At 41.1% G+C, this 72,089-nt stretch overlaps 1 pseudogene; it reads left to right on the top strand.

Moving 5' to 3' along the window:
• The first annotated feature begins 32,983 nt into the window (after nt 1-32,983).
• Nucleotides 32,984-55,887, top strand: LOC112441518 (ankyrin repeat domain-containing protein 26-like; annotated as a pseudogene).
• Nucleotides 55,888-72,089: the final 16,202 nt, after the last annotated feature.

The raw sequence follows: 72,089 nt of genomic DNA, 5'->3' as shown, positions 1-72,089 counted from the left end.
CCATTATGTTTTCAAGATTTTGGATCATTTTTACTATCATTATTCTGAATTCCTTTTCAGGTAGACTCCCTATCTCCTCCTCTTTTGTTTGGTTTGATGGGCATTTATCATGTTCCTTTACCTGCTGAGTATGTCTTTGGTTTTTCATCTTGTTTAGATTGCTGTGTTTAGGGTGGCCTTTCAGTATTCTGGCAGTTTGTGGTTCCTCTTTATTGTGGAGGTACCTCGCTGTGGGTGGGGTTGGACGATAGGCTTGTCAAGATTTCCTGGTTAGGGAAGCTTGTGTCGGTGTTCTGGTGGGTGGAGCTGGATTTCTTCTGTCTGGGGTGCAATGAAGTGTCCAATAGTGTTCTGGGATGTCTATGGGTTTGAAGTGACTTTGGGCAGTATGTATATTGAAGTTTAGGGCTATGTTCCTGCATTGCTGGAGAATTTGCATGGCTTGTCTTGCTCTGGAACTTGTTGGCTCTTGGGTGGTGCTTGGTTTCCGTGTAGGTATGGAGGCTTTTGAATGAGCTCTTATCGATTAATGTTCCTAGGAGTCAGGAGTTCTCTGGTTTTCTCAGGTTTGGGACTTAAGCCTCCTGCCTCTGTTTTTCAGACTTATTCTTACAGAAGCCTCAAGACTTCTCCATCTATACAGCACCAATGACAAAACATCTAGGTTTATGATGAAAAGCTCCTCCACAGTGAGGAACACCTGGAGAGGTTCACAGAGTTACATAGAGAAGAGAAGAGGGAGAAGGGAGATTGAGGTGACCAGGAGTAGGAGAGGGGGAATCAAAAGGGGAGAGAGCAAGCTAGCCAGTAATCAATTCCCTATGTGCTCTCCACAGTCTGGACACCTTGGAGAGGTTCATGGAGTTACAAAGAGAAGAGAAGAGGGAGCAAGGAGACAGAGGTGAACAGAAGGACAAAAGGGTGAATGAAAAGGAGAGAGACAGATCCAGGCACTAATCAGGTCCCTAAGTATTCTCCACAGTCAAGAACACACAAAGAGATTCACAGAGTTGGGTAGAGAAAAGAAGGGGGAGGGAGGAGATAGAGGCGACCTGGTGGAGACAAAGCAGAGTCAAAAAGGGAAGATAGAAATCAAGCCAGTAATCACACTCCCAGGTAAAAACGGGTACTGAAGATTGGGTTCTTAAAGGTACAACACTGATAACAAATACCAAAAAGCAGAGATTAAAAATCTAGAGTAGAGGTTAGACTCTGAAAAACACAATATTAGAAAAACAAAACAAAGTCACAAAAATTATGAAATATATACATGAAGTTTGCTTTTAAAATAGGGTCTTTTGTTTTTTCAAGGTAATAGTAGCTTATAAAAATGAAAATTAAAGGAGTAATATCAGGGAACATTCAGCTTTAAGGAATCCAATGTTATTCTTTTCTTTTGTGTGACATTTCTCAAGGATTCTCTATTCCTCATCAGTTGCTGCAGGAACAAGCAGAGCTGCACACAGTTCCCGGGACTGAGATCCTGAGAAAGGGCACCTGCTTGGTCCCTTCAATGACTCCCTCCAGTGACCTCACTGAAACGTGATCTGCTCAGTTATGCGGACATGCAATGCTTTCTGGCCCTTTGAAGATTGTTATTTGCTTGGCTTTGTTTTTGCTCAGTTGTTTTGTTTTGTTTTTAACTGCTTAAAGCTGCTGTGTATGAAGATATATAAACATGCTTTTCTGCAAACAAAGAACCCTTGTTTCACTCCAGACTTGGGTCCCCGGCATCCCTCTTCTTGTCGACTCCAGTCCCCAGGTCCCAGTCTAAAAAGACCATGACAGAGTAATAGAGAACTTTTAAAAAATTAAATATTTAAATAATGATAATAGTAAAAATATATCTAGGAATTTCTCTGGAGCTGTTGTGGGCAGTGTGGGGTCAGTTCAGTTTCAGATAGTTCCTTGATCCAGCTTATACTTCTCAAGATCTATAGGCCCCTTCCAATGTAGTCACTGCTAACTACAGGGTTTTAATCTATTGCACCTGTCACTTCCAAAGCAGTTCCCTCTGTTTATTTTAGCTTCTTCCATTTGCTGTTCTCTTCAGTGTCTAATTCCTGTCCTGACACAAGGGGGCGAAGGTGGTCACTTATTTAGGCTCACTTGTTCAGTACTGCAGTGAGGACAGAGGGACACTGCAAACAAATATCACTGGCATGTGTGGGGAGTGCTTGCAGTGTCTCGGCGACACTGGGTTTGCCCTTGCTCATGGCACGTGCACTTTCCCCCTCTACAATTCTCAGGCTCTAGGTTGTTCTGCCAGGGAACTATCTGAGGCGGGCCCTGGGTTGCGTGCACTTCCAAGGTCTAAACCGCTCAGGTTCAGGTTTGCAGGTAGTCCACAGAGGGGCAGACTCAGTTGGGCCTGCGTTTTTTGACCTTTCCAGGTCTGAGCAGCTCAGGCGACCAGGTGCTTGGTGAGCGCTCTCTCCCCAGGTGGGGAGTGCATCTTATCACCTCCCCGGTCCCAGCTGCTCAGTTTCCTGGGTGACAGCGGGTGCACCCGTCTTCAGTGTGCCTTATATCTCTTCTGGGGAGCTGATCTCTGGCTGTGACCCTCCTGACAGAAGTCAACCATCCAGAATCGCAAGGGGTTTTGGTTAGCAACTGGGTGCCTGCTTGCAGCTTAGTAGAGGATGCCTCTCGGGGCCGAGTTTGCCTCTTTCCTCTGGCTTCCCTGCTCCTGCCTCCCTGTCTCCAGTGGGGGATGGGCCGACCTGCAGCCATCTAGATCTCCTCTGGTATTCGCTCAGTCCTTTGTTGTTTGAGTAGGCCTGGCAGTGCCTTAGGTTAGGGCTTTTCGCAGGATAGTTCTCTCTCTCTCTCTCTCTTTTTCCTCTCTCTCTCTCTCTCTGGCTATCCCACAGTGTGGGTTGATATCTCATGTTAGTTTCCTCAGATTGCCCCCTCAGGGCATTCAGGCCCAGTCCTTACCTTAAGCAGTGCAGCCCGTGCCTTCCTGTTCAGCCCCCACTTGCTGCTGGTGGATGCAAGCACAGGGAGTTCCATTTAGGCACGTGATCTGTGGGTTTTATTTATTTATGTATTTATTTTTCCTCCCAGTTATGTTGCCCTCTGAGATTCCAAAACTCTCCACAGACCCACCGGTGAGAGTGTTTCCTGGTGTTTGGAAACTTCTCCATTTTTAAGACTCCCTCCCTACCTCCATGGATGGATCTCCATCCCTACATCTTTGTCTCTCTTTTTATCTTTTATATTTTGTACTACCTCCTTTCAAAGACAATGGGCTGCCTTTCTGGGTGCTCCAGCATTCAGAAGTTGTTTTGTGGAATTTGCTCAGCGTTCAAATGTTCTTTCAGTGACTTGTGAAGGAGAAAGTGGTCTGTCCGTCCTATTCCTCTGCCATCTTAGGACCGCGGCCCCCCATATTATATTTAAGAAACTTTATTAATTTCAATGTTTATAGATGTTAAATTACCATGTCAATTCTTTGTTATGTGAAACTAACGTGTAAATTCTTCCATATAGAAAAGTTAGTCATTGTGGTAACTTGATTTTTTTTTAGTTGTTTTTTTCTTTCCTGATGTGAATATTGAGTCCTTGTTGATCATCATAAATGTATCTGAAAACTTTTAAACCTTCAACTTGGATAACCATAGTTTTACTCTTTTTTTTTTTTTTTTAATATCTAGGTCATTCCTTTACTCTTTACCTGCCATTCCAGAAGACATAGATAAGAAGTTACAGTCGTTAGTGTGCTGCTTACAGGGAAAGAGGCAGTAAACCATCTGAATGTTCAAATAGAGTTGTAAAAAATTCATTTATTCTTAAATGAAGGATAATTGCTTTCCACAATTTTGTTGTTTCCTGTCAGACATCAACAAGAATCAGTCTTAGGTACACCCATGTCCCCTCCCTCCCAAACCCCCTCCAATCTCCCTCTCCATCCCACCCTTCTAAATTGTTGAAGAGCCCCTCTTTGAGTTCCCTGAGTGAGAGGGCAAATTCCCATTGGCTATCTATTTTACATATGGAATTGTAAGTTTCCATGTTACTCTTTCCATCCATCTCACCCTCTCCCCTCTTCCCCTTCACCCGTGTCTCTAAGTCTGTTCTCTCTGTCTGTTTCTCCATTGCTGCCCTGCAAATAAATTCATCAGTACCATCTTTCTAGACTCCATACATATGTGTTAGTATCAGATATTTATATTTCTCTTTCTGACTTACTTCACTATGTATAATAGGCTCTAGGTTTATCCACCTCAATAGAACTGACTCAAATGCATTCCTTTTTACAGCTGAGTAATGTTCATTTGTAGATATGTACCACCACATCTTCATCCATTTATCTGTTGATGGCCATCTAAGTTACTTCCGTGTTCTAACTATCATAAACAGCACTGCAATGAATATCGGGGTGCATGTGTCTCTTTCCGTTTTGGTTTCCTCAGGGTATACTCCTAGGAGTTGGATTGCTGGTTTGTATGGTGGTTTTATTCCTAGTTTCTTAAGGAACCTGCATATCATCTTCCATAGTGGTTGTATCAATGTACCTTGCCACGAGCAGTGCAAGAGTGTTCCCTTTCCCCCAACACCCTCTCCGGCATTCATTGTTTTTAGACTTTTTGATGATGGCCATTCTGACTGGTGTGAGGGGTATCTCACTGAGGCTGAGTGGTAAAGAATCTGCCTTCAGTGGGAGACCTGGGTTTGATCCCTGAGTCTGGAAGGAGGGCATGACAACCCACTCCAGTATTCTTGCCTGGAGAATCCAATGGACAGGGTAGCCTGGAAGGCTTCAGTCCTAGGGTGGCACAGAGTCGGACATGACTGAAGCGACTAAGCAGCAGCAGTGGTAACAGACTTTTGGATGATAGCCATTCTGCCTGGTGTGAGGTGGTATCTCATTGTAGTTTTGATTTTTATTTCTACTGTGGTTTTTTACCAAATCGACATTGACAAGATAGTGCTGGAGGCTTGAAAGTATTGCTACATTTGGATTCTCAAGTTGATCTCCAAGGAACATTTCAAGAGAAGCAAAAGCATAGGAAATAGTAATAAATATGTGGGGCTATAGTAACAGCATTTAGCTTTAGTGATGTTTTAGTAAGTGCAAACCATTTCGCATAGTGTAAGTAGCATGTGCAGAGTACCTTTATGGCAGCCGTACTTGAAGTAACATAAAGTAACAGTGCCCTGTTTGAAGGTGGCAGCTATGGAAGGAGATAAGAAGGGCCTAATCTCTTAGATGTGGCAGCCACTGCTTGGTGATGCAGCACCATGTTTGAATTCAGCATCCTGGTTCTGTCATATAGCAACTGTGGGATCTTGGCAAAACCTGTCTCAACCAGGTTCAGAGTAGGGTATTTCCTCAAAAGTGATTAGGAAAACTTCATGCAACTCATTGTTATCATCCATTCTAGTAGAGTGTCTCTGAGAGCCTTCCACAGAAGTATGTGGATCATTTACCTGGAACTGCTGGTCAAAGAGGAAAAAAGACATTAAATAGACAAGTAGAAGGTAAAAACTGTATTTTACAGAAAAATCATTTGAGAGAACATTGATTAAAAATGGGAATACTGATACATTCTAATAGGCAAAGAAAATCACCTTTCAGATGGGCAGTGAGAAAAAAGATGAGAAAAGGAGGGCAATTATGTGTCTTATCAGATGTCTATCACAGATTACATTGAGAATCCAGTTTAAGGAGCTAAATTATTGGTTCTTAGACTTACTTCACAGTCCAATGTTTAAGACTTTGTCCGGTTAAGACTCTCCAATGCAGGTGGTGCAGTTTCGATCCCTGCTCAGGGAATTAAGATTCCATGTGACACATGACCAAAAACAAATTATTAGTTCTATTTCAAGATACTCTACGACCTAAGGAAAGTCAAAAAGTAAGAGGCAAAAGGGAATGAAAGATGAGAGAGGCAGAGGGTACAGGGAGGAAAAGAAGAAAAGGAAGCACAGGTCTGTGGGGGAAGGGGGCAATAAGTAATGAAGGTCTTTAGATAAAAGGAGAGTATTTGACATGGACAGTGTATTTGAAGTGAGCTTCTTGCACCAAAACTTGTCAGAGAAGAACAGCAAATTCTTGCCTCTTCCTGTTTACTCGTTATTAGGAAGACGTTCAGAACTGCGGTCCCTGGGCATGCAGAGTGGTGTGTCATCCTCTGGGGGAGCGTGGACATATGTGCTCAGCTGTAATATGTGAAAATTGGTGTCATATGAAATGTTGCTGCTTTCCAGCATGGTGTCACACGGGACAAAAGAAGAGAGCTGGAAAGGAGAGAGCAGGGAGCATGATGGGGAGACCAAGGAACCTACAGCCTCATAGAGAGTCCACTGGAAGGTTTCCAACTTCTAATGCCATTTCAGTTTAGAGGAATGTGTTCACGTGAGGAAATGGAGGCTGAGATTTCCAGAGAATGAATTAAATTGAAATTATGTAGAAGCAGACTCTGTGTAGATCAGAGTTTCTCAAATTTTAATTAGTCACTTGGGGACCATGTGTGAAGTGCATATGCTGAGCAGGAGGTCTGCTCAAGTGCATATGCTGAGATTCTGTGTTTCTAACAAGCTCTCTGAGTAGCAAGTGTGTAGCCTTGCATATACAGAAATCTGAAAGAAGAACATTGGATAGTGCAGGACATAACAGGATCAAGGAAAAGCATTATTTTGTGTTTCTTTCTGAGTGTGTTTATAGCCAGAGGGAAGCAAAGAGTTTAAGTAGCAGTTATAGGTGTAAGATACCATTGCTAAGCAAAGAGGGAGAAAGAAATGGTATGTGTCAGGGAATGTTTAACTTTAGGACTCCTGTATGTTGTTTTCTGTTTCTCATGAACCCTCTGTTCCTTATCAGTTCCTGGTATACAAAACAAGTGGAGTGGCACGCTCTTCCCATGACTGAGGTCATGGGACAGAACGCATACATGGATTTCCTTTAGTAACTTTTACTCTACAGTAAAAGTGTTTAGTCACGACCCTCTTACTCAAGATATAGGTTGTCTTCTGGCCTTGTGGCGATTGTTATTCCTTGTTATTCCCTTGGTAACCGTTGTTATACATCTGGCTTTTGTTCTTTTCTTAACTTTATTTTTTTGCCTAAAGCTTCCTTGTATAACAATACATAAACTCACACAAACATGAATAATGCACCCTTGTTCCACTAGAGACTTGGGTCTCCCATGTCCTTCTTTGTCTCTCTGCCTAGTTCTTTGGAGCATAGAGGCCTGCCAAGCTCATTTTCTTGCCCGGGCTTCCAAGACTTCCTTGAGAGGACGTCCTGTGCCTTAGTGAGTGGTACAAGCCCTATTCTAGGGCTTTTTGGTTTTCCACATAACCCAGGGAATATTAGTCTCTCTCTTTTGCTTTCTTTTCGTTGACTCTGGTCCACCAGGCCCCAGTCTGTAAAGAAGACCGCAGGTAGGGATGATCCATAGAAAGGATGTCAAGGGGGAATATTTAAGTCCACAGATCCAGATATTACTACCCTTTGGATAGGAGAGAATCTAGTGAAAGGACAAAGAGAGGAAAGGAAGGCCTTAGGGAGGTGAGTTTGGAGTTGATGGGGACACTTGAGAGAACTCCTAGATGACTTCAGTGTATTTGCCCTGAAAAGAGATAAGATCATTATTGCTCCAGAGAATCCTGGAGGTGGGAGGGGGTGCTAGAAGTGGGGGAAACCACAGCCCCTCCGAGTATATCTTAGGCATCAAAGATATATGTTGTGCTGGTATTTGTTATTCAAATTAGATTAATTTGAAAAAGGAGGCATTGACTTTTTTTAAAGATAGCTGATTCTTTGAAAGTTGTTTCATAGAAATCCTTTGAAACATTAGCATGATGTACCAAACCAAACTAAATTTTGAAGCCAAACAGATTAATAGGGTCCATTCCCTAAATGCTAGAAATACTTTTAATAAATATTACACTGATTTTGAAACATGCAAGATTTTTAATTTCTAATAATTCTGTGGCAATTAAATGTATTATTTCCTTTTCACTATCTTTAGTGGATTCCTATGTCTGTCTTACCAGTGTCCTAAGACCCCCCTAAAAACAAGACACTAAAACTGAATGTATTCAGTGCCAAGCCTGAGCAAGAGGATTCTGCTCAGTACTAACTCTGCATGAATGTACAGCTGGCTTTCATATTTACATGTAATTAACTTTGTGCCCCTTTTTCCTTTTAGATTCTCCTGGGAAATATCCTAACGTGAAGGTAAAAACGTTTATGATTTTATCTTGAATTCTGAACTGTGGGTCGTCTCCTATGTACATTATTTAGTAATCAACTTGTTTCCAAACGCCATTCAGCCAGCAGTCAGAATGAAAGAGTCTGTTGCTAATGAAACAGTTAGAATGAAGGATTTACAAACATCCAGTTCAGGTAAATTTTGCAGTACACAGTTAACTCTGGAAAGAGGGACATTGAACTATTTGAAATGTTCAGTCTTCATACTTCTAATATTTTCTTTGCAAATTTAATTGAAGAATTGGACATACGAGTTGGTGATGGACAGGGAGGCCTGGCGTGCTGCAGTTCATGGGGTCGCAAAGAGTCGGACATGACTGAGGACTGATCTGACCTAATCTGATCTGAAAGCAAATGTTATTGTTGAAACCTGTGTTTTGAAACAAAAGATATTTACAAGGATAAGAACAAAAAAAAAAATTAAATTGTAAGCTTCAACTCAACGTGTTTCTGTATATGCTTCTACACTCTGAAGTTCTCAGTTTAGAATCTCTATACTTCTCAGGAACTCTCCGAGATTAAATTTTAGACTCTTAAGTTTTTTCCAATGTCCAAAAATGCTTGTTTGAACTCTAAACTTTCCCTAGAGTAAAACTTCACTTGCTAATATGTTAGTTGTATTTCAGCTTATAATTGTTTCATTATAGTATCTAGTTACACAGATGAATGGAGGCCAATATGATGTTTTGATGAGCAGGCTGTATGTGTGTGTGTTTTTATGTGCATGTGTTTGTGTGTGTGTGAGTTTGTGGTATCCTTGATTATTAGAAGTAGGGGAAGTAATCATACTTTAATGACAGTTGGATAGACATAATCTTTTGAAACAGTGATTGTGAAAGTTGTTGGCTTTAGGATCCTATTATACTTCTAAAAATTACTGAGAATTCCAAGGAACTTTTGTTTATGTCTATTGATGTTTACTATATGGAAGTTCAGTTGAGTTCAGTCACTCAGTTGTGTCCGACTCTTTGCGACCCCATGGACTGCAGCACACCAGGCTTCACTGTCCATCAGAACTCCCGGAGTTTACTCAGACTCAAGTCCATCGAGTTGGTGATGCCATCCAACCATCTCATCCTCTGTCTTCCCCTACTCCTCCCGCCTTCAGTCTTTACCAGCATCAGGGTCTTTTCCAGTGAGTCAGTTCTTTACATCAGATGCCCAAAGTATTGGAGTTTCAGCTTCAACATCAGTCCTTTCAATGAATATTCAGGTCTGAATTCCCTTCGGATGGAGCGTTTGGATATCCTTGCAGTCCAAGGGACTCTCAAGAGTCTTCTCCAACACTACAATTCAAAACCATCAATTCTTCAGTGTGCAGCTTTCTGTACAGTCCAACTCTCACATCCATACATGAGTACTGGAAAAACCATAGCTTGGATGAGACAGATTGATGTTGGCAAAGTAATGTCTCTGCTTTTTAATATGCTGTCAAGGTCGATCATAGCTTTTCTTCCAAGCAGCAAAAGTGTTTTAATTTCATGGGTGCAGTCACCATCTGCAGTGATTTTGGAGCCCCCCCCCCCAACACATAAAGTCTGTCACTGTTTCCATTCTTTCCCCACCTATTTGCATGAAGGGATGGGACCGGATGCCATGATCTGAGTTTTTTTTTAATATTGAGTTTTTTTTTTTTTTCATGGTAGTAAGTGAAAAGGATTTATTGAAGAGAAGGAAAGTATAAAGCTCTCAGCATAGGCACTGAGAGAAGGTAAAGAGTTCCCCAAAGACAGGACTTACAGTAGTTTATATCCTTACCAGTATTCTGTACATTTTTGGTTGGCTCCTGTCCTTAAACTATGTCATTTCTAACTAATCCGTTTAAAGGTCAAAATGTTTAACTTAACATCTTTATGGCTTCTCTTGCTCCTTGGATTAAGTCATCACCCTTTTTCATGACCCCTGGCCATTTTACAGTGGACCAGATATTGAGTTTTAAACCAACCTTTCCACTCTCCTCTTTCACTTTCACCCAAGGGCTCTTTAGTTCTTCTTCCGTTTCTGCTATAAGGATGGTGTCATCTGCATATCTGTGGTTATTGATATTTCTTCTGGCTATCTTGATTTCAACTTGTGCTTCATCCAGCCCAGAATTTTGCATGATGTACTCTGCATATAAGTTAAATAAGCAGGGTGACAATATACAGCCTTGACATACTCCTTTCCCTATTTGGAATCAGTCTGTTGTTCCATGTCCATTTCTAAGTGTTGCTTCTTGACCTGCATACAGATTTTTCAGGAGGTAGGTCAGGTGGTCTGGTATTCCCATCTCTTTAAGTATTTTTCAGTTTGCTGTGATCCACACAGTTAAAAGCTTTGGGGTGGTCAATAAAGCAGAAGTAGATGTTTTCCTGGAACTCTCTTGCTTTTTCAATGATCCAGTGGATGTTGGCAATTTGATCTCTAGTTCCTCTGCCTTTTCTAAATCCAGCTTGAATGTCTGGAAGTTCACGTTTCATGTTCTGTTGAGGCCTGGCCTAGAGAATTTTGAGTATTACCTTGCTAGTGTGTGAAATGAGTGCAGTTGTGCAGTAGTTTAAGCATTCTTTGGCATTGCCTTTCATTGGGATTGGAATGAAAACTGACCATTTCCAGTCTTATAGCCACTGCTGACATTTCCAGATTTGCTGGCATATTCAGTGCAGCACTTTCGTAGCATCATCTGTTAGGATTTGAAATACGTCAACTGCAATTCCATCACCTCCACTAGCTCTGTTCACTAGCTCTGTTCATAGTGATGCTTCCTAAGACCCACTTGACTTCACATTCCAGGATGTCTGGCTGTAAGTAAAGGATCACACCATCATGCTTCTCTGGATCATGAAGATCTTTTCTATATAGTTTTTATGTGTGTGTTCTTACCACATCTTCTTAATATTTTCTGCATCAGTTAGGTCCATACTATTTCTCTCCTTTATTGTGTCCATTTTTGCATGAAATGGTCCCTTGGTATCTCTTACTCTCTTGAAGAGATCTCTAGTCTTTCCCATTCTATTATTTTCCTCTATTTCTTTGCATTGACCACTGAGAAAGGCTTTCTTATCTCTCCTTGCTCTTCTTTGGAACTCTGCATTCAAATGGGTATATCTTTCCTGTTCTCCCTTGCCTTTAGCTTCTCTTCTTTTCTCAGCTATTTGTAAGGCCTCATCAGACAACCATTTTGCCTCTTTGCATTTCTTTTTCTCTGGGATGTTCTTGGCCAGTGCCTCTGGTACAATGTCACAGATCTCTGTCCATAGTTCTTCAGGTACTCTGTCTATCAAAACCAATCCCTTGAATCTATTTGTCACATCCATTGTATAACCCTAAGGGATTTGATTTAGGTCATACCTGGATGGTCTAGTGTTTTTCCCTACTTTCTTCAATTTAAGTCTGAATTTGGCAATAAGGAGTTCATGATCTGAGCCATAGTCAGCTCCCAGTCTTGTTTTTGCTGACTGTATAGAGCACTCCATCTTTGGCTGAAAATAATAGAATCAGTCTGATTTCATCATTGACCATCTGGTGATGTCCATGTGTAGAGTCTTCTCTTGTGTTGTTGGAAGAGGGGGTGTTTGCTATGACCAGTATGTTCTCTGGGCAAAGCTCTGTTCACCTTTGTCCTGCTTCAGTTTGTACTCCAAGGCCAAGTTTACCTGTTACTCCAGGTATCTCATGAATTCCTTCTTGTACATTCCAGTCCCCTATATTGAAAATAACATCATTTTTCGGTGTTAGTTCTAGAAGGTCTTCTATGTCATCATAGAACTGTTCAACTTGAGCTTGTTCAGTGTTACTGGTCAGAGCATAGACTTGCATTATTATGATATTGAATGGTTTGCCTTGGAAACGAACAGAGATCATTGTGTCATTTTGAGATTGCATTCAAGTACTGCATTTGGGACTCTTGTTGACTGTGATGGCTACACCATTTGCTCTAAGGGATTTTTGCCCACAGTAGTAATCAACTAGTAATCAACATAGTAATCAACTGAGTTAAATTCACCCATTCTAGTCCATTTGGGGGCTTCCCTGGTAGCTCAGTCAGTAAAGAATCTACCTGCCATGCAGGAGACCTGAGTTCAATGCCTGGGTCAGGAAGATCTCCTGAGGAAGGAAATGGCAACCCACTCCAGCATTCTTGCTTGGAAAATCCTATCGCCAGAGGAGTCTGGCGAGCTACAAATAGCCCATGGGGTCAGAAGCATGGAACACGACTTACAGCCTAAACCACAAACCAGTCCATTTTAGTTCACTGATTCCTAAAATGTCAATGTTCACTCTTGCCATCTCCTGCTTGACCACTTCCAATTTGCCTTGATTCATGGACCTAACATTCCAGGTTCCTATGCAGTATTGCTCTTTACAGCCTTGGACTTGACTCCCATCACCAGTCACATCCACAGCTAGGTGTTGTTTTTGCTTGGCTCCATCTCTTCATTCTTTCTGGATTTATTTCTCCACCGATCTCTAGTAGCATATTGGACACCTACTGACCTGCTGATGGGGAGTTCATCTTTTGGCAGGAGCCAGTGAGAGGCATTCCACTCATGACAAAGGTCATGAGGAAGGAGGCTCGGCATACTCAAAGGCAGAATCAAGCCTCAGGAGTCCCCCTGGATATTCTCGAGCATCTACCCCCAAAAACACAGAGTCTGCCTACTTTATTGCTTTGTGCTCTCACCTCTGACTTTACTGGGGGCTGTCCCCCACCACCATCTCACTCTCTCTGTCAAAGAGTTAACTTACAGCTCCAATTAATAAAGTTCCTGGGCAATTAGGAGTGTTTAAATCCAAACCCCTCAGATAGCTCTCTAACTCGCCTGACAAGTTTACCTGGACTCCTACAGCTATGCATATGATTGTTTACAGTCTCCCAGCCTCGAGAGGCACGGGAAGCTTAAGATATTCAAATAACTTAGAGCCTCTCAGAGAGTTAGAAACTGTCAGAATAAAACTAGTAAAAGATTTCATTGATGAGCCAATGCTTGCTGCTAAGTTTCCACATCCCCTGTATTGTATCCTTGAATGTGTATTAATTAATATAGTTGGTATGTAGAAAAAATAACTAGTGGCCTTGGTGTTAGCAACTTTAGCCCCTTAAGGTAATAAATCCTTTCCTTTGTTGTAAACTCATTACACCTCTGCCCTATAGGAATGCAATTTTATCTAACACCTTTGGAAGATGGCGCCAAACCTTAAAATAATTACTCTTAGAGAAAATAAGTCTTATGGTTGACAAACCTTTGTCAAGAGTCATAAAATGTTAATAGGCCTTCTGGCCAGAAGATGATGTAAATCACCTAAACCATTAGTATACGATAAATTTGCAGGAAAGAAACCCTGGTTTTTTGATAAGGATCAAAGAGTGCTGGCTTTACATCCCCTATTATCTTCTATGTGTAACTTAGGGTATAAAAACCCCTGTTGAAAATAAAGCTACGGCCCTTGCTCACCAAAGCTTGGTCTCCCCATGTCATTTTTCTCCTCATTTTCCAGCTGAGTCTCCATCTGGAGCACGGAGGTCCTCTGCAACCATTTATTTGCCTGGGCTTCTAAGACCCACTCGAAAAGGTGTCTAAGGTGGGGCACCTTCTGCTATTTGAGAGGGTGCCTGCGGCCTCCGTGGTCAGAGCTAACCTGGTGTCACAGGTTATATTGATTTTCCACATAAACCAAGCTACTCAGCCTCTTTTTTCCACTGAATTTTCCTACTGAGCTATCCTCATTCTATTACTCTTTATATCTTTGATGAATATGTAAATATTCGCTGACGCCATCTCCCCTTTGAATACCCTGTATCAGCTGGGACTGGACCTTGGCAATCTTTCAGTGTCCTATCTTTTTGCCTTTTCATACTGTTCATGGGGTTCTCAAGGCAAGAATACTGAAATGGATTGCCATTCCCTTTTCCAGTGGACCATGTTTTTTCAGAATATTCCAGCATAACCCATCTGTCTTGGATGGCCCTTCATGGCATGGCTCGCTCATAATTTCATTGAGTTAGACAAGTCTGTGGTCCATGTGATCAGTTTGGTTTGTTTTCTGTGGTTGAAGTTTTCAGTCTGCTTGCCCTCTGATGGATAAGGATAACAGGCTTATGGAAACTTCCTGATGGAAAGACTGACTCTGGGGGAAACTGGATCCTGTTCTAATGGGCAGGGCCATGCTCAGTAAATCTTTAATCCAATTTTCTGTTGATGGGTGGGGCTGTGTTCCCTCCCTGTTGTTTGACCTGAGGCCAAACTATGGTGGAGGTAATGAAGATAATAGCACCTCCTTCAACAGGTCCCATGCATGCCCTGCTACACTCAGTGACCCTGACTGTGCAGCAGGCCACCTCCAACCCTCCCCTCAGCCAGAGATTCCTGGATAATAAAACTAAAAAAAGTAAAAAATACAGGCACACACAATCATAATGGCAAATTCCGTTAGTCATTAAAGTTCTGATATCACATATCCTGTCTCTGGAGAACTCCTGTGTCCACTCAGAACATAACTGAGCATGGAAGTAACGTTTAGAGTTGTTGTGAAAACAGTTTTGACCTCTTGGATCCCCAGGCCCAGAGGGTCTCTGGACTTCAGGAATTTTCAGGGCACACTAGAGAACCACTATTTTAAACCATTGGCATGGCTGGATGTGAAATGATAAAGGGACCCTTGTGTTGACACAGGGTTTAAAGTTTCGCTTTTACATTTCTTGCTTGTTTCTTTGATTTCTCTTAAGAAATTTAGACCTGAGAGTTCCTTTTTTTTTTTTTTTTTTTAAGCAAATATTTCTGTGTTGTGTTCATTCTTTCCTCATGGTTCTCCGTGCTCTTTGGATCCAGTGTGGTCCTAGACTTATCGTATTTTCATGTGGAAACAATTGGTCACCCACAAGACTATCATGTCTCATATAAGTTTATGATGTCTATCCAGGGCTTAAAAAATTAGTTTTGAAGATATTGATAATTTGAGGAAAGACCATCTCATTGTGTTTAAAGAAGTTGTCATTGGTGGTGGTGTTCAGTCGCTAAGTCGGGTCCAACTCTTTGTGAGCCCATGGGCTGCAGCACGCTAGGCCTCCCTGTGCCTCATCATCTCCCGGAGTTTGCCCAAGTTCATATCCATTGCATCAGCGATCCTATCCCACCATCTCATCCTCTGCCCTCCCCTTCTCCTCCTGCCCTCAATCTTTCCCAGTATCAGGGTCTTTTCCAGGGATTCAGCTCTTCACATCAGGTACCCAAAGTTTTGGAGCTTTAGTGTCAGCATCAGTCCTTCCAGTGAATATTCAGCGTTGATTTCTCTTAGGATTGACTGGTTTCATCTCTTTGCTGTCCAAGGGACTCTCAGATGTCTTCTCTAGCACCACTCTTTGAAAGCATCAATTCTTCAATGCTCAGGCTTCTTTATGGTCCAACTCTCACATCTGTACATGACTACTGAAGAAACCATGGCTTTGGCTGTATGGACCTTTGTCAGCAAAGTGATGTCTTTCCTTTTTAATGTTGTCTAGGTTTGTAACATTAATTAAAGTAGTAGCATTCATTAAAAGTGTTTTTAAAACCATGGTGTCTAGAGCACACAGTATTATAAGGCATACTTAAGTGTAAAATAAGGTAGATATACATTTTCTTAATAATATATTTGTATGTTGAAAAATAGTCATGTATGGATGTGAGAGTTGGACTATAAAGAAAGCTGAACACAGAAGAATTGATGCTTTTGAACTGTAGTGTTTGAGAAGACTCTTGAGAGTCCCTTGGACTGCAACGAGATCCATCCAGTCCATCCTAAAGGAAATCAGTCCTGGGTGTTCATTGGAAGGACTAATGCTGAAGCTGAAATTCCAATATTTTGGCCACCTGATGCAAAGAGCTGACTCATTTGAAAAGACCCTGATATTGGGAAAGATTAAGGGCAGGAGGAGAAAGGGATGACAGAGGATGAGATGGTTGGATGGCCTCACTGACACAATGGACACGAGTTTGGATAGACTCCAGGAGTTGGTGATGTACGGGGAGGCCTGACATGCTGCAGTTCATGAGGTCACAAAGAGTCGGACATGACTGAGCGACTGAACTGAATTGAACTGATGTTGAAAAAATAATTATTGGTAAAGTTCTTATGGAGTACAGAATATGCAATAGAAGTTAAGTGAATCAAAATCAGTAATACTAGGCAATTAAAAAGTAGAAGAAATGAGACACACTAGTTTACATCTCTTCATGAATGACGGTGACGTGTGAGATATTGTAAGCTGTGAAGGACTAGTGAGTTTCAGGGGAGAGGAGGTCATGGAACTGATTATCTGAAGAAAGACTTTGTACAAGTTGGTCAGAGTTGTATTCTCACGTTCTAATAAGTGGAGACTTTGTTTTCACATTTTTCAAATTGGGCTTCTGCTGCTTTGAGCCTCAATAATGAGACTTGTCAAAGAGCCAGGCATTTGAAAGTTGATGGTCAGTGTGCGTTGGTGTCCCATTCAATGATCAAAAATCAATCAGCATCCACAGAATTTGGACAGAAGACTGTAATAGATAAAATGAAGATGAAGACTGTAGCAGTGTTCCCGGTAGGGAATTACTCGCTCCATCAGCTATGCAAGTCGGAGCTGCCAGGAAACAGAGGAAGCAAAGGTAATGCAGAAGCCCAAAACACTCAGCTGTGGGCCACCTGGGCACGAACTTACCATCCTTATGATGGTTCCAAATTAGATTCTGTGGCAAAGTCTACCTTGTGCTGACTCCTTTTATGCAAACTACAGCCAATCAATACCTCTTAGCAAGGTGTTTGCATTTGCCCTCTGACCGTAGTAATACAATAAATAACAAAGAGAATTAGGAAAACGTAAGTTCGTTCAGGCTGGTGTTTAGCATACACCTGAGAGCGCATAGCAGGATTATGTTTAGAACTCTGGGACTAGTTGGGAGACTAGGTAGCCATCTAGAGATTGCCTTCTCAAAACGGGACTTTGTAGCAATGTTTTAATATGGTTGTCATTTCATAAGTATTATTCATGATTATATTCAGTATAACTGCAAAAGCAACTCTGATACCAAATACTAAAATATTTCTTGTGTTTTCCGTGACTTCATATTTTTTAGAATTGGCTTTCCCAGTGGGAATGGGAGTCATGGGAAATTTGCTACATAGTACCTCCTTCTCAGCTGTGTCCACATAGTATATCTTGTTTTAGTATTTGTAATGAATTAAGCGTTCACAAGGGAGGTTGGTATAAAGGAGTGGTATATCACTTAAAAGCAGTATATAGAAAGTCAATTCTAATTCTACTAGGATGCCCAGTCTATTGAGTAACCACGTCTAAGAATGTGTTGTCCATAAATACTAATTAATTTAGCACCCTAAATCAGTCATACAGTCAGGACTATGGTAATAAATCATGCACTCCTTCTTTTTTCACTCCTGTACTTTTTTCTTTTCTATCCTTACCTTGAACTTACAGAATGTTCTCAGTTATCTCCTAGAATAATGACTACAGGCTCTAAACTCAATGTGTTTGTCTTTTTTTTTTTTCTTTTAATCTATACAACTGAGTTGTTTGCTCTTGTTTCTCCATGAGCTTGGTAGGTCCAGGAAAAACAAATTCAAGAAAATACCTACACGAGTCCCTTCAACACTGAACGATGTGAGATAGGAAAATTACAAAATAGAAGCCACTTCAGTCAGTTCATGTTGATCATTTTCTTCTCAGTCAATACATTTTATAAAATAATGAGCAGTTATTTTATCCTTTAGGGTGCCTGGATTTGTACATTTATTGGTTCCTTAAAGATTTATTCTATACTGTACCCTGAAAGTTTTATATCCTAAATATTTCTGTAAACACTCCCTCAGTTCAGGCCTGCATCACCTTGTTATTCCCAGTATTAATACCTTCAGATTCCCCTCCTCTGGTTATTCATATGCCCTTCAGATTCCTCCCTCCTGTGGTGTTTAGAGTCACCAATCTCAAAAGCACACGTGACTATGAGACACTCTGAGTCACATTAATGTCTAAACCTCTTAAAGCACCATTGATGTTTTCATAATCTGACTTCTGCCTGACCCTCTATCTCTAGCCCTTTCAGTCCTTTGCTCTAGAATTCTGAACTGCTGCTGGTGCCCTTGTCACTTGTACCTGTTGTTGTTCTTCAGTCGTTCAGTCATGTCTGATTCTACGTGGCCCCATGGACCACAGCACACCAGGCTTCCCTGTTCTTCATCATCTCCCAGTGCTTGCTCAACTCATGTACATGGAGTCTGTGATGCCATCCAACTATCTCATCCTCTGTCATTCCCTTCTCCTCCTGATTTCAACCTTTCCCAGCAACAGGGTCTTTTCTAATGAGTCAGCTCTTTGAATCCAGTGGCCAAAGTACTGGAGCTTCAGTGCCAGCATCAGTCTTTCCAGTGAATGTTCAGAACTGATTTTGTTTAGGATTGACTGGTTAGATCTCCTTGAAGTCCACGGGACTGTCATGAGTCTTTCCGAACACCACAGTTGAAAAGCGTCAGTTCTTCGGTGCTCAATCATCTTTTTGGTCCAACTCTCAAATCCATACATGACTGCTGGAAAAGCCTTTGCTTTGACTAGACGGACCTTTGTTGGCAAAGTAATGTCTCTGCTTTTTAATACACTAAGTTTGTCATATCTTTTCTTCCAAGGAGCAGGTGTCCTTTAATTTCATGACTGCAGTCACCATCTGCATTGATTTTGGAACCCAAGAAAATAAAGTCTGTTTCTGTTATCATTGTTTTCCCATCTCTTTGCCACGAAGTGATGGGACTGGATGCCATGACCTTCATCAGTCCCATCCCTTCACTTTGGACAAATATCTACCCTGTAGTGTGTGTGCTTCTCTCCCCATCTTGCTACAGCCTGAAATGCTCTCCCTCTCCTGCCCTCTGTTCCCTTGAACTGTGTAAGTCTGCACTCAGGCATTATCTCTAGAAAAGCCATCCCTGACACCTTTTTCTACCTTTTTTTTGTGAAACTCCAGTGTCTAGTACTGAGTGGAAACCCGAGAAATAATTATTGAATAAGAGACACTGGGGCTCTGTATCAACCTAGAGGGATGGGATGGGGAAGGAGATGAGAAGGAGGTTTAAAAGGGGTGATATATGTACCTATGGCTGATTCATGTTTTGTGGTTTGGCATAAAACAACAAAATTCTGTAAAGCAGTTATCCTTCAATTAAAAAAAATAGATTAAAAAAAAAAACGCACTATATATATCGAGGTGACTTTTAAGAGCTTGTCCTCTGCTGTCTAGGAGCCAAGAGGATAGACACATAAAGAAATAATTTACAGTTCAGATCTAAATCTATAACTTAAAAAATCTAGAAAGATACACTAGAAAAATTTTTAAAGTACTAAGGGAGCTAAAAGGAAAGGCATACTTCTTTATCAGGGGAAAGATGGCAGTAATCAAAGACAACTTCACAAAACAGGTTGAACCTTAAAAGATGAAAAGTAATTTGTTGGAAGAGTAGAGGGAAACCTTTCAGATGAAGTAACTGATAAAAGCTAAAAAGTAAGAGGAATTTTGTAAACCATGAATAATGTTGCAGTTGATGCTTGGCACGTTGTTAAAAAGGTCCTGTTATGAAGTAGAGAAGAGAATGTATGGTGACTTTATATGTCTGTCCTGTATTTTGTTTGGTTTCTGATTGTTTTGTTCACTGATGTTTGGATTAATCTGTGGCTGAATCTTTGAGCTGTTTGTGTGCCTGTAACCTGGTGACATCTAGTATTTCCTAAATGGTTTGTTGAAGTTTGCAAGTCACTGGAAGTAGTTCTTAAAGAAGTAAACATTCAGCTGAAGATTAAGATTGATTTAACCTGTCATTTCATACAATGTTTTAGATCTCTGTTTTAAATGAGGATTATGTCTTTTATCTAAACGTTCTAAGTAATTTTAACTAAACATGCAGATCTGTCAAGAGAATTAGACTTAGAAATGATAACAGAGGAAGAACAAGAAAAACTTGATGAAGATGAGAATAACCATGCACAGGTATGTAAAACTAAATTTCAATATCTGGCGTAGTACTGTATGAGAAAATGTGTATCAAACAAGGCAAATTAGAATGGAAAGATAAGTTAACACCCATCATAAATGAGTTAAAGTGGTTCACTGAAATTTTGTAAGGAATACCAAATTACCATTTCTCCTGAGGAAGATCAACTACATGATAACCCTAAAGAAGGAGCAAACCAAAAGGAAATATCTCCTAATCTCACAAATAATATACCTCATTGGGAGGGAAAAGATGCATTTGGAGTACCTGTCTCTCTAGTATTCCAAGCATTTCCAGTCTCAAAAATGTTTTTCCATGGTCTGTAAACTCTGGGTCCCTTGGATAGGCTTGTCGGTCATCTTCAAAGCTTTTTTTCCCTGAAAATAAAGTAGACTTTGAGAATTATCAACTAGACATTGAACATGTGTTTATGAAAATTGAGGATGGTTTTTATAACGATACAGAAAATTAAAAAAGTAGGGGAGCTGGTAGTTATATTCGAAGTGAAAGACCAAGAGATTGATATGCAAATGTCACAAAATATGAGGCAAGGTCAAACTAATCGGAAATTAGACACGGGGCAGACATGTTATTTTAGTCTGTAGCTTGTCTAATCTGGTAAGATGAAACATAGAATTCAAATAAAAATTCCCCTTGCTGTTGTTAAAATACCGATCTGAAAAACAAAGCAATGCAGGACTTGTTCCAGAAGCCACTGCATGCAGATAATTGCAGCACTAGTGACAATAAAAGCATGGAATCCGGATTGGAAAATGGGAATTCTTCTCCACCTAATAGTCACAGTGCATCTGAAGTGTATGTAAATGAAGAATTAGAGAAGGATATGCAGAGGTTTAAGAATGAAATAGACGTGTTTCAAGTAGAGTTTCTGGCTCTGGAAAAAGAAAATTTAACTTCCAAAGGAGTTTCTCATTTTCCCTTGTTTTGGTTTTTCTCTTTCTTGATGATGTGGTCCATTTTGATTTTCCATTTATGAATAAAAGGGGGTCATCCAAAGAGGTAATTGTGTAGAAATCAATTATTATCTCAATAACAGGAATTCAGGAAACGATTTTCATGGCTTCTGTCCTTCAATCAATTCTCATATCTAATTCTTCTCTGTCAGTCTTCATATGGACTGGGAAACTCATTTACCTGTTTGCCATGTGGACTTCTGAGCCAGAACAAACACCAAGGAAATTGCTTAAGAAGAATAATCAGCTAGGGTTTTGTGTCTTTTTTTTTTTTTCCCTTTAACTCCGTTGGGTTAAATATGTTATATTTCCATAGAATGGGAAGAAAGCACTTGACTGAGAGATGGGATTTGAAAATGTGTTCCCTCTAATCTCTTCATTGTGGTTGAATATGTGTGATCTTCTCTGCTTTCTGCAATCACTGGGCACTTAGATTTCCAGCATGGCTGCTTCAGGATCTTTTTAATAACAAATACATGCGCTCCCATATATACTTTAATCAGCACTCTCAGATGTTTCTTTTGAGGCAGACCTTTCCATTATGTTGTTTACTAAAATGTAGAAAGTTTTGACCTGTGTGATTTTGTTACATAGATAGTGTGTGTGTGTGTGTGTGTGTGTGTGTGTGTGTGTGTGTGTGTGAAAGTTGCTCAGTCATGTCCAACTCTTTGCAAACCCTTGGACTGTAGCCTGCCAGGCTCCTCTGTTCATGGAATGCCCCAGGCCAGAAAGAATACCAGAGTGGCTAGCTGTTCCCTTCTCCAGAGGATCTCCCCAACCCAGGGATCAAACCCAGGTCTCCCGCATTGAAGGTGGATTCTTTAATATTTGAGCCACCAGGGAAGCCCATAGGTAGTATAAACCCTGAGAAAAAATGAAAAAAAAAAAAAAAAACAAAAAACATTAAGTGTTTATCTCCAAAGGAGAAGACTGAGTTCTGAGATGCTGTGAGATTTTTTTTTCTTCAGTAATAGGTTTTTTAAATTGTTTGTCTGCTCTTTTGTGTAAGAGGTGCTTTGACTGAGTTTGAACAACAGACAAAAAGACAAAAAAAAAAAAAAGAAAGAAAAGAAACAAAAATTCTATGTATTCTCCTGTTAAAAAACAACAACAACAACAAAAAGGAGATGAGCCCTACCCCCAACTAAGGCACTGAGTTACTGTGCCAAAGTCATGCTTTTAACTTATCTGATTAATCTGATGAATTCATTTGGTGATATATAACATTCAACATTCCAGAATTGTATCATCTCTTTTGATGCCATAAAATGCTAGGGAGTGCCAGTTTAGGGGCCTTAAACAAAACCTTGAACTTTTTTTTTTTTTTTAGTTTATTGCTGTTTTTGGTAAATAGTGGGGCAATACTAGGTAATTATTTCTATATCTTCTAGCTGTAAGGTTTGAAGGTTATTGAATGTGGAATTGGGAAGCATTATTTATATTCCAGAATTCCACACTAACTAACAACTCCTCAGTTTCGTTCTGCTCCTTGTGTTTTGGTAAACTCTGGTTCATTTAATTTAGTGAACACTGTCACTTTTTTGCTCTCTTCCAGATCCAAGTGAAAAAAGAATTGGATAAGGCAGAGGGGAAAGAATAGCTTTAGTGCAGAGAGAAGAATGTTTCCTTTCTGAGGTGCTAAGGTGTCACATCCTCTACATCTGGCTGTTTAATGGAAAATCCAGGTAGTAAAGACAAAAGAGGACAGATTCTGTGTCTTTGTCTTTTTATTTCTCTGTCTCTGCCAGTCAGATGGGGAAGACTGAATATGAATAATTGCATCTTATTAAGAAAACCATTTTTGAAATTTTGGGGAATTTTGTTTCTTTTTCTCAAACAGAAAGGAGCAGATTTCACAAAAATTTCAGTGACTTGTAAGTGATAAAATTAAAATAAACACAAAAATATTATTATCACTTAAATTCAGGGTGAGCACTGAGTCAAATAATAAAATTGAAAACAAAGATCTTTATAATCAATACATAGCAATTATTCTTAGTGTCAAACTTCCATTAAAGGTTGAAGAAGAAAAGAAACACAAAAGTAGTGAAGTGGAAGTATCAGAGAACATATGCGATGCTGCTGATGAGAGTGGATTGTTTCAGCAGAGAAAGATTGGAGGAAACAGCAACCAGGAGTTTCCTGCTATGCAGAATGAGGGTTCTGATAGGTAATCCTGTATCAATATTTAACAGCATGTCCCTTGTTATGTTCCTATAAAATAATTTCTAACTTGAGCTAATATTTGTGATGTACAGATTGTATATTTTACTAGAGATATAGTTATTTGTAATACTCTTGTCCTTTAGCCTTATTACTAGAATGCCTTTGTTAATATACCACCATGTTACATATTAGAGTATTCTGGATTTGACTGCATATTAATCAGTGTGTTGTATATTTAAATTTGTTTTGTCACTAATGAACATTCTTTCATTTCAGTTTGAGGACTTCTTTCAGCATTTCTCATGAGGCGGGACTAGTGGTGATGAACTCCATCAGGTTTGCTTTGTCTGGGACAGTTTTTATTTCTCTTTCATTTCTGAAAGACAATATTTCTGGAAAGAGGCTCTTCCAGGGTTTTGGCTGGCAGGTTTTTCTCTCCTAGCTCTTTGAGTATGTCCATGGAGGGAGGCCAAATTGCTGATGGTGGCGGGAAAACCGATGAGGCATCAGTCTTTCAGCAGTGATGTGGTCGCCACATCATGTGGGTGATTTAAAAGTGAGCTCTCCTCCCCTGGCCAAATATTTCTTTGGTTTCTTCTTTCATGGTATATGTGCCTCATGTCATTTAAAATACCACCTAAATTATGTGTGGCTTTTTTCTGTGAATTCTCTTTTTCATTTATTTTTGGCTGCGCTGAGTCTTTGCCGCCACAGTGCTTGGGCTTCTCAGTGTGGTGGCTTCTCTTGATGCTGAGTGTGGGCTCTAGGGTACTGGCTTCAGTAGCTGTGTAGCAGGGTTTAGTTTTACCATGGCATGTGGCATCTTCCCTGACCAGGAATGGAATGCCTTCCCCCTTTATTGGTAGGTGGAGTCCTAAGCACTGGGCCACCAGGGAAGTCCCTAAATTCACCATTATTATATTTAGAAGCAAAACAAAAAATATAGTGTAAATCTACTTATGACTCCCATGTCTAAGAGTCAAGGCGCTTAGCCAGTGTACTCTAGGTTTGCAGTGTAGCCCTTGAGGTTCTTCTCAGTGTCTTTCCAGATGCATCTCTCTATTTTCTTCCATGTATTTTGTGCTCTTCCTTCCAGGTTCCTCAGAAACAACCTAGATGTCCTGTGCCTGATGTTTGTGCTCACATTCGAATCTCCAGGTAGAATGATTTTCTCCCTTTTCTGCTTCTCATGACCTCCTCTCTTCACTTCTGCAAATCCTTCCTTATTTCACTTTTCACTTTCATATATCAAGTTTTATATACTGTATCATAATCATGTCTGTGTTTGAAGGAAGAATTTGTTTTCTTGCATACGGTTGGTACTCTATAACTCTCTTGTGAATTAATCAACAACTTAAGATGGGTAAGAGCTGGAATTTTGTAAGAATTGGTTGTTTTTTTTTCTTTATCAGTAGAATTATTGGAAAACATTGGCTTTTTTTGTGGACTTTTTAAAGTAGCGATCCTGGTGTGCACAGGAAGGCAGTAAAGAAAAAGAACAATGATAAATGGACACTGGACGAACGTGTGGTTGCACCAATATTTGAAAAGACCGATTCACTGACTGGTGGTCTGCTGCACTTGAATGATGACAGCATTTTAAGGGAAGTGGATCAGGGTGATGACAGGTACATTCTCCAGATTCTTTGTTTGTAGGGGAAGACATATTAGCACTGAATACTTCTTCTGGAAATAGAGCAGCATTATACAGTACTCAGGCCAAGACAAGAGATTGCTCAACTCTAGTGGACGAACACTGCTGAAATGTTAAGGTGAAGTCCAGTGCCTTTGGCGGAGAAGTCATTTCAGTAAATTGTCCCCTTGGAAGCTAGACTGTAATGAATACAGGTAAACATTCAGTAGGGAATGTTATTGGGACAGGCAATGAAGAATTGGATGGTAACTAAAGAGGAATGTGGAGTTCACAGGTGTTACTTGTTTTATGTTAAGAAGGGAGCTTTTAGAGTATGTATGCTATTGGAGGGAGAAGGCAATGGCAACCCACTCCAGTACTCTTGCTTGGCAAATCCCATGGACTTAGGAGTCTGGTAGGCTGCAGTCCGTGGGGTCGCTAGGAGTCAAACACTACTGAGTGACTTCACTTTCACTTTCCACTTTCATGCATTGGAGAAGGAAATGGCAACCCACTCCAATGTTCTTGCCTGGAGAATCCCAGGGATGGGGGAGCCTGGTAGGCTGCTGTCTATGGGGTCACACAGAGTTGGACACGACTGAAGTGACTTACCAGTAGCAGCAGCATGCTATTGGAAATGAGCCAGCAGATGGCGTGTTTATTTAGTTTAGTCTTGTTTGCATTTCCAATACTAGAAACCTTATTGATTGTATGACATTATCTTTAAACTATTACGGTGAACTAATTGTACATATGACTTCTGTTCATGTATAGTTTTATGGTAAGGGCTTGTTCATTGGTTCTGAAGTGTAATATTTCTATGTAATGGAATATGCAGATGATTGCTTAAGTTAATTCTATCATATATAGATTTTCAAAAATTACGTAATTGTGAATTTACAAACACATAGGCTATACTGAATAGGATATGGTCATTCCTTGATAATTCTAGCTGACAGTTACATGATGAGTAGCTGTGATTTTGTAAGGTGCTCTGAAACATCACATCATATTAACTTCATAGTTGTTTATAGATTCCAGGGAAAAGGGGAAGATTTTGTTTATATTCAATAGAAAAACATTATTAGCAGTCTTTCACAAATTATTCCTTTTGCATGATAAAGATCTAAATGACAAAACCCGTACTTCTTTTACTAAGTGTGTCATTAACATATATTGTGTGCTCAATACATGTATGTCAGATGCATGAAGAAACAGCACAATGGGTGAATGAATGCTTATTGATGATTTTTTTTTACAGAAAACAAAACTTTATTGACAGTAGATATGCAGGCTTACCTACTTCTGATGTCTTTTTATTTTTTGAGAAATATGTTTTAAGATTCAGAAATCATTATTTATAGCTATAGCTAGACCTGAAATAATACTATAGATTCATTTGCTATCATATTACTTAAAAAGACTTTTCAATATTACTTTCTCAGCATATTTTGGAAGAGCAGTTTTGAAGCCAGACTTCCTGGGTTTGAATTCTGGGTCTGTTGGTGACATGCTGAGTGGACTTGGGCAAGTTCCTCAGCCTTTGTGTGCTCCATTTCTTCCTATCCTATCTCCCAGAATGACTGTGGGGATGAAAATGCCTTTAGGACATGTTAGGTGCTTCTGATAATGCATAGCTGATGCATAGGACGTCCTCAAAAAGCTAATATCTTGGTTTTTCAAATGGATTTCTTTCTTAGAAGAACTGAAGGAATACCTCCCAGGTAGGTCGTATTGCCATAAAAGTTAGTTCTTATGGAAAAGAACAGGTGCAAAGAATACTGGTATACTGTTTCCTATTACACAATGCAAGTAACTTTATGTTTTTCCTTTTCTTTAGATCTAACTGTAATACTTTATTAGTATTACTGATATATTTTCTGTGTCCTTTAATGCTGCTCTAATTTATTTCTGCATCCTTTATAGACAATTACTTGCCAATGGAAAAAGTTTATATAAAAAAGAAAAGTTTAGGTATTGTTTGTATTTTTGAATATTTAATATTAGCCTGAAAAGAATCATTTGTTCTTTTAGGCCTGCAAGGAAAACACCATATGAAAAGAAGAAGGTATAGTAAAAAAAAAAAAAAAAATGAACTTTCAAAAATATTATCCTTATCGAAAATACTTTGTCAAAGGAATAGTGCTAAAATAGAAAATCTTCCTTTGTTGTAGAGAAGTTTACTTTGAACACATCATTTAGAAACACTGTTGATAAAGTTATCCTTTTGATAAAAATCTCTTCTTTTAAGAAATGTCTGTTTTTGTTTTGATACAGAGATTTATCACCTCTGTACACTTGGTGTATTTATATATATTTTAAGGACATTGTGAAAGAGTATTGTTTACGTGTAGGTCAAAGAACTAATTAATTATGTGAATGAACTGGATGACTTAACTCAGTCGTCCGAGACTGTTTCTGAGGATGGTGACGTGCTTTACTCTAGGAATTCCACGTTGCAAGTAGAACCTCACAACGTGGGGTATAAAGGTAGGACTGCAGTGTAAATGTTAACGAAAAGCCTGTCTGTGTATAGAGGAGTGATATATGCACACCTTGTCAGTACTGCTCTAGAGCCAGTGATATGCTACAGTGCCGTGCATCTCAGAAGTTTGTTTTGCCTTAAAAGGACATGAAAGTGAGTGTATACTCTGAGCCACAGGCCTATGATACTCTCACTCACTGTACCTTCTGTTGACTCTTCTTTCCTGTGCCTTCACCCATGGTCAGGTCAGCATCATTTTCCTCCTAGAGTAACTGAAATAATCTCAGGACTTCTTTTCCTGCCACTCCACCTGGCAGAACCTCAGTCTGCACAGCAACTGTAATTATTGCCTATTTTTAAACATTTAGGTCCCATCATGCTACCCCCTTGCTTCAAGCCCAACTGTTGCCTCTCTTTGCTGCATGGTTAAAGGTCACAATTGTGTGGTTCCATCTGGTTTTAGTTTTCACCCTTCTTTCTACATGAATTCTAGAATCAGCTTGTCAATTCCCTAAAATGTCTTCTGGTCTTAACTTTTTCATTTTCCTTCAGTTCAGAATACTTTGTACTTTCTCTTTTCATTACCTCTTTGATCCAAGGGTTATTTAGACCCATGTGATTTAGTTTCCAAATATTGAGAGTTTTCCAGAGATCCTTCTGTGCTCTTGCTTCTCATGATTCATTAGGTGCATCCAGAGGGGCTCTGGGGCTAGGGCTGATGATTTCCTGCCTTGGAGGCAAGACCTTGCTGACTACCCTGTTAATTCTGCTGATACCTAGGAATTTTCCAGCCTGGCTCATGAGAATAGACAGAATTCCTGGGACTGAGTGAGCACCAGTCACAGGTTCCTATAGTCTTTTCAGATGGTTTCTCCCTGGTCTCAGGTGGTTTCTCCCAGATGGTTTCTGTTTGTTCATCTGCTGAATACCCGAGGGGCTCCTGAGATCCCCAGGGTCCTTTTTCTCTCTGTTCCACTCTCTCCTCTCCACAGTTCTGATCTGTGATCTCTGCCCACTTTGGTTCACCAGACTGTCAGCTTCATCACCTCCTGTCAGGGAGTCTGGCTAACTCAGCTTCCATTCCTTCTCCCCGTGTTGGGGCCTGAGAATTCTCTCAAGGCAGTGAGCTGGGGCATTCCTTAGGCTAATCTCATGTGTTTCCAGGATCATTGTCTTTCATTCCCTGAAGTCCTTTGTCATGAAAATCATCGTTTAATGTATTTTGTCCGCATTGTTTTTGCTCACTCCACTCAGGAAGGTAAGTCAGTAGCTGTTCACTCTGTCTTGGTTAAAAACATAATGACAGCTGGAGACTGTCCACAGAGTTGTTCTTCCTACTCTACTTACTACTTCCTGCTCATCCTTCATTTCTCAGTGTGACATCTCTTCCCCAGGGAAATCTTTCCTGGACCCAGTCTATGTCAAGTTCTGTTATGTGATCATAGAACTCTCTTTTCTTAGAGTATCTATCTGAGTTCATAATTATTTTATTTGTCCTTGTCTCCTACTAGACTTCAAGCTAAACAAGACCCAGGGGCATCTGTTTTATTTGCAGAACTTAGAATAATGTCTTCCACATTATAGACCCTTAATATCTGTTCAGTGCGTGGATGAGTGAACATGAAAGGCAAAGTCCTTTATACTCAAAAATTACTCACATAAGTTTTTTTGTTTGTTTCTATCTTTGTTTTCTTCATCATGCAGATTCTGTTAGCTTGTTGAAAATTCAGGATACAATTCTTTCACATGAAAGATTAGTAGATTTTCAAAGAAGCCAAAGAAGCCACTGTGAACTACTTAGAGGAGAATTTTACAGAATGAAAAGTAAGGTTCATGGGCTACAAAAAGAGCTGTCAGAAACCAAAGAAGTGAAATCACAGTTAGAGCATCAGAAAGTGGAGTGGGAACGAGAGCTCAGCAGCTTGAGACACTATACACCTCACCTTTAAGGAAATATTTGAACTATTGTTTCCTTTAATTCTGCAGAGACATAGACGTGTCATAAGGACTAACTTATCCTCTAGGATTTTACAGAGGAGAAAGTGTTACTAGTATTTTGGAGGGTGAAATTCTTAGAAATAATATAGCAGGTTCTTAACAGTGAATGCTTCTAATAACTTAATGTATATTTTTCCAAATCATCATTTTCATGAGCATACAGAAGTCCACCATAATAGAAACCCCATTAAATATTTACTGAAGCAACAGTTAGAACTGGACATGGAACGACAGACTGGCTCCAAATAGGAAAAGGAGTATGTCAAGATTGTATATTGTCACCCTGCTTATTTAACTTCTATGCAGATTACATCATGAGAAATGCTCGGCTGGAAGAAACACAAGCTGGAATCAAGATTGCCAGGAGAAATATCAATAACCTCAGATATGCAGATGACACCACCCTTATGGCAGAAAGTGAAGAGGAACTAAAAAGCCTCTTTATGAAGGTGAAAGAAGAGAGTGAAAAAGTTGGCTTAAAACTCAACGTTCAGAAAATGAAGATCATGGCATCTGTTCCCATCACATCATGGAAAATAGATGGAGAAACAGTGTCAGACTTTACTTTTTGGGGCTAAAAAATCACTGCAGATGGTGACTGCAGCCATGAAATTAAAAGACATTTACTCCTTGGAAGAAAAGTTATGACCAACCTACATAGCATATTCAAAAGCATAGACTTTACTTTGCCAACAAAGGTCTGTCTAGTCAAGGCTATGGTTTTTCCAGTGGTCACGTATGGATATGAGAGTTGGACTGTGAAGAAAGCTGAGCAACGAAGAATTGATGCTTTTGAACTGCGGTGTTGGAGAAGACTCTTGCGTGTCCCTTGGACTGCAAGGAGATCCAACCAGTCCATTCTGAAAGAGATCAGCCCTGGGATTTCTTTGGAAGGAATGATGCTTAAGCTGAAACTCCAGTACTTTGGCCACCTCATGCAAAGAGTTGACTCATTGGAAAAGACTCTGATGCTGGGAGGGATTGGAGGCAGGAGGAGAAGGGGATGACAGAGGATAAGATGGCTGGATGGCATCACTGACTTGATGGACGTGAGTCTGTGTGAACTCCAGGAGTTGGTGATGGACAGGAAGGCCTGGTGTGCTGTGATTCATGGGGTAGCAAAGAGTCGGACACGACTGAGCAACTGAACTGTACTGAACTGAAATTGACTTCCAATTGTTTTTCACTTTTCTGTATTCTATTTAATACTCCAAGGAACACCTTTTCTATAAATTCATTTCTACCTTTCTAATTATTTTAAATACATTTTCTTTAATAATATCATATAATGTGGTCAAAGTATGAGAACTTAAAAGTGGTCTGTAATCTATATTTCTAAACTATTCTTAGTTTATATTACTTTACATTCCCACCCACAGATTTATGAAGTAGCCATTTTTCTCAAGAGAAAATGAAAACAAAATTTATGCAGTTTTTTTCTTAACCCTCTGTCTGAAAACAGTGACCATTATTAAGTGTTTTTCATTGTATTCCCCTAACATTTACTATTTTAAACATTGTGAAGAGGAAACGAAATTTATTACAGCAGTGAATGATCTCATGATTTTCTAAGAAGAGTTTTAAATTTTTCAGATTCACCTTAAAGCAAGAAGAAGAGAATAGAAGAAATGCCTAGATGTTATATGAAAAAATGAGGGAGCATTTAACAAGAAAAGAAGACCAATATAGTAAATAAGTTGAAGTGAAACAGCACCTAGAACTCACTTTCCAAGCAGTAGAAGTGATAGTGAAGACTGAGAGAAATAATCTGAATCAGGTAGAGTAATCTTTGGTAAAAATTTCAAATTTCTAACACGATTTTATCAATATTATTTACAATATCTACTTTTTAAAAAATACCATTTATTTAGTGTCATTTTGTTTAGTGTTTTAGGAAATTTTAGGTTAATTGTTAAAAACAAAAGAAAAGAAATTCAAAGTTCCCAAAGTAACAAGGCCGGAAATAAGAATTGTATGATCCTGACATGCTGGGTGCACTTTTTCGAGCAGAGGGAGGGAGAGGTCACATCAGTAGCTCACACAATAGATCCTGAGAAACCACAGGGTTGAGAATGGTGTAGAAACTGGAGGTTAAGCTCTCAGCCCACCTCAGGCAACCAATCCTTCAGCCTTGATGGAACATTCGTGAGTGAATAGGTCTAGAAGAGAAGGGGTGCTGGGAGGGACCATCCTGCCTAATTTTACACCGAGTTGCCTCTGGCCTTCAGTCTGGCAGGTGGCTGAGGGTCGTGGACCCCCCTCCCTCTGTGCCCATGAGCCCTCCAGTCCACCTGCCCCATGAACAGCTCAGAGCTGGCTCCAGCTTTCCCAGCTGCATTCTCCCTTACAGCAGAGTCCTCAAGGACAGGTGTTAACTGGCGTCCTCGAGAGGTGCAGGGATTTTTTTCCCAGCAGTTGGTAGAAACCAGACAATTTTGAAGTTGATTGTCCTTCCTTCTGCAGAGTTCTTGAGTGGCATCTCACAGCAGAGGAATTTGCTCCCACACCTGATGTCCCTCTCAAACATGGACTGGGTCCCATCCCTGAGGTCCTAGCAGCAGATCCCCCACAATGAAAAGCTCTCAGGAAGAGCTCGGGAAAGTAGTATTTGTAATTCAAATCCATTTGTCTAGAGCAGTTAGGTGGTCACATACGATGGCCTCATCCAAGGAGAGGCCTTTAATATTTTCCATAGGAATTGATCTCAAATCTTTTGTGACTATCTCCGAGGAGCCAGCACCCTGATTGTGGTTTAGGCAAGGAGGACCATGTGTGGTCCACCATCGACTGCGCTACCTGACCAAGTCCCTCTGCTCTGGAGTGAACGTGTCAGTCACTCCATGCATGTCGTCACCTTCAGTGTCTGAATCAGAGTCCATTCTTGGCTCCACTGTCATTCTTTAACCAATACCCTGTCAACAACCTTTTCACATCATTTACTGTTTTTTTGTAAAAACTGCGACATCAGTTGTAAAAACACTTTTGAACACTTTAAAAAGTTGTTTCTTTAGAATAAACTTATAAAAGTGCCTCCCCCGCACCAAGGGGCAGGGGGAGGGGGGAAACAACAAAACTCTTGCTACCAATTAAAGATATTCTGGGTTTTGGTAATGATTTCACTTCCTCAATTGATCATTCGGTTAGTTTATCACTTCCCCTAATGGTAAGGAGGAAACTATAGGCTGTTCAGAGACCACATTTTGGATGTGATTCTTCTACTTGTGAGAAAATGAGCACTCTGCCCTGTGAGTGTCCTATTTCAGTACAATGAACTTTTCAAAATAGTGATAGATATGGCATAATATATATTTAGTGATAGTTATTAAGTGCTTTTAATCATATTTTCCCCATCTTACTATTTTAAACATAATGGAGAGATAATGAAAGTTGTTGCAGCAGCAAATAATCTCATAGTTTTCTAAGAACTTTCTAAATTTTAGCTTATTTACCATTAGTGTATGTACCATGAATGAAGTAGGAAGCTTATTTTGTATTGATATGTTTGTACTAGAGACATGTGGTTTGATGTAAGAAGACTAGTAGAGTCCAAAGACCTGGCGAAAAGGCTGCAGCTTACTCATATTTTTAACATTTTCCTTTCCAGAATCATTACAGCTAATGAGTTAATTAATGTTTGTAGAAGTGTCTAGTACAGTTGTCAATTGGTGTAATTCTTGTAACTGTCTATTAAAATGTTAGAAGGTAACATATTCTCAAGCAAAAACTTTTTGTACAAAATTTAGTCTATTTATACAGAGTTAAGAGTCTTACTGTGAAGTAGATATATAGGAGGTATCAAATGCAGTGTTATAAACCTAGAAAGTGGTGTTGTTTATTGAATTATAGTTAACAATATTCTGTTAGTTTCAGGTATACAGCACAGTGATTCAGATATATATGTATATGTGTGTGTATTTTATATAAATGGGGCTTCCCTGCTGGCTCAGACTGTTATGAATCTGCCTGCAATGCAGAAGACCTGGGTTCAGTCCTTGGATTGGGAAGATCCCCTGGAGAAGGTGGAGAAGGCAATGACACCCCACTCCAGTACTCTTGCCTGGAAAATCCCATGGGCAGAGGAGCCTGGTAGGCTGCAGTCCATGGGGTCGCTGAGAGTCAGACACCGAGCGACTTCACTTTCACTGTTCACTTTCATGCATTGGAAAAGGAAATGGCAACCCACTCCGGTGTTCAGAATCCCAGGGACAGTGGAGCCTGTTGGGCTCCAGTCTATGGGGTCGCACAGAGTTGGACACGACTGAAGCGACTTAGCAGCAGTAGCAGCAGCAGCCTGGAGAAGGAAATGGCTGCCCATTCCAGTTTTCTTGCCTGGGAAATTCCATGGACAGAGGAGCTTGGCAGGCTATAGTCTATGGGGTCCCAAAGAGTTGGACATGACTGAGTGACTAATACACATACACACTCACTCACACACACGCTCACATGTACACACATATTCCGTTTCAGATTCTTCTTGCAGAATATTAGGTGTAGTTCCTTATGTTGTATAGTAGATCTCTGTTGGTTATTTTATATCTATTCATGTGTATATGTTAATCCCAACATCCTTGCTGCAAATAGCATTATTTCATTCTTTTTTATGGATTACTAGTTTTCCATTATATAAATATTCCACATCAGATGCAATTTTTAAGTGTAGTCACATCTATGAATCTTTTATTTTAAGCCTTTGGGTTTGTTATAGTTCAGAGAGAAGCCTTTTCAGTTCTGAGCTTCTTGAAAAGTCTCTTGGTATTTCTTTTTGATTTTCATGGATTCATTGTCTTACATTAAATTTTTGAACCTTTGGGAATTCCTGCTTGTATAAAGTCTGAGGATTGAATTGAACCTTATTTTTTCCTGTTGGAGACACACTTGGGGCAGTCTTTTCATTGTATAAACATACAAGTTAGTCTTTCATTTCAGAAGAAATCATGGAATGTCACTTTACTGAGTACTAGCTAAACATCTCCTTTTTTTTCACTTAGGTTTATGATAGTTGTGAAGAAACAAAAGACCTGTTGCACAAAAAGCACATGCTGCAGGAGGAAATTGCCATGCTAAGACTGGAGATAGATGCACTGAAAAATCAGCACCGGGAAAAGGAAGAGAACTATTTTGAGGACATTGAAATTCTCAAAGTAAAGAATGATGATCTTCAAAAGGCAATAAAACTGAATGAGGAAACGTTAACAAAGACTATATCCCACTACACAGGCCAGCTTAATGCTCTGACAGCTGAGAATACAATGATAAACTCTAAGCTGGAGAACAAAAAAGAAAGTAAATAAAGACCGGAACAGAAGTGAAATCCTACTGTTCTAGACTGGCTGCTGCCTTACATGATCATGATTAAGGTCAGACATCAAAAAGAGATCTGGAACTTGCCTTCCAGAGAGCAAGAGATGAATGGTTATGCTTGCAGGACAAAATGAAGTATGATGTGGCTAATCTAAAAGATAACAGCGAGATGCTTTCCCAGCAACTATCTACAGTGGAAAGTATCTTCAATAAGCTGAAAATCAAGCTGCATCACACGAGAGATGATCTTAGAGAAAAGACTTTGATGTTAGAACGTGTCCAGAGAGATCTAAGTCAATCAGAGTGTCAAAAGCAGGAAATTGAACACATTATCAGAATGAACAAGGCAAAGTGAATACATGCCTTGGAAAGCAGGAATCCTTAGAGGAGAGATTATCTCAACTCCAGAGTGAAAACATGTTGCTCCGACAGCAACTGGGTAATGCACAAAACAGAGCCAACAGTAAAGTGAAGACGGTCATTAGCATCCAAGACCAGTTTCAGCAGATCGTGAGAAAACTTCAGGCCAAATATGAGAAACAAGGTCTGTTGCTGGAGAAAAGAAACAATGAGTTAATCAAGGAATATAATCATTTAAAAGAGAGAATGTATTGGTATGAAAATGAGAAAGCAGAAGGAAAAGTGAGCATCCAGAAGGAGAAATAATTCTCAGACTTCCTGAAAGAAAGTTAAAAGTGATTCTTGATTCTGGCTAAATGTTGAATGTGCTGTTGCTGCTAAGTCACTTCAGTTGTGTCCGACTCTGTGCGACCCCATAGATGGCAGCCCACCAGGCTCCCCCGTCCCTGGGATTCTCCAGGCAAGATCACTGGAGTGGGTTGCCATTTCCTTCTCCAATGCATGAAAGTGGAAAGTGAAAGTAGGAAGTCATTTGGTCATGTCCGACTCTCAGCGACCCCGTGCACTGCAGCCCACCAGGCTCCTCCGTCCATGGGATTTTCCAGGCAAGAGTACTGGAGTAGGGTGCCATTGCCTTCTCCAAATTTGAATCTAGTTGAATATAAAAAATACACAGGCTGTGAATCTATGGTCTCTAAACCAGCCTAAAAGCATACCTTATATCCAGCAAATAAAAATTAGACCGAAGAAATCCTTTACTTTGAGTAGGGACATTGTGTCATTTATGAAATGTTAAGAGATTTAGTTCTATATTGTTAACATAGACAGGTGCTATTAATTTACTCTTTATTAAGGTAATAATTTTAATCTTTATGTTACCACATTTCAGTATCATGACGAAGCAGATAAATGAAATGCTCAAACCTGAAATGAATATTTCGAAATGAAGCTTCAGTTACCTGGATTATCTTGATCATCAATTCCAGGTTTCCCAGAGGCTGTATTTTATATATCGTACTTTGGCTTCAGTAGCTTGTCATAGCTTTTTGTTATATTTGTTGGTACAATTTTATTTTTATTCATGTCAATTTGAGTTAATATGGGAAACATTTTAGCCTTGAATCATTTGTTCTTAAAGCCTCTCAACTCTTCAAATGCAGTTACTTATCATTAAGTCATAATTTGGGACTCAGGTGGTGAGCTTTAGCAAAACTATTATTGATTTAAACTTCCCACTGCTATTTATGATTTACTTAACATTTTTACAAACAATTTGCTCATAATTCTCATTTTAAGTATCAATTACTATCATTTGAATACAAGCTTGTCCTCTAAAAATGAAGGATGGCAGGATTTGTGAGCAGCAAGAATGGAGTGAGTCAGGGAGAAGGTTGTAGGAGCTGTGGTCTGGAGTCAGGTAGAGGCCAGGTTATCGAGGCTCCTTGAAGGCCATGGGAGCAACCTCATTTTTTAAATTGCATTTTTCTTTTATATTAGAATATGGTTGATTTACAATTTTGTTGTTAGTTTCATATGTACAGCAAGTTGATTCAGTTATTTGTACACTATATCCATTATTTTTCAGTTCCTTTTCCCAGGTAGGTGACTACAGAATATTGAGTAGAGCAGTTAGCCAAGGGCAAAGGTGGGGAGGAGGGATGAATTAGGAGTTTGGGATTAATGTAGACACACTACTGGATATAAAACAGATAAGCCACAAGGGAATGACATCATTTTTCTGCTGAGGTAGGGATCTATTGGAAAGATCTGAGCACTGGTTGGAATATGTGAAAATCTCTGAGTTAATCAAAGCTTCTAATAAAAAAGGAAAGGAAAATGTTTCCATACTGTTTCCACAGTGTGGAATTTTCCATCACTTTCCCCACCTACACACTCATTTCTTTCTAGACGTGAGGTGGTGAAGCTCTGCAGATTTATTGGGAGGGGCAGGGTGTGGATAGTGGGACCACATCCTTTGTCTGAGTAACTTAATATCAGGAAGGCTGGAGGATGGCCACTTCTGTGTCTATAGCCAGAGTCAGTGAGGAGGAAAACAAAGGTGATTGCTGTCTGTGGTGATAGTTTTCAAAGTGCATATGTTGGAGTTTCTATTATTAACATAGCATAATAGTAAAGTGATTTGATAAACTCACTGACAAAGCATCTTATTAGGCAGTTGTGAGACAACTTCAACAAGAACTGGATGACTCTGTAAAAAAGCAGTCTATGTCAGAGACTTCACTGAAAGTCATGTCATGTTATTGTGCTAAGTTAGAAGCTGAGGTACAGGATTTGAAGAACAATTGTAAACTACTACAACTATGTCAACTCATAAGTCAGGTATGTATGAAATTGAACATGCTAACAGTTAATATGTAGGATAGAGTGTTTTAGAACACTCATTTTCATTGTCAGTTTTCTTCTGTATTTTTGTTACAAGTAACTTATTACAATTTTCTTATCTTTATAATGCACTCATTCCTTAAACTCTGACTTTCATCCTACCATTTGCATTATATTACTTTTTCCTTATATTATTTACCCTTAGGAAACTTGAGAATTGTGTCTCATTATTCACACAAGTTGAGAGCCTTTTTTTTTTTTTCCTTTGAAACAATACTTTTTAAAGTGATAGCTGTATTACCATGATATGGCAATCCAGATTAAAATCAGAGGATAATATTAGTTTAATGGAACATTCAGAAAATTATCATTTCTCATCTTTCCTTTTGTAAATTGCTGTAGAGTTCTGTATACATTTATTTCATGGATTTCAGAATAACGTGTGCAGAAAGGGTCTTATACAAACCAGTTGAAGTTTAGGCATTGCCTTCTTTCCTTTTCATTTTAAGTATATTGTAAAAGCATGGATGTACTCAGATGGTGTAGAATACGTACATCCAAACTAGAGAATTAAAAAGATTATCTGGATCCTGCCATTGGATTTTTTTTAAAGCTATTGAGATATAATTGACATATCATAGAATTCACCTACTCAACATGTGTATTTCAGTATCTCTTAGTCTAGAGATGTGTAACCGGTGACTACAGTCAATTTTAGAGCATTCCCATCACCCCCTAAAAGAAACCCTGCATCCCTTAGCCACCACCCATGGCCTCCCATCTCCCTCAGCCCCAGGTAACCCCCAGTATAATATCTGTCTCTGTAGACATGCATGTCCTCAGTATTTTATATAAATGGAATCATGCTGTATTCTCCTTTGGGATTAACTTTGCTCATTTGATGTCATGTTTTCACAGTTCATCCATGTGATAACACGTATCAGTTCTTCCATTTCTGTGTGTTGTCAACAGTAAGCTAAGCCATGTATCCATCATCACTTGATGGAGCTTTGGGTTGTTTCCGCTTTGGGTTTATTAATAATGCTATTGTGAACATTGATTTCCATGATTCTGTGTGCACATGTTTTTATTTCCCTGTGGTTGGATCTTATCCTCAAAGTTAGCTGGCTGATTTCACCTTTTCTTGGCCCTTGCTCAGACTGTCCTTTCTGTCTTTACAGTTTCTTTTCCTCTTGGGTAGTCCTTCATTATTTCAGACCTGGCACCCGGTCTCTCCTCCTTCAAGGAGCTTTCGTGACTATTCAGCTCTTTGAGCCTTTTCACATGAGCGCTTGTTTCCTAGTCTCTGAGGAACAGTTTAGCCCCTAATTTTACACTGTGGACATGTCTTCCAAGACGGGGAATCTTGGCTAAGTATACATTGGTGTAACAGGGAATATTTATTGATATGCACAGCACTTGCCTTGCATAAATGGACAGTAAGAAAGGATTACAAGAATGAGGCATTTTTTGTTGTTGCTTTACAGAAAAACATGTGGATCATCTCTGCTAACTGTTAGGAAATGAGATTTCTTTAATTTGAAAGTAATTCTCTTTGGAAAGCAATTCAAATTAACAAAAAGTCTTTGTACTTCAGAAAAGGGCTTATGGGATTAGAATCCATATTTTCAAGATTTATTAATTAGAGTCTTATTCTCACAGTCTTCTTTTGAGAGGAACTTATTAACTAAGCCCTAGATAACTCAACACAGTATCCTTCAAACTTCTTTAAAATCCTGGGACATTAAGATGGGGGTAGGAATAAGAGACATTCCACTAAGAGGTGACTTGTAGTCATTTTATGAAGAAAGATAGAAAAACGTTATTGTAGAACAATAAAATAGTGTAAAATAAAGTGCAATTGTTGTGTGACAAAGATGACAGTGAAGAATATATTTTGTGACACTTGGTGGTTTGAACTTCTTTCTTTATTCTCTTGAGTAATCTCTGGTCCTACATTCTACAATACAGATACCATCATATTTATTTGATCCTGGGTTTGATTTAGGCTGTGCTCAGTCCACTTTCTTCACTAGCAAACAGTAACCTTTTATTCTTGAAGACTGCTGATTTTCCAGCAGAGCTGGAAACTGCATCTTCAAAATATCTGCACCTGGTTGCAAAAAATCAAGTTTTTCAACAGGAGTTATTATCTATGAAACGAATACAAAAAAAAAAAAATGTAAAAAACTAGAGAAGAAGAAAAAGAAGTTGGAGCAAGAAGTAGTGAACCTCAGAAGTCATATAGAAATGAATATGATAGAACACAGTCAAGTAGAGCAATATCAACAGGAGATTGAATAAAGAGCGAGACAGGATATTGTAGAGAAATAAAAAGAAGTCAACCTATTTTTGCAGGTTAATTTGTTCATCTGTCATATGCTTGAATTCACTTTCACTGTACAGTACATTTTGGATCTATACAGCTTAGGTGTTTCCTCTACCTCCCTTAGAGCAGTTAGTTTTGTAGATTTCTGGAAGGAAGGGAGGCACTTGTTTTCCCTTTGAATATTTCAGTTTCCATCACAGTTATCACTAAATTGATCTTTCAGAATTATTCTCACTAGAGAATCCTTTTACTTATAAGACCAATTGGTAAAAAACAAGATCATTAGGAAGAAAAGAAAATATTATAGTTTAAAACTGGTACCATTCTCTTGAATTATTCTTAAGTCATCTTGTTCAATTTTTAAAATTTTAAGTTGATCCTCTTATTCTTTGAATTATCAGATTATATATGTACTACTACAACAGTGATTCCCCTTTAATTTTATAATTCAGATTTAATTCACTTCACATTAATGATAACTGTTTTAAACTTCTGCTTTTTTTTTTTTTCACCTTTGAAGTCGCTCTCTGAATCACTGACTCAAAACTAAAGGGAACAAGTATAATTTTCCAGGTTAATGATTATTTTAAAAATGTTATCTTTTTCAGTTTGCCTTAGACACAAGCTGAATTTCAACAGATTGAACTCAGAATTAAAGACTTGGAATCTGAACTCTCCAAAATGAAAAGTTTGCAGGAAGATTCTAATAAAGCAGAGTTGGAAAAATATAAGCAACTCAACCAAGTAGAATGTGAAGTTAGAAAGTCATTGGAAGATAAACTAGACAAGTAAGTCAAAACACAAAAACACAGAAACTAAATTTAGTTCATTAATTTGTCTCTAAAGCCTAATTTTTATAGAGTGGGGTACATGACATTCATAGGAAGTGAAAGCTAACTAATGGTCACTGCTAAGGGGGCACCTTAAAACAAAATATTAGTACTGTATCAAGTTTTTCCACACTATGTAAAGGCATACTTATGAAATAGGGGGAAATTAACACATGGGTTAAAGGCAGGATAAATTCCAAAGTGGCTAAAAGTAATATAGTGACCTGACTGAGGGGTCTGGAGAATGGAAAGGGCAGATCCCACCTGCAGTGCCAAGTCCAGGTTTCCCCACTATCTGAAAGCAGAGCACTACTAGGAAGCCTTTCATAAGCCAAAGCAGCATAAAACAAAGAAGCAGGTACCTAAGGACACATTCTGCTAGTTGATACATAAAATGAATATGCACAAGTGAAGCACAGGTGCTCCCAGACAGGGTTTTGGGCTGTGGCGACTTGATGCTGAGATGTGGGGTGTGGCTTCTGGGGAAGGAACTCAGTGGGGCCAGTCTCCCTGCTTGGGGAACACGATGCCTCTCACTGTAAAACTGTACACTGAACACTGTTTAGAGTTTTGGCTTTTTAAATGAGACCAGAAATTGTCTTCAGATTTTTTTTTTCCCTCTATCATCAAAAACAGGTACTGACATAGGCCCTTCGTAGAAGTGTAGTAACATACAGTGAACTTTGGAAAAGCAGGGGATACTTGCAATTGATCCTGGGGCTGTTTTAGCTCTTTTCAGCCTCACCCTTTGACTTTCTCATCCTCCCTTGAGATTGTGGCTCTAAGTGATACCTCAGAGCCAAAAGCTTAATTTCTCCGAGGTCATGAGTGAAACGTGTATACAAGGGTGGTGAAAGCAAATGCTTGAAAGTGGCTTTGTGGGATGGGGTGTTTCTTCATCCCTGAACTGTTTCCTGGAGGCAGGTGTGCCCCAGAGGGCAACAGGTGTCACTGGGAGGCCACCTCCCTTTCTCTTTGATGTCCTTTCTCTCCTCTCCCAACTGTGACTTGTTACTTGAGTAACCCTAGACACATGTGTACTCTTTAGAACAAGGTTACAACTATCACTTTTTACAGTAGGTCTGCTCTGTGTTTTCAGTGTTCAGTTTATTGGGAATTCCATTAACTATATGGCAACTTTAAAAATGCAGATAATTTAAGGAAACATGAGTAAAGTTGGTGTTTTCCATCTTCTTCAGGACTCATGAGAGGCTGGCAGTGATCAGCACCAAACTTGAGGTGAAGAAAGAGAAGAAAAGATCTTTACTCAGCTCTCTTAGCATGAGGCCTGTCCTGGAGCCCCCTTGTGTTGGAAATTTCAATAATCCTTTAGTGCTCAATGGAAATCTTACTCCAAGAGCAAAAGTAGGGTTTTCTACCTCAATTCCATGCCCTTCGAATAACAGCATGAAGACTTACTTGACTGAGGTTAGTTCTATTATCTTTTGTTCATTGGGTTTCAGATTTCTAATATGAATAATCCTTGTTTTTAATTCGGTGAACTTCTGAGTTGTTTATTTGACTTATGCACACTAAGTAAAATCTGTCATTAACTGTGCTAATTAAGGAGATATTTAATGATTTTTTTTTTGTCCTAGATCTCTTGTTTTTAAGAGATACTTTTTAAATTTCTTGAAAAGCTGCATTGAAATTCTACTTTAGAAATGAAATCTTATTGCCTAGTAATTGAAAGTATTCTTTAAGATGTTTGACTTACTTTCTAATTGATTTCACTTTAGCAGTGGCTCATAATCATTTCCAAGCTTTGTTGCACCCACGGCAGTTTATCTACCCCTAAGCATAAATGACAATGGCAACCCACTCCAATACTCTTGCCATGAAAATCCCATGGACTGAAGAGTCTGGTATGCTGCAGTCCATGGGGTCGCAAAGAGTCAGACATGACTCAGCGACTTCCCTTTCACTTTTCACTTTCATGCATTGGAGAAGGAAATGGCAACCCACTCCAGTGTTCTTGCCTGGAGAATCCCAGGGACAGTGGAGCCTGGTGGGCTCCAGTCTATGGGGTCACACAGAGTTGGACACGACTGAAGCAACTTAGCAGCAGCAAGCATAAGTGAATCACTGGCATCTATACACTAACCACATATGGATGTGTTTTTATTTGAAAGAGTCCTAGATAAATCCTTTTTATGAATTAAACAAACTTGTAATACTAAATCAGAAGATTAATTTCTGGTTTTAGGTTAACATTTTTTGTTATTTTCTTGTACAAGAGTATGTCTTTAATTGCTATTTTACTTATAGAATTTTGATTTAAATTTCTAAAAACTATCTTGCTGAGCAGTTGTAGAATATTTCTAAATTTGTACTCAATGAAAACATTTAAAAATTATAAATGAAGCTCACTTTATCTCTATCTTGACATCATCTGGATGAACGATATCTAAGATAGCAATGATGGGGAGTCTTGAAATTGCAACCAGTTTTCATTGTGTAAGCATTGTGGTTAAAATATCCATTTCAGTCTGTGCACACGGGTTTATCATTTTGATAGTGTTTCTGTGGTGTTGGTGATGCAGAGACAAGTAGCCCTTGTTAAATGCAGTCTCAACCTGTTTTCTAACTTGACATCTTGCCATCATAGAAGAGCGACCTAAAGTTTCTTCAACAGCACTGCAGTTATGTTGGGTTTTATTACTTGAGAGCTGTGAAACTGGAGGACGTGCTTTAGCTATGCCGTCACAGCGGGCCTCTGAACACTTCATCCCAAGTCAGACACTTCCCCATGCAGGACTAAGGAGAGGAAGCAAATGCTTGACCCTTGTCCCAGGGGCAGGCTGCCTACTGCACACCCATGTGCATGGCGCTGTGGGCACCTACATCTTTTCAAAGAAGAGATTTGGAACCAAGCAAGCACCTCTTAGTTCTTTGTCCCAAACTCACCCGTTAGATAAATCTCCTCTCTCCTCATAAAGAGGGTAGGAGTATAAGTCCTCCCCTTGAAACTTCAGGCTGAGGAAATGAAGTTCAACTGTAATTTATGACCAGATTTAGACTATAATGGAGATTATACTCATGCTTTTTGTATGTACCAACTAATGATGAGACCTTTGGATAGAAGTATGCTAGACAGTAAAGAGAGATCTGTTGCGTGTTTTAAATTTTATCCTAAATAACCCAAAATGTGGATAATTCATTTGTTGACTCATTTAAAAAAAAAACAGGTTTTATCTGGAGGAAGCAAACATCCTTTTAAGGATGAATCTCTTCAGTTTTGGCCTGCTTGATTACAATAAAGATTTTCTCTTTCAAGTTCCCTTTCCTGTGTTTAAAAAAATGTCATGCTTTATAAATTAATTATATCCACTTCTCCAAAAGGAGTTTGATATTCATTTATTCTAATTCATGCCTTTAAAGCATATGATTTAGTTAGAAAGTTACTACATCATGCCATGCCACAAGCAGTATTGAACTATAAACAAGGTTTTACATATTCATTTTCTCTCTGTTATAGTTAAAAATCTATGTGTTTTTCTTAATCTGAGTAAGTAGCTGGCATAGGACTCAGTAAGAAGACCATTGGCTTTGATACTTCTTTTGTAGAATTCGGAAATTTGACTAAATCAATGAGTCTCATATCTTACAAAAAGTTGTTTGTTTGTTTTTTTTCCCCCAAACAAAACAACTTTTCTTTCAAAAAAAATTTTTTTTGAGTTTATTTTTGTGTATGGTATTAGAAAGTGCTCTAGTTTCATTCTTTTACAAGTGGTTGACCAGTTTTCCCAGCACTACTTGTTAAAGAGATTGTATTTAATCCGTTTTATATTCTTGCCTCCTTTGTCAAAGATAAGGTATCCATAGGTGCGTGGATTGATCTCTGGGCTTTCTATTTTGTTCAATTGATCTATATTTCTGTCTTTGTGCCAGTACCATACTGTCTTGCGGAGAAGGAAATGGCACCCCACTCCAGTACTCTTGCCTGGAAAATCCCATGGACGGAGGGCCTGGTGGGTTGTAGTCCATGGGGTCGCTAAGAGTTGGACACAACTGAGCGACTTCACTTTCACTTTTCACTTTCATGCATTGGAGAAGGAAATGGCAACCCAGTCCAGTGTTCTTGCCTGGATAATCCCAGGGACAGGGGAGTCTGGTGGGCTTCTGTCCATGGGGTCGCACAGACTCAAACATGACTGAAGCGACTTAGCAGCAGCAGCAGCAGCAGCATACTGTCTTGATGACTGTGGCTTTGTAGTAGAGCCTGAAGTCAGGCAGGTTGATTTTTCCAGTTCCATTCTTCTTTCTCAAGATTGTTTTGGCAATTTGAGGTTTTTTGTATTGCCATACAAATTGTGAAATTATTTGTTCTAGCTCTGTGAAGAGTACCGTTGGTAACTTGATAGGATTGCATTGAATCTATAAATTGCTTTGGGTAGTATACTCATTTTCACTATAATGATTCTAACACCATACACAAAAATAAACTCAAAATGGATTAAAGATCTAAATGTAAGACCAGAAACTATAAAACTCCTAGAGGAGAACATAGGGAAAACACTCTCCGACATACATCACGGCAGGGTCCTCTATGACCCATCTCCCAGTATACTGGAAATAAAAGAAAAAATAAACAAATGGGACCTAATTAAACTCAAAAGCTTCTGCACAACAAAGGAAACTATAAGCAAGGTGAAAAGACAGCCTTCAGAATGGAAGAAAATAATAGCAAATGAAGCAACTGATAAACAACTAATCTCAAAAATATACAAGCAACTCCTACAGCTCAATTCCAGAAAAATAAATGACCCAATCAAAAAATGGGCCAAAGAACTAAACAGACACTTCTCCAAAGAAGACATACAGATGGCTAACAAACACATGAAAAGATGCTCAACATTACTGATTATTAGAGGAATGAAAATCAAACCCACTATGAGGTACCATTTCTCACCAGTCAGAATGGCTGCAATCCAAAAGTCTACAATCAATAAATGCTGGAGAAGGTGTGGAGAAAATGGAACCCTCTTACACTGTTGGTGAGAATGCAAACTAGTACAGCCACTATGGAGAACAGTGTGGAGATTCCTTAAAAACCTGGAAATAGAATTGCCTTATGACCCAGCAATCCCACTGCTGGGCATACACACTGAGGAAACCAGAAGGGAAAGAGACACGTACCCCAATGTTCATCACAGCACTGTTTATAATAGCCAGGACATGGAAGCAACCTAGATGTCCATCAGCAGATGAATGGATAAGAAAGCTGTGGTACATATGCACAATGGAGTATTACTCAGCCATTAAAAAGAATACATTTGAATCAGTTCTAATGAGGTGGATGAAACAGGAGCCTATTATACAGAGTGAAGTAAGCCAGAAAGAAAACCACCAGTACAGTATACTAACACATATATATGGAATTTAGAAAAATGGTAACAATAACCCTGTATATGAGACAGCAAAAGAGACACTGATGTATATAACAGTCTTTTGGACTCTGTGGGAGAGGGAGAGGGTGGGATGATTTGGGAGAATGCATTGAAACATGTATAATATCATATATGAAATGAGTCAGCAGTCCAGGTTCGATGCACGATACTGGATGCTTGGAGCTGTTGTACTGGGACGACCCAAAGGGATGGTACGGGGAGGGAGGAGGGAGGACGGAGGATGAGGAACACATGTATACCTGTGGCGGATTCATGTTGATATATGGCAAAACCAATACAATATTGTAAAGTTAAAAAAAATAAACAAACAACAAAAAAATTTTTCCGTGGAACCATATTATATAAAATAGAGACAAGTATAGAGCCCTTTAGCTAAAGGAATGACCAGAGACCCTGCCGCTGTGATTTCTCTGTTCTTCAACTCAGCAGTGACCCCTGTGTGACCTTCTACTTTTATGGGACATAGTTTGGAAACTAACAGTTATGAGAGAATCCTTCTCACTAAACATCTTTAGAAATAAAACTTGCTGGTACTTTGTTTTCTTGTGTATAATTTTCTTACCTTTCTGTGTTTTCATTAAATGGAAAATTTTAAAGAAAATCACAGATGTGTTCCCCTTATTAGCAGTTTGATTTCAAACTACTTCCTCCATTTGAACTCGATCCTCACCTAGAAATCAAAATAAAGGCCTTGGAAGTATATATTTAGGGCAGGAGATTTTAGGGGAGAAGATAGTAATCTTGTGGGTCATTTCTAGGACTATGCATGATTCCCTAGTTCTCTGAAATTGTGTGTTCTCGATAGGCTGGTATTTTTTGTACATTTTATCAGATTAAATAGCATTCCATATATATGTTCTCTGTTATCTAAAAGCAGAATAAGTGGGAATTCATTTTCTTTTATTTATGTGATTATTTTTCTACTTAAGTAATCTTCAAGTTATGTCTAGTCTCTAAAAGTATTTTTAAATGTCATATTTAGTCAGTTCTGTGGCATTCCTATGACAATATCTCTTGCTTAAATTAAACATAAATAATATTTGACATATTTCAGATGCAGCAGGAATTGGCCAGGAGTATAATGAGAACTAACAAAAGTTATGTTGCCAAAACTTATGAATTAAATTTAGACATTGATTTCTGAAATACACTTAAAACAGTAAATGGCATCTTTTGCCATTGTTTGGATAACAGATGCTATGTTAAATGATTTTTCTAATACATTGCTAATGAAAAATGTGAACACATGAGCAGTCATAGTAAAAAATCTCCTTCTTTCTCATTTATTCATTATGTTCCATAGCCTTAACAAAAATCTTAAAAGGTCTATGTAGTTCTTGTTTTTTTTTTTAATTTTTGTTTTTAAAATATTTATTTATTTTAATTGGAGGCTAATTACTTTACAGTATTGTGGTGGCTTTTGCCATACATCGACATGAATCAGCCATGCGTGTTCATGTGTCTGCCCGTCCTGTATCTCACCCCTCACCCCCACCTCCAAAGGGCTCTTGAGGGTTTTCTCTAGCACCACAATTTGAAAGCATCCTTCCACTTTGAGGAACCTCAGTCTTTGCCTTGACAGCTGTTAACTGATGATGCCCCTGGACATTATGGAGGGTAATCAGTTGTATTCAAAGTTACTGATTTATATACTAATCACATCTAAAATATACCTTCACAGAAACATCTAAACTGGTGTTTGACCAAACAGCTGGGATCATATTCTAGCCAAGTCGACAGATTAATTAGCCATCACACTGGGCAGATAATTAAAAGGACAATATTGAAATCGCCTAGTATTTCTCCAGTTCTAGGCTAGGTTTTATGGAGAACCTATACCACAATCTATTTATTCCTTCCTGTCCTCCTGCAGGAGTTATTTATTGATTTTGTTACCCAACCAGACTTGGGTCCACTTGCCCAATACACAGTCAAACCAATCTCCTGACACCAGGTTGTGATGAAGGAAACTGGTGTTTCCTGCAAGGTGCCCAGTGTGGGGCCAGGTAAAGATAACAGAGGATTCCTTCTCAAAAGACCCAAAGTCTCTGATGGCTTCCAGGGAAGGGTTTTATTGTCAGTGGTGTTTTTTTGTTTGTTTGTTTGTTTTGTTTTAATATTAGTCATTTATTGTTAAGCAAGGGAAGCTTCAAAATACTACAAACATATTTCCAGTATGGAGAAATAGCTAGATATAGACATACATAAACACACACACAGGAGTAGATATAGAGATAGCAGTATAGAAATATATGTCCCCAAGTTTTGTATTAAACAGGAGGACATATATTTGTATTAAACAAGGAGGAAAGGCTAGTTAATGAGAGAATTAACACAATTTTAAACATTTCCCAATAGTTAGAATACTTGGGAAAAAATGAATACACCTTTTGGCAAACTAGAATAAAGAAAAATATGTGGCTTAGGTTTCCTAAAGATGAAAGCAATTTTTAAAAAATACTTATTTTATATTGGAGTATAGCCAACGAACAATGTGGTGATAGTTTCAGGAGCATAGTGAGTGACTTCGCCACACACATATATGTATCCATTCTCTCCCAAATTCAGGGAAGGGTTTTTGATGTCAGAGTTAGGGGTGAGAGTGTGAGGTGCCTGATAGCTGGTGTACATCCTTCTGGACTGGTTGGTGGTGAGATAACTGAGTGACTTTAGGAGTCAGTATCATCAACCATCAGGTTTCAACTGGTCTGGGGTGTACATAGGTTTAGTCAACATGCAGTTAACTTCTTCCAGCTGGTAGGCATTTCAGTATGTGCAGAATTCAAGAATGTGGTTCATAATGTTATCTACAGCACTTAAGGAGGAATTCAAGGTCCTTGACTTTGAAGTTTTACCTATCTGTTATTTTGTCTTGCTCAACTGTTTTTGTTTCAGCATTTTCTCACTTCTCTGATTACATTTGCTCTTTGGTCAAAGCCTCAGAGGCTAAAGCTTTTCTGTAAACAAGAGGCAGGTTCTGTGGACAGGTCCTACTCCGTTTCCATTGGTTTTTCTTTTTAGTGTGTCCTCCTTTATTTTTAATAGATTTAAGAGGTAGAGAGAGGGTTCAAAGGAGTTTTTAATTCATAACCCACCTAGGCTGGAACATCTAGAAAAATCTCTCTTCTTAAAATAATCTGTGTGTCATAGTCCTCCACCTCATATATTAAATACGCATCATGTGCTTCAAAAGCCACACACCCAAAACCAACCAATTCCAGAGTCCAATCTCTGTGCTGGATGTTAGAGATGGAAAAAAAAACAAACAAAATGTGGCTTCTTCTCTCACATTGGTTGTTATTGGTTGCCACTGGGCCCCTCAACGCTCATGAGTCTTTGGACTGAAAAAAGGTACTTTATGAAACTGCAAAGAAAATGGAAGGAAGTCATAGGAAAGACCCCTTAGCTTCTGAGATATTTATTGAGAGTTGGAGAGATCTCTTCTGAAGGGCTATAAAGCCTTGTCCCAGCAGGAAATAATTGTTAAAAATTTTTTATTGGAGTGTATATGACTTACAGTGTTGTGCTAATTTCAGGTGTACAGCAAAGTGAATCAGTTTTTTATATATATATATAATCAGTATATATATGACCACCTTCTTTTCAGATTATTTTCCCATATGGGTTATTGAGTAAATTCCCTGTAATATATTGGTGGTCATTATTAGTTATCTATTTCTATTTTATGCATAGTAGTGTGTGTGTGTGTGTGTATATATGTGTGTGTATATATATATATATATATATATATATATATATATATTCCAATCTCCTAATTTATCCCTCCCCCCATGTTTCCCTTTTGGTAACTGTAAGTTTGATTTTCAGACCTGGGAGTTGGTTCCTATTTTGTAAATAAACTTATTTTTATTAGATTCCACTGTTAAGTGATACCATACGGTATTTGTTTTTCTCTCTCTGAGTTACTTCATGTAGTATGAAAATTTCTAGGTCCATCCATGTTGCTGCAAATGGCATTATTTCATTCTTTTTATCGCTGAGTATTACTCCATTTGTTCAAGCTGGTTTTAGAAAAGGTAGAGGAACCAGAGATCAAATTTCCAACATCTGCTGGATCATTGAAAGCAAGAGATTCCAGAAAAACATCTATTTCTGCTTCATTGACTATGCCAAAGCCTTTGACTGTGTGGATCACAATAAACTGTGGAAAATTCTGAAAGAGATGGGAATACCAGACCACCTGACCTGCCTCTTGAAAAATTTGTATGCAGGTCAGGAAGCAACATTTAGAACTGGACATGGAACAAGAGACTGGTTCCAAATAGGAAAAAGGAGTACATCAAGGCTGTATATTGTTACCCTGCTTATTTAACTTCTATGCAGAGTACATCATGAGAAACGCTGGGCTGGAAGAAGGACAAGCTGGAATCAAGATTGCCAGGAGAAATATCAATAATCTCAGATATGCAGATGACACTATCCTTATGGCAGAAAGTGAAGAGGAACTAAAAAGCCTCTTGATGAAAGTGAAAGAGGAGAGTGAAAAAGTTGGCTTAAAGCTCAACATTCAGAAAATGAAGATCATGGCAACTGGTCCCATCACTTCATGGGAAATAGATGGGGAAACAGTGGAAACAGTGTCAGACTTTATTTTTGGGGGCTCCAAAATCAATGCAAATGGTGACTTCAGCCATGAAATTAAAAGACTCTTACTCCTTGGTAGGAAAGTTATGACCAACCTAGATAGCATATTCAAAAGCAGAGACATTACTTTGCCAACAAAGGTCCATCTAGTCGAGGCTATGGTTTTTCCAGTGGTCACGTATGGATGTGAGGGTTGGACTGTGAAGAAAGCTGAGCACTGAAGAATTGATGCTTTTAAACTGTGGTGTTGGAGAAGACTCTTGAGACTCCTTTGGACTGCAAGGAGATCCAACCAGTCCATTGTAAAGGGGATGAGCCCTGGGTGTTCTTTGGAAGGAATGATGCTAAAGCTGAAACTCCCATACTTTGGCCACCTCATGCGAAGAGTTGACTCATTGGAAAAGACTCTGATGCTGGGAGGGATGGGGGCAGGAGGAAAAGGGGACGACAGAGGATGAGATGGCTGGGTGGTATCACGGACTCGATGGACTTGAGTTTGAGTGAGCTCTGGGAGTTGGTGATGGACAGGGAGGCTTGGCATGCTGCGATTCATGGGGTCGCAAAGAGTCGGACATGACTGAGCGACTGAACTGAACTGAACTGAATACTGCATTGTGTGTATGCATGTGTGTACCACATCTTCTTTATCCATTAATCTGTTGATGGAGGTTGCTTCCATGTATTGGCTATTGTAAATATTGCTGCAATGAACATTGGGGTGCATGTATCTTTTTAAATTATGGTTTCCTCTGGATAATTGACCAGGAGTGGGATTGCTGATTCATATGGCAATTCTATATTTAGTTTTTCAAGAAACCTCCATTCTGTTCTCCACAGTGGGTGTACCTAGTTACATTCCCATGAACACTGTAGGAGGGCCCCCTTTTCTCCACACCCTATCCAGCATTTATTGTTTGCAGATTTTTTATGATGGCTATTCTGACTGGTGTGAAATGATACCCCATTGTAGTATTTCTGCACTTCTCTAATAATTAGAGATGTTGAGCATCCTTTCTTAGCATTGTTTCATGTGCTTTTTGGTCATCTGTAAGTGTTCTTTAGAGAAATGTCTATTTGGATCTTACACTCATTTTTTGAGTGGGTTGTTTGTTTTTTTTTTATATTGAGCTCTTTGAGCTGTTTGAAAGTTTTGGAGATTAATCTGTCAGTTGCCTCATTTGCAAATATTGTCCCCCATTCTGTGGGTTTTCTACTGTCTTGTTTATGATATCTTGTGCTGTACAAAGGCTTTTAAGTGTAATTAGGTCCCATTCGCTTACTTTTGATTTTAGTTTCATTACTCTAAGGGGTGGGTTAAAAAAGATACATTGCTGTGATTTGTGGCAGAGTGTTGTGCCTGTGTTCTCCTCTAAGAGTTTTATAATGTCTGTCCTTATGTTTAGGTCTTGAATCCATTTTGAGTTTATTTTTGTGGATGGTGTTAGGGAGTGTTCTGATTTCATTCTTATACATGTAGCTGTCCAGTTTTCTCAGCACTGCTTATTGAGGAGGCTGCCTTTTCTCCATTGTACAGTCTTGCCTCCTTTGTCCTAGATTAATTGACCACAGGTGCGTGGGTTTCTCTCTGGACTTCCTACCCTGTCCCATTGATCTATGCAATATATTTCATTTTTTTGTGCCAGTACCAATGTTTTGATTACTGTAGCTTGTAGTTTAGTCTGAAGTCAGGGAGCCTGATCCTGTCAGCTCCTGCTCTTCTTTCTCAAGATTGTTTTGGCTCTTCAGGGTGTTTTGTATTTCGATACACACTGTAAAATTTTTTGTTCTAGTTCTATGAGAAACACCATTTGTAATTTGATACAAATTACATCAAATCTGTAGATTTCTTTGGTTAGTAAAGTTATTTTAACAGCAGGAAATGGTTTATTCAGAGGGGTTCTAGGTATGTGGTGACCACCTTGAATTAAATCAGATTCAATCAAATTCATTAAATCAGATCTGATTTTCCAAGCCTTTGGCTCCTTGTGTCCTGAAGAAGGCACCAAATGACTGGCCAGGGCTCTGATGCTTTGGAAAACATGAAATGTAATTTTAAAAGGCCAGCATCTTAAAGTGTTCAGTGGTCTGTCTGCAACCCTTCCTTTTTCTTCATTTTAGTGTAATGTGGGTCAAAAGGAGAAGCAGGCAGGAAAATAGTTGTCTCTCCTGGAGTGTGGTGATATTGTGGAATATGAAAATGTGAGTCAACCACAGAGACAGCCCAGTCAAACAGCACCTAAACACAGAGCTTGTATGGGAACTTGTGTGTATGTGTGTGTGTGTGTGTGTGTGTGTGTGTGTGTGTGTGTGTGTGTGTGTACTTGTGCTTCTGAGAAAGATTAAACAGTAAAGAATGGAAGTGATGAAACATATTCCAAAAAAAAAAAAAGTAAAGAGAAAACATTGTAGAAAAACCTATAAAAGAATTTAAAAAGTGGGTCACGAAAGAGAGAGAAAGGAAAGCTCAAGGGGGCATGAGACCGGGGAATGTGGATAAAAGTACTGACAAGGGAGCTCCAGGAGGCAAGATCCTAGTCCTCTCTTTCTTGAAGTTCTAATAATAGTTGAATTTCAAATGACTGTCATACAAGTAGAGGACAAGAAAAAACACACCAAGTCATCTGGAACCAATTCAGTGGAAATTTTTATTTCAAGGACTCTTTATAATTTCTCTATGTTATATTTTACATATATCTTACATATTATATTTTACATATAATTTACATATATATATATGTATATATATAATATATATAATATAATATATTTTACATATATTTACATATATATATATAATATGAATGACAATGTCAGGTGGTAAGTTTTGAATTTTCAGTGATATCAAAAAGAGTGTGGCAGGAATTTAGGAGGAAGTTGCATGTAAGTGAGCAAGTGTGGTCGGGAGAGAAGACTAGGTCGGGAGAGCTGGGACATGGCCTGGGCCCTGATTGATGGCAATGAACAGGATATTTGAGATGAATGAACAGAATTCATTTCCTAGAATAGTTGTTAAGCAAGGATGTTATGAACATCCATAAACCTACAGTACAGATGGCAGAGTGGCAAAGGGATTAAAAGAATAATCTTGTTAACAACCTTCAGTTATAAAGGATGAGAAGCCAGAATTTCCTAGTTTAGCAACATCATCTCCTTGGGTTTTCAGTGTTCTCTCATCAATTGTACCATATTTTAAAAAAAAAATCAATAAGTTGGTAAATGTTAGGAAAGCTTGACATGACATATTTATTGTATGCTTTTCACAGATCCATATTTATGTCATCCAGCTGCTTTAAAGAGTTAAAATTATGATCATAAGACACATGAAGGGCATAGACAATGAGCATATTAAGAGGAAGATCAGGACGATTTGAAACCAAAGGAGGAATATAAAAGTTGCTGCTGCTGCTGCTATGTTATTTCAGTCGTGTCAGACTCTGTGTGACCCCATACTTCTTGTAGAATAAAGAAAGCTGTATTCTTTAAGACTTATGCTTAGACATATTATTATTTGCGGTCATATTTTGTCTATCTCATTACATGGAAGAAATTTTAATCTCAGTACTTTGTTTTCCTCACCGAGCTCTTCTTACCAGCCCTCCTACAAAGCATTAAAAAGAGAATATTTAAGCCAAATTTGTCCAGGAGGTTTCACTGAGCATGTAGAGTATCCTGCTCACAGACATGCTGTGTGGTGTTTATTCCCTGGCACTTTCCTGCAGGTTTCTCTGAACCTTAACATCTAGAACCCATGACCTGAAGTGCTGAGAGCTCTCCCCCTTCACCTGTAGGCAAACCGTTTGATTTCTGCTCCCCTTGTCTTCCCATAAAAGGGAGTTTGGGAGGATGATTTCCCAGGAAGTTTCTAATGGTTTTAACATCAAAAGCTAGTTGTGATGCCTTATCTCCTTTCTTCCAGCTGTTTTGAGTTCTGTTCTTGGTTTGCAGAGGCTTATAAAAATGCATTTGTTATTTTTCAGCTTCACAGGTGAGGGCAGACCAATCGAGTTCCATTTGAGGCTGGACTAGTCACCCATGTGGTTGGCCTCTGGTTCTCATTAGCTGTCTTGTTCTGTGTAGAGTGAAGACAGTGTGCGGAGTGAAAGTACAGTCAGAATGCTTCACGGTTCCTGTGTTCCTAGAACAGAGATGCTCCACTCTTCAACCTTGTTCCCATCAGGTATGATGGATTTGTTTGAGTTCTGAGCTGCTGTCAGAGTGGAGAGTCTGATTGGATCTCCATACTAACCAAAATGTTCAGCACTGGTGCACCTCACATTGACTGATTTCTAACTTGAAGTCCTGGGGTCTTCCTGGAGGAAAGGATAGCAGGGACTTGTTCTTGTGTATTGTCAGTGGTGGTGTCTTAGATCAAATGCCTGCGAAGTTCCAAAATGTGACCCAAGTCAGGTGGCCCAGCCCTCTTTCCCATGTAGTGAACAGCGTCAGGGACGTCTCTCCCCAGCGGGTACTTGAACTGTGTATTCTCATCTTCATCATGGTAATGTAGTGAACTCTTCATGCTTGGCAATGAAAAGATGGACAGTTCAAACGAGATGATTATAATCCACGTGGCTCTGGATGTAATAAAGACAGTCATATGATGAGACACAGTCTATTTCTCACACACACATTCCTCTCATATATGTTTGCTTTTAATTGTATTCTGCATCTAATTATACTCCTCTCCTGACTTGGCCCACACCATCATGGACTATGGGGTGCAAAAAGACAGCTACAGAGGCACCAAAATGACCCTCCACTGGTGGTTATTTGAAATCTGATCATAAGGCTTCAAGTTCATGGCTGCAGTGGGTGCTGCCCCTACATCAGTAGCACAGAAACCTTCCTGCTGTACTAGAACGTCCATGTAAAAATGGGTAACATCAGTAGGAAGACTGGGGCAGAGGGTAACACTGCCCTGGCAGGTTAACAGCCCTTGGAAACCAACCAATCTCAAGTCCCTGGAAAGTAGAGAGGCCTATAGCTGTCACGAACAGGTCAGACCACATAGATCTCATAGGAGACTCAGTCTGGCCCTATGGGGATCAGAGCAGATGATTTAAAGTCTCTTTCTATATAACTGTGTGTTCTTTGGGAGAAAAGATTGGGGTGGGGGAGCAAATTGATTTCAAAAAAATCTACACTAAAGAAAGTTATACAGCTTTCTTTAGCCTTTAATATTCTGGTTTCATTGCAAGTCTCTAAGAGGGGGAAATAAAAGGGAGCCTTTCCCAAATGTTTTCCAACTGGGATTCTGTCTTCACTGGGAATCACTCACATTTTCAACGTGCACAAATGCCCCCATGTGCCCTTGCCCCAACCCAGTTTGGAGAATGCCAGCTGGAGTAGTCAGGGAATCTCCTGCTGTCCAGGGCTGCCAGCTTTGCTGAGACTGAGCTCCCAGGTCAGTGGGAGTCAGCTCCAAGGCAGTCCAAAGTGATAGCCTTCACAAATGGACCCCCACATACTTGGTTGTATATGAATGCTGGCTAAGGTTACATCAATACGTGGATTAAAAAAAAAAAAAATGAAGATCCACAGCCTGCCTGTGCACCCTTTCCAAAGGTTGCTCTGCCAAGAGCTGAGCAGCAGTGAGCAGTCCCAGGTGGGTGGAAGGTCTTGCTTTCTACAAAGTCCTCTCCATAATGGTGATACCTGCCCTCTATCCCTATGCTTGCTATGATGAGTTTCTCCAGGGCCCACAAATCTTTTGAGTGCCAGACAAAATAGTGTTTTTTGAGAAAGTGAAAGTCTGTTGATTTAGTATTAAATAATTTTGCAACTCAGATGATTTCTAATACTTTGCTTTCATGAAATTTGAAGGAAGACCGAGTTGAGCTCTGTCAAAAGTTAGATCATTAAAAATCATTTTGATGATAGATCACCCTATCAGAGGGAGCTCGGTAATGGACATTACTATGATAAAGTTCCTTTCGTTTTCATGAAAAATGTTTCATAGTGTGTATAACAACTGTAACAACAATAATTGTAAAATGAGATTAATGTTGGTGAACATTGCCATCTATTTTAGGAAATAGATGCATCTTAATTTAGTAAGTCTGATGAAAACTGGTTTTCCCAATAAAATTTTACTTTTTATGTTTAACATTAATAAAATCCTGTGTGATAAATCACATATTAATAGTACCTATAGTGATTATTCAGTTTAGAATTATTTCTTTAATATCTAGAGCTATTTGGCTACAGGATTAAACATTACCTTCAAATTAAAATGTACAAAATTGAATTCAAGTTATATACATATTTTGCTGCAAATAATTATGGATGATCAATGAAAGGATTTTAGGCATAAAATGTATCACATTAACATAAAATTATGTGAAGAAAGTAGAGTGGAAATACAACTTTAAGGAGTAAATGAAATGATTTTTGCCTACTAAATATGAGCTTGTAGTTGTATATTAAAATGAATTATGGTGGACATCAAGTTGCTGTGGTATTAGATTGTACTGGAAACAGTGAAGAAGTCATATTAGGATTTTATTTTTAAATTTTCCTATTTCTGATTCACCAGAGTTTATATCCTTTGCAACGATTTAAGTTGATAAAGAAATGGTTGAGATGTTAACTTAAACACATGTGAAGAGACATATAATGGTTGTTTTTTGTCAAATGATAGTGTTACCATGCATTTTGAAAGATGCCCAAATGAATAATTTGAAAAGACATACAGTTTAAAGAATTACTTTAAGGGGTAACCAAGCAGGAAATTGAAGGTTTCTATATCCAACAGCACATAGTGAGAATAACAAAACAGGGGTCCAGAAATGGCTCCATTTGGTCTGGTTCAGGCTCTTTCCACACTTCCTCCCACTGCCCTCCTTCTAGTCAAGGATCCAGGTCTAACAGGTCCTCAGCTCCCAACTTAATATTCCACGTTACCACTACTCTCCTCCTCCGACGTGTGGCACTCATTTCTTTCATACTCAATGACAATCATGTTGACTTGGCCGCGGGACCACCTCATGGAACTATCCGGGAAGTCATCACCCCCTAGCCCACGTTCCCTGTCTCATTCTTCTTTCAAATCCCAGGAACCCTCAGACAATAGAAAGCCCAAGTTTAGGCCTAGGCCCTAAGCCCTTGTCCATCTATCATCATCTGACTTATTGCTGTAAATTTATGCATTTGCAGTTTTCAAAGTGCCTCCCTCTTTATACTTCCTCTTTTCCTCTTTACCACAACCTGCTGTAATAGATGAAGGTAGAAGATGGATGGATAGATGGATGGGTGGATAGATGGATAGGTAGGTAGGTAGAAAGAAGAAACTGGGGCTCAGAGGATTTAAATGATTTGCCGTGATGACACAGCAAGAAATGGTGGAGTTAGCATTTGGAAGCAGGTCACCTGTCTTCAGACTCTTCGCCTTATGCACGACATCATGGGCAAGTCCAAGGTCAAAGAAAACCAATTGGAATATTATGAGTCTGGGGTGGCCCATTCAAAAACTTACTGATCATATAACCCTGGAGAGTGTGGTGGGTGTTAGCACATGGTCCTTGTCTGATGGCTATGGTCTGTGGTCTTCACACTTCATCCAGGTTCTCTGTCAGACATTTGGAAAGGACTTACAGTGAGGTGAAATGAACATGTAAGTGTACTTCCACATACTGTTGGACAAGATTACTTAACTCACAACAGGACATGATTGTGTGGAGCTTAGAGAGCTGAGTATAAACAAGCATTCACATAAAAATGTGCAAGTTTTGCTGCAAGTGGTGTTTTAGTCTGGATAGTTGTACCAGAAATAAAACTTGGTTGGATGTCAAAACACCAGTCATCTAACTTTAGTTTTATTTTTAATTAAAGACACTGACTTTTAGAAACCAAGAGAAATACTAAACCTGTTTCAACTTACCTCAAAGTGCCCAAATTTATCATTATTTCTGGCTAAGCTGACTTCACCCATGCTTTTGTGTCATTTTTTGGAAAACTTTTGAGGATATCTTTTTTTGTTGTTGTTTTTTTAAGTGCATTCAGACATACAGTTTTTTTTAAAAAAAACAATTACTCCTACTTTGGAGCTTTATGTTTAATTCTCCCATGTGAGGTATTTCATTTAAGACAGCCCTTAAGAACCTTGTAAAGTTAGTTAGAATTTAGGGTCACAAAAATTCAGACACAACTTAGGGACAAAACAACAATTGAACAACAGAGTGATTGATTCCTTAGGACTTAAAAGAGTCCATCTGTAAGTCAGATACACAGTGAATAATTTTAGTTCACTTAGCACACACAGGACAAAAATTACTAAAGAAAGGACTGTGGCATTATAAACAACCAAAGACTGTGCTCCAAGACTACTGGAATTTCAAGTGAGCACATGGCCAGTTCAGCAACCTGGATTTATTCTACCTGTCGTCGTGGATTGGCTCCAGCTGTTTCTTTCTGCTGCTGCTGCTGCTGCTAAGTCACTTCAGTCATGTCCGACTCTGTGCGACCCCATAGATGGCAGCCCACCAGGCTCCCCCATCCCTGTAATTCTCCAGGCAAGAATACTGGAGTGGGTTGCCATTTCCCTCTCCAATGCATGAAAGTGAAAAATGAAAGTGTAGTCGTTCAGTTGTGTCTGACTCCTAGAGACCACATGTACTTCAGCCTACCAGGCTCCTCCATCCATGGGATTTTCCAGGCAAGAGTACTGGAGTGGGGTACCATTTCCTTCTCTGGATTCCTTCTGAGCATTGCTCAACTTGCTGAGTAGTCAGGCTCACTGTCCATGACCAACATGCATAGATTGTACAGCAGGGAAGGATGAAAGAGACCAGTGTAAATGACCTCCCCTGGCATTTGGGGCAGGAAAATCTATTTCTGTGAAACTTGCTGTACAGGAGAAACAGCATCCAGACACCTGGTGTCTACATATCAATAATGCTTCTGCTACTATTATGATGAATAAAAGTCACCTCTCCCAGAGTTTCAAATACCGAGGATCATTTTATTTTCAGCTGCCAGTGCTGCATGCAGAGAGGACACAGGGCTCCAGGGAGGTGGAGGGGTATGCCTGAGATCATAATGCAAGTTATGAATGGTAAGTCAGAATTTTTTCTGATATCTCTCAGCTCTACACACCCACCTACTACTATCCATCTGTGAATTTGAAACCAATTTACACATGAATTCACTACACATGGCAAGTGTTTGTGAAGTGTTGTGATGTCCTGTGCAAAAGATACTTGTTGCTAAGCTTTGTCCAACTCTCTGCGACCCCATGGACTGTAGACCACTAGGTTCCTCTGCCCATGTGAATTTCCAGGCAACAATACTGGAATAGTGGCTTGCCATTACCTCCTCTAGGGCATCATCCCAAGCTCTCCTGCATCTCCTGCATTGGAAGGCAGATTCTTTACCACTCTGCCACATGAAAAGGCTTCAAAGATGCTAATGGTATTTAATTAGTATGATTTGATATCTGTTTATAGTGTAAGGCAGTAGCAAGAGGAGTATAAGCTAAAGAAGAAACATTTAAGTTGGAATCCATTCTGAAAATACTTGGGAAAAAATAAAAAAAAGATCAGGGATGGATAGAACACAACGGTGCCCAGACTGACAGCTTTGAGAGGAATGGGATATTCCAGTGTGGAGTAGTCTGGAATAGTCTCCATATGCCCCAGTGCCAAGCAACAAGCCTGACTCAAAGCTGACAGCCAGCCAGCGTGTGTTCATCCAGACTGAAGCACGTGCATGTTTGCATTTGAGCTGCTCTCTTAGCTCATCGAAAGGAGTATCTTAGAGTTTTTCATTTCTGATTCCTCCAGGGGTTCCTATCAGGCTCCCCTGGATTATTGGGAGGAAACTTGACCCTGAAAGTAGTCCAGGTGAGTGGGAACTCAGAAGGCATGAATTCTTGCCTTTAAGTTCAGAACCTTGAAGCAGTCATGCAAGATGTGGCCAGGATGAGCTTCCAGTGCTGTTGGGCTAGTGTGTAGAAGAGGCCCCCTGGCCATCTCATCAATCTCCCTGCCCAGGAGCCTTAGTATCCAGAGCACGGTACTGGCTCCCATGTGATCTGAGGTGGAGCTGTGGGATCTAACCTGCTGATGCAGGCTGCATGTAAGTACAAGGAAAGGAGCAACTTGGGTTCACATGAAATCCACCTGAGCACCCCAGCCTGCTGCTTGCTGCCTGCCTTCCAAGAAGAGATGTGGCAGCTCTGCTGCTGAACCTCGGCAAGTCCTCTACATGTCTTTGTGATAGAAGCTTCCTCTTCCAGAACACAGATACTGTAGGCTGTTTGTTTTCCTGAGACAATCAACTTGTGTTTTTTCCCAGCAGAGTGCCTACACAGCCCTAGGCTTCTGTTTCTCTGGATTGTGGAAACACTACTCTCCTTTTCAGCTCTCCTTGGAAAACTGTTAGGGACCTCCTAGAGAGGAAAGCTATTGCTTGGGGTTCTAAGTGGATTCAGGAGAGGAGTAGGGTGGTGTGGGCAGAGATGATACATGCGCCAGTTTCATTAAGTGACACAATGAAGATTGTCCACAATATCAAATGATACACCTCTGGAAATCCTAGCTGGCCAGGGGTGGTTCACAGCTTAAGAAATGGCTTTGTAACTTATCTAGAGTGTGGCAAGTCCTTCAAGATTCTTTTTTTTAATTTTATTTTATTTTTAAACCTTACATAATTGTATTAGTTTTGCCAAATATCAAAATGAATCTGCCACAGGTATACATGTGTTCCCCATCCTGAACCCTCCTCCCTCCTCCCTCCCCATTTTCAAGCTACTCAATGACATGGGAAAGGAAGGGGAATGTTCTCATGTGAAAGAAATGTAAAAGAGACCTAAGTCACATAATAATAACCTTACATAGTGTCTCAAAGAAGCCTACAGTAAGAAAGAGTGTTTTAGGTATTTGAGGAACTTTTGGATATATAAGAACAAAGAGGAATTTGTCTGTATCTGCTAGGTTATCAGATTTTTTGGTATACAATTTTTCATCGAAGTCTCTAACAATCCTTTGTTATTCTATCTTATCATTTGTAATGTCCTCTCCATTTAGAATTTTATTTTCTTCCTTTCTTTTTCTTGATGAGTCTAGCTAAAGATTTATTTTTTTAAATTTTATTTTTAAAATTTACAATATTGTATTAGTTTTGCCAAATATCGAAATGAATCCACCACAGGTATACCCGCGTTTCCCATCCTGAACCCTCCTCCCGCCTCCCTCCCCTACCCTCCCTCTGGGTCGTCCCAGTGCACCAGCCGCAAGCATCCAGTACCGTGCATCGAGCCTGGACTGGCGACTCGTTTCATACATGTTATTATACATGTTTCCATGCTATTCTCCCAAATCTCCCCACCCTCTCCCTCTCCCACAGAGACCATAAGACTGATCTATACATCGGTGTCTCTTTTGCAGTCTCGTATACAGGGTTATTGTTACTGTCTTTCTAAATTCCATATATATGCGTTAGTATACTGTATTGGTGTTTTTCTTTCTGGCTTACTTCACTGAAGAGTAAAGTAACAAACAGCTGAGCCAGCAGGAATCACGCAGCTCAGCTGGCAATGATCAAGCAGCTGAGCAGGCAGGAATCAAGCAGCTCACCTGGCAATTAGCAAGCAGCTGAGCAGGGGCTAATCCCGTAACACAGCAGGCCCTGATCACGGGACTGAGCACGCACTGATCATGTGGCTGATCATGCACTGATTATGTGACTGAGAGGCGCTGATCACGTGGCTGAGCATGCACTGATCATGTGGCCATCATGCACTGATCATGTGACTCAGCAGGCAATAATTAAAGAGCTCAGCAGGCACGAATCACGAAATCAGCAGGCAATAATCATGGAGCTCAGCTGGGACGAATCACGAAGCTCAGCTAGCAATTATGAAGCAGTTGAACTGGCAGGAATCACGAAGTTCAGCTGGCTATTATCAAGTAGATGAGCAGGCAGGAATCACGCAGCTCAGCTGGCAATGATCAAGCAGCTGAGCAGGCAGGAATCAAGCAGCTCAGTTGGCAATTATCAAGCAGATGAGCAGGCACTAATCCCGTAACTCAGCAGGCCCTGATCACATGACTGAGCACACACTGATCACATGGCTGATCATGCACTGATGACGTGACTGAGCATGCACTTATCACGTAGCTATCATGCAGTGATCATGTGACTGAGAGGCGCTGATCATGTGACTGATCATTCGCTGATCATGTGGCTATCATGCACTGATCATGTGCCTCAGCAGGCAATAATCAAAGAGCTTAGCAGGCACGAATCACTCAATCAGCAGGCAATAATCATGGAGCTCAGCTGGGATGAATCACACAGCTCAGCTGGCAATTATCAAGCAGCTGAGCAGGCTGGAATCACGCAGCTCAGCTGGCAATTATTAAGCAGCAGAGCAGGCAGGAATCACGCAGTTCAGCTGGAAGTTATCAAGCAGTTGAGCTGGCGCTAATCCCGTAACTCAGCAGACCCTGATCACGTGACTCAGCACGCACTGATCAGGTGGCTGAGTACGCACTGATCACGTGGCTGATCATGCACAGATCACGTGACTGAGCATGCACCGATCACGTGGCTGATCATGCACTGATCACGTGACTGAGCACGCACTCATCACGTGTTTATCATGCAGTGATCACCTGACTGAGAGGCACTGATCACGTGACTGATCAGGCACTTATCAGGTGACTGAGCACGCACTGATCACGTGGCTGATCATGGACTGATCACGTGACTGAGCATGCACTGGTCACGTGGCTGATCATGCACTCATCACGTTACTGAGCATGCACTGATCACGTGGCTATCATGCAGTGATCACGTGACTGAGAGGCGCTGATCATGTTACTGATCATGGGCTGATCACGTGGCCATCATGCACTGATCATGTGCCTCAGCAGGCATTAATCATACAGCTGAGCAGGCATGGTTCACGCAATCAGCAGGCAACAATCATGGAGCTCAGCTGAGACGAATCACCACGCAGCTCAGCTGGCAATTATCAAGCAGCTGAGCTGTCAGGAATCAGGCAGGTCAGCTGGCAGTAATCAAGCAGATGAGCAGGCAGGAATCATGCAGCTCAGCGGGCAATTATCAAGGAGATGAGCAGGCACTAATCTCATAACTGAGCAGGCCCGGATCACGTGACTGAGCATGCACTAATCATGTGGCTATCATGCAGTGATCACGTGACTGAGAGGCACAGATCATGTGACTGATCATGTCCTGATCACCTGGCCATCATGCACTGATCACGTTATTGAGAGACGCAGATCATGTGGTTGACCATGCACTGATCACATGACTACGCATGCACTGATCACGTGTTTATCACTGCATTCGCAGTCAGGTGGTCAGTTCCTGATCAGCCACGTGATCAGTGCGTGCACAGTCCCATGATCAGCGCCTGTCAGTCACTGATCACTGCCTGATAAACACGGGATCAGTGCCCGATCAGCCACGTCATCAGTGCATGTGCAGTCACGTGATCAGTGCATGATAGCCACGTGATCAGTGCATGCACAGTCCCATGATCAGCGCCTGTCAGTCACTGATCATTGCCTGAGAAACACGTGATCAGTGCATGATGAGCCATGTGATCAGTGCCTGATCAGCCACATCATCAGTTCATGCGCAGTCACATGATCAGTGCATGATAGCCACGTGATCAGTGCATGCTCAGTCACGTGATCTGGACTTGATCAGCCACGTGATCAGTGCCTGCAGAGTCAGGTGATCAGGGCCTGCTGAGCTGCGTGATTCCTGCCTGGTCACCTGCTTGATTATTGCCAGTTGAGCAGCATGATTGGTCACTGCTGAGCTCCTGCCTGCTGATTGCGTGGTTCGTGTCTGCTCAGCTCTTTGAGTATTGCCTCCTGAGGTCCCTGTTCGGGCACCACCTGCCAGGGACCAGCCACAGCTGATCCAGGGTACTCGAAGGAGAGATGGCCTAGGCGACTATTTCTATGCTAATCAGAGATGTCAAGAATAATAGTATTAGGAGAGCTCAGTAGGAAAATTTGGTGGAGAAAAGAGACTGAATAGCTTGGTTTACGTAGGACACCAATCAAACTTCAAGACAAGAAGTTTGCACCACTTATGTAGGACGCAGGTGCCCTCTCGAATACCGGAAGGTGCCTCACTCTAGACACCTTCTCGAGTGGGTCTTAGCAGCACAGGAATAATTAGGAAGCGTGGTGGGTTCCGCGCTCCAGATGGAGACTCAGGTGGAAGTTCAAGGGAAGAATGACAAGGAACTTTTTGAATTGGAGCTGTAAGTTAACTCTTTGACAGAGAGAGCGAGATGGTGGTGGGGGACAGCCCCCAGTGAAATCAGAGGTGAGAGCACAAAGCAATACAGTAGGCAGACTCTGGTTTTTTGGGGGGGAGATGCTCGAGAATATCCGGGTGGACTCCTGAGGCTCGATCCCGAATTTGCGTATGCCGAGCCTCCTTCCTCATGACCTTTGTCCAGAGTGGAATGCCTCACCGGCTCCCGGCACATGATCAGTGCATGCTCAGTCACGATATCAGTGCATGATCAGCCACGTGATCGCTGACTGCACAGTCACGTGATCAGCGCCTCTCAGTCCCGTGATCACCGTATGATAAACACGTGGTCAGTGAACGACCAGCCACGTGATCACTGCATGCGCAGTCAGGTGGTCAGTTCCTGATCAGCCAGGTGATCAGTGCGTGCACAGTCCCCTGATCAGCGCCTGTCAGTCACTGATCACTGCCTGATAAACAGGAGATCAGTGCCCGATCAGCCACGTCATCAGTGCATGCGCAGTCACGTGATCAGTGCATGATAGCCACGTGATCAGTGCGTGCACAGTCCCATGATCAGCGCCTGTCAGTCACTGATCATTGCCTGATAAACACGTGATCAGTGCTTGATGAGCCATGTGATAAGTGCCTGATCAGCCACGTCATCAGTGCATGCGCAGTCATGTGATCAGTGCATGATAGCCACGTGATCAGTGCATGCTCAGTCACGTGATCTGTACTTGATCAGCCACGTGATCAGTGCCTGCAGAGTCAGGTGATCAGGGCCTGCTGAGCTGCGTGATTCCTGTCGGCTCATCTGCTTGACAATTGTCAGCTGAGCTGCGTGATTCCTGCCTGGTCACCTGCTGGATTATTGCCAGTTCAGCAGCATGATTCGTCACTACTCAGCTCCATGCTTATTGCCTGCTGTTTGCGTGGTTCGGGTCTGCTCAGCTCTTTGAGTATTGCCTCCTGAAGTCCCTGTTCGGGCGCCACCTGCCGGGGACCAGCCCCAGCTGATCCAGGGTATTCAAAGGAGAGATGGCCTAGGCGACTATTTATATACTAATCAGAGATATCAAGAATAATAATATAAGGATAGCTCAGTAGGAAAATTCTGTGGAGAAAAGAGACTGAGAAGCTTGGTTTAAGCGGGAGACCAATCAAACTTCAAGACAAGAAGTTTGCACCACTTACGTAGGCCGCGGGCGCCCTCTCGAATAGCGGAAGGTGCCTCACCCTAGAAACCTTCTCGAGTGGGTCTTAACAGCTCAGGCAGAGTCAGTAAGCGTGGTGGGTTCCGCGCTCCAGATGGAGACTCGGCTGGAAGGTACAGGGAAGAATGACAAGGAACTTTATGAATTGGAGATTTAAGTTAACTCTTTGACAGAGAGAGATGGTGGAGGGGACAGCCCCCAGTGAAATCAAAGGTGAGAGCACAAAGCAATAAAGTAGGCAGACTTTGGTTTTTTTTGGGGGGGAGATGCTCGAGAATATCCGGGTGGACTCCTGAGGCTCGATCCCGCATTTGCGTATGCCGAGCCTCCTTCCTCATGACCTTTGTCCAGAGTGGAATGCCTCCCCGGCTCCCGGCACATGATCAGTGCATGCTCAGTCATGATATCAGTGCATGATCAGCCACGTGATCACTGACTGCACAGTCACGTGATCAGTGCCTCTCAGTCACGTGATCACCGTATGATAAACACGTAATCAGTGAACGATCAGCCACGTGATCACTGCATGCACAGTCAGGTGTTCAGTTCCTGATCAGCCATGTGATCAGTGCGTGCACAGTCCCACGATCAGGGCCTGTCAGTCACTGATCACTGCCTGATAAACAGGTGATCAGTGCATGATGAGCCACGTGATAAGTGCCCGATCAGCCACGTCATCAGTGCATGTGCAGTCACCTGATCAGTGCATGCTCAGTCACGTGATCTGTACTTGATCAGCCACGTGATCAGTGCCTGCAGAGTCACGTGATCAGGGCCTGCTGAGCTGCGTGATTCCTGTCGGCTCATCTGCTTGACAATTGCCAGCTGAGCTGCGTGATTCCTGCCTGGTCACCTCCTGGATTATTGCCAGTTGAGCAGCATGATTCGTCACTGCTGAGCTCCATGCTTATTGCCTGCTGAATGCGTGGTTCGTGTCTGCTCAGCTCTTTGAGTATTGCCTCCTGAGGTCCCTGTTCGGGTGCCACCTGCCGGGGACCAGCCCCAGCTGATCCAGGGTATTAGAAGGAGAGATGTCCTAGGCGACTATTTATATGCTAATCAGAGATATCAAGAATAATAGTATGAGGATAGCTCAGTAGGAAAATTCGGTGGAGAAAAGAGACTGAGTAGCTTGGTTTACGCGGGAGACCATTGAAACTTCAAGACAAGAACTATGCACCACTTACGTAGGCCGTAGGCGCCCTCTCGAATAGCGGAAGGTGCCTCACCCTAGACACCTTCTCGAGTGGGTCTTAGCAGCCGAGGCATAATTAGGAAGCGTGGTGGGTTCCGCGCTCCAGATGGAGACTCGGCTGGAAGGTACAGGGAAGAATGACAAGGAACTTTATGAATTGGAGCTGTAAGTTAACTCTTTGACAGAGAGAGCGAGATGGTGGTGGGGGACACCCCCAGTGAAATCAGAGGTGAGAGCACAAAGCAATAAAGTAGGCAGACTCTGGTTTTTTTGCGGGGGAGATGCTCGAGAATATCCGGCTGGACTCCTGAGGCTCGATCCCCCATTTTCGTTTGCCGAGTCTCCTTCCTCATGACCTTTGTCCAGAGTGGAATGCCTCACCGGCTCCCAGCACATGATCAGTGTATGCTCAGTCAGGATATCAGTGCATGATCAGCCATGTGAACACTGACTGCACAGTCACGTGACCAGTTTCTCTCAGTCACGTGATCACCGTATGATAAACACGTGATCAGTGAATGATCAGCCATGTGATCACTGCATGTGCAGTCAGGTGGTCATTTCCTGATCAGCCACGTGATCAGTGCAAGCACAGTCCCACGATCAGCGCCTGTCAGTCACTGATCACTTCCTGATAAACACGTGATCAGTGCATGATGAGCCCCTTGATCAGTGCCCGATCAGCCACGTCATCAGTGCATGTGCAGTCACGTGATCTGTACTTGATCAGCCACGTGATCAGTGCCTGCAGAGTCACGTGATCAGGGCCTGCTGAGCTGCGTGATTCCTGCCGTCTCATCTGCATGACAATTGCCAGCTGAGCTGCGTGATTCCTGTCGGCTCTTCTGCTTGACAACTGCCAGCTGAGCTGCGTGATTCCTGCCTGGTCACCTGCTGGATTATTGACAGTTGAGGAGCATGATTCGTCACTGCTAAGCTCAATGCTTATTGCCTGCTGATTGCGTGGTTCGTGTCTGCTCAGCTCTTTGAGTATTGCCTCCTGAGATCCCGTTCGGGCGCCACCTGCCGGGGACAAGCCCCAGCTGATCCACGGTATTTGAAGGAGAGATGGCCTAAGGCAACTATTTATATGCTAATCAGAGATACCAAGAATAATAGTATGAGGATAGCTCAGTAGGAAAATTCGGTGGAGAAAAGAGACTGAGTAGCTTGGTTTAAGTGGGAGACCAATAAATCTTCAAGACAAGAAGTTTGCACCACTTCCGTAGGCCGCAGGCGCCCTCTCGAATAGCGGAAAGTGCCTCACCCTAGACATCTTCTCGAGTGGGTCTTAGCAGCCAAGGCATAATGAGTAAGCCTGGTGGGTTCCGCGCTCCAGATGGAGACTCGGCTGGAAGGTACAGGGAAGAATGACAAGGAACTTTATGAATTGGAGCTTTAAGTTAACTCTTTGACAGAGAGAGCGAGATGGTGGTGGGGGACAGCCCCCAGTGAAATCAGAGGTGAGAGCACAAAGCAATAAAGTAGGCAGACTCTGGTTTTTCTGCGGCGGAGATGCTCGAGAATATCCCGCTGGACTCCTGAGGCTCGGTCCCGCATTTTCGGATGCCGAGCCTCCTTCCTCATGACCTTTGTCCAGAGTGGAATGCCTCACCGGCTCCTGGCACATGATCAGTGCATGCTCAGTCACGATATCAGTGCATGATCAGCCACGTGATCCCTGACTGCACAGTCACGTGATCAGTGCCTCTCAGTCACGTGATCACTGTATGATAAACACGTGATCAGTGCCCGATCAGCCACGTCATCAGTGCATGTGCAGTCACGTGATCTGTACTTGATCAGCCACGTGATCAGTGCCTGCAGAGTCACGTGATCAGGGCCTGCTGAGCTGCTTGATTCCTGCTGTCTCATCCGCATGACACATGCCAGCTGAGCTGCGTGATTCCTGTTGGCTCTTCTGCTTGACAATTGCCAGCTGAGCTACGTGATTCCTGCCTGGTCACCTGCTGGATTATTGCCATTTGAGCAGCATGATTTGTCACTGCTAAGCTCAATGCTTATTGCCTGCTGATTGCATGGTTCGTGTCTGCTCAGCTCTTTGAGTATTGCCTCCTAGATCCCTGTTCGGGGCCACATGCCGGGGACCAGCTCCAGCTGATCCACGGTATTCGAAGCAGAGATGGCCTTGGTGACTATTTATATGCTAATCAGAGATATCAAGAATAATAGTATGAGGATAGCTCAGTAGGAAAATTCGGTGGAGAAAAGAGACTGAGTAGCCTGGTTTAAGCGGGAGACCAAAAAAACTTCAAGACAAGAAGTTTGCACCACTTACGTAGGCCGCAGGCGCCCTCTTGAATAGCGGAAGGTGCCTCACCTAGACACCTTCTCGAGTGGGTCTTAGCAGCCCAGGCATAATGAGTAAGCGTGGTGGGTTCCGCGCTCCAGATGGAGACTCGGCTGGAAGTTACAGGGAAGAATGACAAGAACTTTATGAATTGGAGCTGTAAGTTAACTCTTTGACAGAGAGAGCGAGATGGTGGTGGGTGACAGCCCCCAGTGAAATCAGAGGTGAGAGCACAAAGCAATAAAGTAGGCAGACTCTGGTTTTTTTGGGGGGGAGATGCTCGAGAATATCCGGGTGGACTCCTGAGGCTCGATCCCGCATTTGCGTATGCCGAGCCTCCTTCCTCATGACCTTTGTCCCGAGTGGAATGCCTCCCCGGCTCCCGGCACATGATCAGTGCATGCTCAGTCACGATATCAGTGCATGATCAGCCAGGTGATCAATGACGGCACAGTCACGTGATCAGCGCCTCACAGTCACGTGATCACCGTATGATAAACACGTAATCAGTGAACGACCAGCCACGTGATCACTGCATGCCCAGTCAGGTGGTCAATTCCTGATCAGCCACGTGATCAGTGCGTGCACAGTCTCATGATAAGTGCCTGTCAGTCACTGATCACTGCCTGATAAACACGTGATCAGGGCCCGATCAGCCACGTCATCAGTGCATGCGCAGTCAGGTGATCAGTGCATGATAGCCACCTGATCAGTGCATGCTCAGTCACGTGATCTGTACTTGATCAGCCACGTGATCAGTGCCTGCAGAGTCAGGTGATCAGGGCCTGCTGAGCTGCGTGATTCCTGTCGGCTCATCTGCTTGACAATTGGCAGCTGAGCTGCGTGATTCCTGCCTGGTCACCTGCTGGATTATTGCCAGTTCAGCAGCATGATTCGTCACTGCTGAGCTTCATGCTTATTGCCTGCTGTTTGCGTGTTTCGAGTCTGCTCAGCTCTTTGAGTATTGCCTCCTGAAGTCCCTGTTCGGGCGCCACCTGCCGGGGACCAGCCCAGCTGATCCAGGGTATTCGAAGGAGAGATGGCCTAGGCGACTATTTATATGCTAATCATAGATATCAAGAATAATAATATAAGGATGGCTCAGTAGGAAAATTCTGTGGAGAAAAGAGACTGAGAAGCTTGGTTTAAGCGGGAGACCAATCAAACTTCAAGACAAGAAGTTTGCACCACTTACGTAGGCCGCGGGCGCCCTCTCGAATAGCGGAAGGTCCCTCACCCTAGAAACCTTCTCGAGTAGGTCTTAGCAGCTCAGGCATAGTTAGTAAGCGTGGTGGGTTCCGCGCTCCAGATGGAGACTCGGCTGGACGGTACAGGGAAGAATGACAAGGAACGTTATGAATTGGAGATTTAAGTTAACTCTTTGACAGAGAGAGATGGTGGAGGGGACAGCCCCCAGTGAAATCAAAGGTTGAGAGCACAAAACAATAAAGTAGGCAGACTTTGGTTTTTTTGGGGGGGAGATGCTCGAGAATATCCGGATGGACTCCTGAGGCTCGATCCCGCATTTGCGTATGCCGAGCCTCCTTCCTCATGACCTTTGTCCAGAGTGGAATGCCTCCCCGGCTCCCGGCACATGTTCAGTGCATGCACAGTCACGATATCAGTGCATGATCAACCACGTGATCCTGACTGCACAGTCACGTGATCAGCGCCTCTCAGTCACGGGATCACCGTATGATAAACACGAGAGCAGTGAACAATCAACCACGTGATCACTGCATGTGCAGTCAGGTGGTCAGTTCCTGATCAGCCACGGGATCAGTGCGTGCACAGTCCCATGATCAGCGCCTGTCAGTCACTGATCACTGCCTGATAAACACGTGATAAGTGCATGATGAGCCACGTGATAAGTGCCCGTTCACCCACGTCATCAGTGCATGCGCAGTCACCTGATCAGTGCATGCTCGGTCACGTGATCTGTACTTGATCAGTCACGTGATCAGTGCCTGCAGAGTCACGTGATCAGGGCCTGCTTCGCTGCGTGATTCCTGTCGGCTCATCTGCTTGACAATTGCCAGCTGAGCTGCGTGATTCCTGCCTGGTCACCTGCTTGATTATTGCCAGTTGAGCAGCATGATTCGTCACTGCTCAGCTCCATGCTTATAGCCTGCTGATTGCGTGGGTTCGTGTCTGCTCAGCTCTTTGAGTATTGCCTCCTGAGGTCCTGTTCGGGCGCCACCTGCCGGGGACCAGCCCCAGCTGATCCAGGGTATTGCAAGCAGAGATGGCCTAGGCGACTATTTATATGCTCATCAGAGATATCAAGATAATAGTATGAGGATAGCTCAGTAGGAAAATTCGGTGGAAAAAGAGACTGAGTAGCTTGGTTTACGCGGGAGACCAATAAAACTTCAAGACAAGAAGTTTGCACCACTTACGTAGGCCGCAGGCGCCCTCTCGAAGAGCGGAAGGTGCCTCACCCTAGACACCTTCTCGAGTGGGTCTTAGCAGCCC

This window comes from Bos taurus, chromosome 26, assembly GCF_002263795.3.
Source record: "Bos taurus isolate L1 Dominette 01449 registration number 42190680 breed Hereford chromosome 26, ARS-UCD2.0, whole genome shotgun sequence".
Taxonomy (NCBI): domain Eukaryota; kingdom Metazoa; phylum Chordata; class Mammalia; order Artiodactyla; family Bovidae; genus Bos; species Bos taurus.
The sequence above is the reverse complement of the archived record's forward strand: the minus strand, read 5'-3'. Positions and strand labels throughout refer to the sequence as shown.